Source organism: Aegilops tauschii, chromosome 1, assembly GCF_002575655.3.
Source record: "Aegilops tauschii subsp. strangulata cultivar AL8/78 chromosome 1, Aet v6.0, whole genome shotgun sequence".
NCBI classification, from domain to species: domain Eukaryota; kingdom Viridiplantae; phylum Streptophyta; class Magnoliopsida; order Poales; family Poaceae; genus Aegilops; species Aegilops tauschii.
The window spans coordinates 3735033-3807121 of NC_053035.3; the positions used below are offsets into that span (position 1 = coordinate 3735033).

At 46.7% G+C, this 72089-nt stretch overlaps 1 protein-coding gene across 1 annotated transcript; it reads right to left on the reverse strand.

Moving 5' to 3' along the window:
- Window positions 1-29509: 29509 nt before the first annotated feature.
- On the reverse strand, window positions 29510-38212 carry LOC109750470 (probable cytokinin riboside 5'-monophosphate phosphoribohydrolase LOG6). Its single transcript, XM_073506584.1, has 7 exons — window positions 38011-38212; window positions 31967-32064; window positions 31795-31825; window positions 30935-31034; window positions 30480-30550; window positions 29995-30138; window positions 29510-29858 (listed from the first exon to the last, which is right to left on the reverse strand). Exons 1-7 carry the CDS (start codon window positions 38167-38169, stop codon window positions 29742-29744), a joined length of 720 nt encoding a protein of 239 aa, XP_073362685.1. The 5' UTR covers window positions 38170-38212; the 3' UTR covers window positions 29510-29741.
- Between the last annotated feature and the right edge of the window lie 33877 nt (window positions 38213-72089).

A 72089-nucleotide genomic window follows, 5' to 3' on the forward strand; every position in this document is an offset into this window, starting at 1 on the left:
ACTGTGGGGGTGGTTCCATTATTGCACCCCAGCCCCTCCGGAGAGCGCTGCTAGATAGTATGCAGACAACTGCGGCGGGCGCTTCTACTTCGGCTGGGAGAGGTCGGGGGAGGACAAAGAAGGCTGGTAGAGGTGGACGTGGCCCCGGGAGAGGTAGGAAGGCTGCTACGCCTTCCTCGCCGCCACCCTCAGCTGATGCACCCGACCACAGGACTGCTCCGTCTGACGTGGACCCATCTCGGACTCCGGTCCATGAGCCTCTGGCCGCTGATCCTTCGCCCCACCAGACTCGTGTCGCCGATCCTTTGGCCCATGTGAGTCCGGTCCTAGAGTCTTCGTCCCATAAGACTCTGGTCACGGGGTCTTCGTCCCAGAAGACTTCGGTCACGGGGTCTTCGTCCCACAAGACTCCGGTCCTGCCGTCTTCTTCCCACGAGACTCCGGTCTCACCGTCTTCTTCCCACGAGACTCTGGGGGCTAGTGGCCCGGAGGATGGTAGCGAGGACACCTTTTCAGATGATAGCTACAGCGACGACGAGAAGGTTGAGAAGGGCAAGAAGGTCTACAAGCGTGGCGGCACAAAGCTCCCGCCTGTGCCGACGACCCTCGATCAGAGGTGGTTGATTGCGCTTAAAGGGTTGAAGTAAGTGCATTTACTATTTTTTAACCTTTTGCCTTCATGTTCCTTCAAATTAATATCTAATGTGTTTGCCTTGTCATACTACAGGGGCTGGGTATACCCCCTTGAACGTGGTGTCTGCAGGCCCAACCAGGTCCTTGGCACGCTTTGCCGGCAAGACTTCCCTGGGTGGGTCACGATGCCCGGTGAGGGTCAGGTTCCACAACTAGCACTGAGCTCGGAGCTGTACTCTGTTGCCCCGGCCCCTCCAGGGGAGATGGTCGCCGGTGTCGCGTGCGAGACGGTGGCCGACATTGTGTTCCGTCAGTTTTGGGTAATTTCTCCTTTAGAGAATTAAAAATGAACACTACCTGCCTACTGATTCTACTAATCATTGTTGTATTCTTTGATTGCAGACCTTCTACAGGGTTTCAGAGGGAGAACAGGAGGCCACAGCTATGGTTGTCGAAGCCGAGTGCAACCGCCTACTTCAGAACTTACAGCACGAGGCTCGGGTGCAGGCCGTTCGAGACTACTACGCCTCGCATGGTATTAGGAGGGCCAAGAAGAAGTGTCGCAGCAAGTTTCTGAGTAGGCAGAAGTACTTGTTGGTAATTATACCTAGTCTTAAGGCCTTGAACTTAGTTTTCTTGATTTCATTCGTAGCGCTGAAATTTCTCTTGACTCACTTAGGTGCCCCCGAGATGGTGTGTCGATAAGATGGACTCTTGGGAGACGTTGGTGGATGCGTGGTGCTCTCCCGAATGGTGGCTCGAACACCAAAGGGCCAAGGATAAGTGCGACCAAATGGAAGGTGTGCCACACCATCAAGGGAGCTCCAACCTGTTTGAGTATGGTGATAACTGGGTATGTGGTTTGCCACATGATTCATGCAATTTCATTCTTCATGGTAGCATTTATCCTTTCCAAAATGACTTAATATGCTTAGTTAGTTAAAATGACATAATAACTTCATGATAGCTCTATAAAATGACTTAATATGCTTTATATGCTTAGTTAGTTAGTTAAAATGACTTAATATGCTTAATATGCTTAATATGCTTAGTTAGTTAGTTAAAATGACTTAATATGCTTAGTTAGTTAGTTAAAATGACTTAATATGCTTAATATGCTTGATGGTAGCATTTATCCTTTCCAAAATTACTTAATATGCTTAGCTAGTTAAAATGACATAATAACTACCTTGGATAGTTCATTTATGACATATTTAGCTCTAAAATGACATAATAACCTTCAGATAGCTCTATAAAATGACTTAATATGCTTTAGTTAGTTAAAAATGACATAACTACCTTCGGTAGCTCAATAACGACCTAAACTAATCTTAGTCCATTTCATTCATGACATAGTTAGCTCTAAAATGACATAATAACCTTAGATAGCTCTATAGAATGCCTAAATATGTTATAGTTAGCTAAAAAATAGCATAACAACCTTGGATAGCTCAATAATAACATAATTAGCATAGTTTGGTCAAAAATGGCATAATAATCTTAGTTACCTCGAAAATGACCTAAACTTAGCTTATTTTCCTCGAAAATGAGATAATAACCTTTCTTAGCTCCAAAATGACCTATTTACATAGAAATATCATTCTTAATGCTAGCTTGAGCCCTTAACTAATATTTTGTTCCTCTCTCTCAGGCGCAGTACAACAAGAAGCCTGTGCCAAGTCTGTTCGACCTCTATGGCATGGCCCATATGGCCCCGTACAAGAAGGCCAAGGCATTCACGGAGTCTGACCTAGATCATTCAGAGAGCTTCACCAACATCTCCTCCCACCACAAGCTTCCGAAGTACAGAGACGAGGGTTACATGAGGAAAGGGGAGGACTTTAACCCGAGCTAGGATCCTTTTGATACAGAGCTGGTGATGATATCTGGTGGCGGGAGGACCCATGGTTCTCAAGCCATTGGTGATGGGCTGATACATTGTCCTAAGACTCTCCCGCAGATCAAGAAGCGCCTGAGTAGCTCTGATCCTGAGATAACGCCTCATGCACAGCCCACGGAGCTCGCCGTGGCGGTTAGTTATACGGACTCTCTGACCTTTCCTCCATTACATTGTGTGTGCATCCGTCGATGATTACAATGCTAACGAGGAGTGTTGTGTTGCAGGCAGCGGTTGAGAAAGAGAGATTGAAGACCCATGCGCTTTTGGAGGAGGCAAAAAGGGAGGCGTCGGAGAGGGAGAGGGAGAGGGAGAGGGAGAGGGCGGAGAGGACGGCTAAGCTGTTGGAGGAGGAGAGGAACCGGAATGATGCGTCTCACCGGGCCCTATAAGAGCTCATCGTGGTACGTTTCTTGTGCATATTAGCCCAATCATGCACATAATGTTCGCATTACTAACTAATATGACTGACTCATGAGAACCAAATGTGCAGACCATGTGCGAGAAAAGCGGTCAGGCCGCTCCGCCGATGCCCCAGATTGGTCTAGCGGGCACGGTGAGTTTGATTTGAATGGTCCTTAGTTACTACTATTCAAATTTCAGTTTGCATCATGCTAACGAGACATTATTGGAACTGATCTTTGGTTCAGCATGGTTCCCGACAGGCATCGACCAATCCTTCCGTGTCTGCCAATGCCGGAACCCCGACCAGTCCTTCACCTCCGTCTACCAACAATGGCGCAGCCCCGACCATTCGTACGCCTCCATGATAATGGTATTTTTCTTCTTATTTAGCCTGTTTAGTCCATTTATGACATAATTTGGCTTATTTAGTCCACAAATGACATAATAAGATGAAGAAAATCAAGGAAGAGGAAGGAAAGAAGGAACAGAAATAAAAGAAGAAGAAGAAGAAGTTCTTCTTCTTTTCTTCTTCATCTTCTTCTTCTTCTTTTCCTCCTCTTACTTGTTTTTATTCGTAAGTGGCATCATAACCTTGCTAACCTCATAAATGTCATATACTTAGCTCCTTGTCCTCTAAAATGACACAATAAGCTTAGTTAGATAAAAATGGCATAATTTGCTACGTGAGCTCAAAAATGGCATTTTTCTTCTTATTTAGCCTATTTAGTCCATTTATGACATAATTTAGGCTATCCAGTCCACAAATGACATAATAAGATGAAGAAAATCAAGGAAGAGGAAGGAAAGAAGGAATAGGAAAAAAGAAGAAGAAGAAGAAGTTCTTCTTCTTCTTTTTCTTCTTTTTCTTCTTTTCTTCTTCTTCTTCTTCTTCTTCTTTTCCTCCTCTTACTTGTTTTTTTTTCGTAAATGTCATCATAACCTTGCTAACCTCATAAATGTCATATACTTAGCTTGTTGTCCTCTAAAATGACACAATAAGCTTAGTTAGGTCAAAAATGGCATAATTTGCTACGTTAGCTCAAAAATGGCATTTTTCTTCTTATTTAGCCTATTTACTCCATTTATGACATAATTTAGCTTGTTTAGTCCACAAATGACATAATAAGGTGAAGAAAATCAAGGAAGAGGAAGAAAAGAAGGAATAGGAAGAAAAGAAGAAGAAGAAGAAGTTCTACTTCTTCTTCTTCTTCTAGTCTTCTTCTCCTTCTTCTTCTTCTTCTTCTTCTTCTTCTAGTTTTCTTCCTCTTCTTCTTCTAACTTTCTTGTTTCCCATTTTGCAGATTTAATTCACTATATGGAAGCTTGCATGGATGGAGTGCTTGTTTCTCTATTCTTCTTTTTGTTTTTATCGAAGAATAATGTGGAACTTGTTATATGGATGCATGTGTTGGATCAACATTGTGATAGTAGTGTTGGATAAACATTGTGACAGTAGTGTAAGATGTATGGATGAAACCGTGTTTCTTATGTATGTATATATGTTGTCATGGCAGGAGCTATGTGTTGCATAGATCATATGTCTGTTGTGCCTGTGAAAAAAAATATGTATATTTGTGTGTGAATTCCAGTGAAATTAAATGGATATAAATGAAAACAGGGGATATATAGCCTCTTTGCCGTCCGCTAGCGGACGGCAAAGAGTACACGTGGCAGCTTCCTGTAGACACTGGGAACACTGGCTGCCTATTTGGTCAGCTATGCCGTCTGTTAACGGACGGCAAATACCTTTGAATCTTTGCCGTCTGCTGGCGGACGGCAGAGCTGGCCACGTGGTAGCTTCCCAGTGTCCGCTGGCGGACGGCAAAAACCTTTGAATCTTTGCCATCTGCTGGCGGACGGCAAAGAGCGCCGTTAACGCCCTAACGGCTCTGATGCCACCCCACTGCCGTCCGTAGTCTTTGCCGTTTGCTGGCCTCAGGCGATGGACGGCACAATCGTTTGCTGTCAGTTTCATGGAAGCGGACGGCAAAGAAGGCCTTTGCTGGCACCTGTTCAGACGGACAGTTTGCCATCTGCTGGCGGACAGCAAAGATGTTTGCCATCCGGGATCTATGCCTTTTCCGTCTGCCATGGCAGATGGCAAAGAAGCTGTTTCCAGTAGTGTGTATATATATATATATGTGTGTGTGTATGTGTGTGTGTGTGTATGTATATACCTCGCCGGACTTTGCAACAACTGATCCCGACTCCTTTCGGTCACCGGAGCCGTCACCACGGTCGTCGGAGCCATCATGATCATGACTTTCCTCCTCCATTGTTCGATCACCGTAGCCTTCTTCCTCTCCTCCCAGACCATCGGTATCGTTGAGAAATGACAAGACATCACGTCCGTCGCGGATTATGTCCCCCAATATCTCTTCTTGTTCGAAGTCTCTTTGTTGATCCATAGTTTCTGCAAATAATACAACATGGAAATAAATACACAAACATGAGAGATGGATATATTAATAGTGGCAAACATAGACCTAGCTAGCTAATCACAACACTTCGAGGGTTTGGGGTGGCCTCGACAACACTCTTTTAACTTGGTAAATTTGGGTGGCCTCGACGCTTCTAGGGTTTGGGGTGGCCTCGGCAACGCTTCTAGGGTTTGGCCCGGACCGCCTCTCTCATGAATGTCCGACATCCGGACCGCCTCTCTCATAAATGTCAAACAAGGGATTTAACAAGATGGCGCCATTCTGGATATGCAGAAAAAAATGGTCCCTATTTTTCCTGATCTCATCTACCCTTCTATATGTCACGTTGTCTAGTGTCAAAGGATTCAATACTTCGACAAAAGAGAACATGCACATATAGAATGGTAGATGAGATCAGAAAAAAATAGGGATCAACTTAATTATGCACATCCATAATAGGGGCATTCTTGATAAATCTCTTATAAATCTCGAGAGAGTTTGTCGGGTAGGGGCGGGAGGGAGTACGAGATCGACAACTTTTTTTCTATGGTTTGGGTGTCCTCGAGAGTTGGTCGAGTGAGATGGGGTTGATCGACGTCCCCCTATCGACCCCTCGGCGATCCTCGACCCTCGACCCCTCAACGACCCTCGACCCTCATCCCCTCGGCACCGCGATAGAGGATGCAGTCATTAGGGCATGCATGTATCTTCTGCACGTCCAATCCTCGAGGGCATACAACCTTCTTTGCTACATACGTACTGTCGGGCAATTCGTTATCCTTTGGAAGCTTCTTCTTCAATATTTTCAGTAGCTTCTCAAATCCTTTGTCAGGTACAACATTCTCTACCTTCCATTGCAGCAATTATAGTACGGTACCGAGCTTCGTGTTGCCATCTTCGCAATTGGGGTACAACCCTTTTTTGTGATCCTCTAACATGCGATCGAACTTCAGCTTCTCCTTTTCACATTCGCATTGTATCTTTGCATCAACAATGACCCGGCGAAGGTCATCATCGGGCACATCGTCTGGTTCCTCTGGATCTTCAGCTTCCCCCGTTGCAGCATCACCGTATTCAGGGGCACATAGTTGTCATCATCTTCTTCTTCTTTGATGTCTTCCACCATAACCCCTCTTTCTCCGTGCTTGGTCCAAACATTATAGTGTGGCATGAAACCCTTATAAAGAAGGTGGGTGTGAAGGGTTTTCGAGTCAGAGTAAGACCTCTTAATCCCACATATAGGGCATGGACAACACATAAAACCAGTCTGCTTGTTTGCCTCAGCCACTTCGAGAAAATTATTCAAGGCCTTAATGTACTCGGAGGTTTGTCTGTTACCGTACATCCGTTGTCGGTTCATCTCTGGGTACATCATCATGAATAGATAAGTGACCAAATTAATATAAGTTCATCATCACATTACACCTAAAGTACATACATAGTTCTCATTGAACAACATATAGCTCTCCAGAGGATCTAATTAAACCATACATTGAAACTATGTAAAACATTTCAATGCAACATCAAATGCGATCATAACCGCAACCAAGGTAACAATTGATCCAATAGCATAATGATACCAAGCCTCAGTACGAATGGCATATTTTCTAATCTTTCTAATCTTCAAGCGCATTGCATCCATCTTGATCTTGTGATCATCGACGACATCAGCAACATGCAACTCCAATATCATCTTCTCCTCCTCATTTTTTTTCAATTTTTCCTTCAAGTAATTGTTTTCTTCTTCAACTAAATTTAACCTCTCGACAATAGGGTCGGTTGGAATTTCCGGTTCACATACCTCCTAGATAAAAAAATCTATGTCACGTTGCTCGGCATAATTGTCATAAACACTAAATGAAACTAATAGTTATAAAAGAAAATATATATACCACATCTGAATCATAGACAGGACGAGGGCCGACGGAGGCGGATACCAAAACCATCGCACTATATAATAACAAACAATAATAAGTAAGAAAACTACACAAGTATCTATCTAAATCATACAAGTAAGAACTTTTTTCTTTTAGAAAGAAGATGAGATCAAGAGGCTCACCACGGTGGTGCAGGTTACGAGATCGGCGCGGGCGATCAACGGCGGTGAGGACGGGGACGGGACAGGACGGACTGCCAAACCTAGACAAATCTCCAGGAAAATGGAGCTTGGACATGGAGCTTCGAGAGGAGAAAGCTTAAGTGTGGCTTGGGCATTTCATCGAACACCTCATGTGCATAGGAGGTGAGCTAGAGCACAACACACCTCTCACACACCTCTTCAAAAAAAAACAGAGCACTCCACTTCTCTGCTCATGGGCAAGGGGTATATATAGGCATATCATTGGTCCAGGTTCGTGGCTGGAATCGGGACTAAAGGGCACTCTTTGGTCCCGGTTCAATCCACCAACCGGGACAAATGGTGGTGGGCCAGGAGCGAGGCACATTGGTCCCGGTTCGAGCCTCGAACCGGGACCAAAGGTGCCAGATGAACCGGGACCAATGCCCCATGATGGCCTGCCTGGCCCCCTGGCCTCACGAACCGGGACCTATGCCCCCATGGGTCCCGGTTCTGGGCTGAACTGGGACTAATGGGCTGGCTTGAACCAATGCCCTGTTTTCTACTAGTGCACACACACTTTCAGTCGGCGGGCCAGGGAGGCATCTCACCAAGACTGACCGTAAAACGGACCAAGAATAATCCACCTTGGTCGTACAACCTCTCCCTTGTTGTTGGTCAAAGTGATGGTCGTCCATGCGACCCCGCAGATAGGATAGCTCGATAATAATCACGCAAGTAGCTAGTCCCTGAAGACAACCACTGCATGCGTGTGGCCCAAACATATGTATGGAGAGGTGTGTTTTTGAGTACACAATTGAACAACTTTGATGTGGCATCGTGATTTCGATCTAGAAATCCCCACACTGAGTGACGGTTAGGTTGATGATGCATATGTATGTTACACCACACTTCAAGCCGACGACAGGGATTCATGCATGCATGCATGCATAGTATACGCGCTCAAACTTTAATTAGGTCTGAATCTCAGCATGACCTATACTACGATAACACGAACCAAATGAAGAATCCGCCATGGTAACCTATCTTGTTGTCGGTCAAGGTGATCATGGATGTCAACGCGGGCCCACGAATATATAGGCTTGTCGCCGATAACCTCGCCAGGGAGTGTACCATTCGAAGACAACCACTACATGCATATGTATGGAGGTGATGCATGCATTCATGTTTGAATACCATTTCACAACATTGATGTGGCGCGTGCGTCGAAAATCATACTCCCCACACAGAGCGAGATCGGTCATGACGTGTCGTTGTACTAGCCACTTCGACTCGATGGGAGCACTAGTGCAGAACTGGGCTATAGCACCGGTTTGTAAGGGCCTTTAGTGCCGGTTCTGCAATCGGCACTAAAGGGTGGGGACTAAAGGTCCCCCCCTTTAGTACCGGTTCAGCACGAACCGCCACTAAAGTGCCACCACGTGGCACGAGCCAGGGCCGGGTGCGGGGTGACCTTTAGTACCGGTTGGTAACACCAACCGGTACTAAATGTTTGGGGGGTTTTGGTTTTATTTTTTATTGTTCCTTTAGTTTTGTGTTTTCAATTTAATTTAGAGATTGTTTTTACATTATAATGAGTTGTTAAATCATTAGGTCAAAGTACCGCAGATTAGTTTCAACTGGATGCATGCATGGATCCTAGCTAAGTGATCAAAGTATATATGCCATATCCATATTACTTGATCACTTATATATTAGGTGAGCAAGTAATATGGATATGGCATATAGTTGATCACTTAGCTAGCTAGGATCCATCCAGTTGAAACTAATATGCGGTTTCTTTCATAAATGATATAATAACTCATCATCATCATATTAATATAAAAACTATTGCATATCATATATATCATCACCAACAAGTTAACAGTACAGTAGCTAGCTAAAAATCATTATAGTCGTCATTACCACTATTTAATCATCATAGTCATTACCGCTATCTAATCATCACCAATACCAGCTTAAAGAAGAAACATTCACTTGTACCAGAAGGAAAGATATCATCGAGTTCAACATGATCGCTCTTTGAGATTAGGTTCAGGACGAAGAACACGGACATGAGAGGACAAGTACTAAGAGCATTCTAATCACTCCTACTGCTCTCTCTCAGGTAAAATAGCATAGAACATGTATAGCTCTCCTGATTCATCATATTGGAGCATGCAGATGAACCTGTCTCCTAATCATGGGTTGCGCTTCTGATTGCTGCCCCCTAGTACTTCTCTGTGATCGTGGACAATTTTGCTCTAGTCTTTCACTATTAAGCATTTCCTCGCTATTAGAAATCCTGAATGCACTAAAGTGCATTGTAGGATGTCTTGGCCGTAAGCTAACTATTCTGATGCGACCTTTAGTCTCAATCCACTGAGGCACAAAATTCATCGGGAGTCCCTGTTGAAGAACATCGTATAGTAACATACTTAGCAATGAAGTTTAGCTTAAAAAATAATGTATGCAAAAGATGCAACGAGGAAAAATAGTAAAAATCTTACCATCTTTCCTAGATAGATGTGACCGTAGTTCAATACGATCACTATTGGTCGCACATTTTGAGTACTAAGATTTTCAAATTCAGGAAAATAATTTCTCTTGACAGCATCAAGATCCTCAAGCCATGAAACATAATGACTTATCTCCTCGCTGTTTAGTTCAGCCCCGGGACAGTGGACGGTCCTGTCTACCAAGCGCTGGACAGGTTTGCTTTAATGGAAATAAGCTGTCAATAGAAATTAGTTGTCAACTATTTTTGAAAAAACAATATCGAAGACATAAATACGCATGGTTGAGAAACTCACATAATGGTAGAACTGGAGGCATCTGCACGTAGACCCAAATGTCTCTATTACCTTCAATATCATCTTCGGGGCGAATATCAAAGGTGATAAACATATCGGGCTCAAATGCATAAGCCCTGCATAGTGCTTGCCAAGTTTTGCATTCAAAATGGGTGTAGGTGTCTTGATTGTATAATTTGACGTTGAAGGTATAACCATGCTCGGTCTTCAAGTAAACTCTCTTTACCTACATAGTTTTCTTAGGACTGAAACCTATCTTATCCAAGACAAAAATTCTTGCATGGCAGGGGATACGCTAGTAGAATAGTGAAAATTTAAAATAGTAAGTTGAAGCAAATGAAGCATATATATAAGTCATGCTTAATTACGAAAAAAGACTTGTCGTTGTGACTTACTGTATCCACATCGAAGGTCTCATCCAACTTGATGCTGAAGCTCCTATCATCAACTAAGAAATTTTTGTCGCACAGGCCGCGTTGGTCTTCGCAGTCTTCGCACATAATGAAATCGTTTTCGTCGTCAGATAACATTTCCTATATTCATAGATGAAACATTAAACACTTATTAGTTATATTAATTCAACTAATTAAACTAGTTCTATTAATTCAACTAGCTAGGTCAACTAATTAATTCAACTAAGCACTTACTAAAAATATACCTAAATAAAGCATATAGCTCCTAATTCAACTAATTCAACTAATTAACTAGTTCAACTAATTCAACTAATTCAACTAAACTAGTTCTATTAATTTTCTTACTAAAAATAAAGTAGCTAGTTCTATATACTAAAATTTTAATTAGATGGTCAAATCTCATATACCTAATTTTAGTATATGTTAATTCATCTAACATTAATATAAATTCATCTATAACTAAAAGTATAAAAAACTAAGTCATCTAACATTATCTAATTCTTATATAATCTAACATTTTGACATTAAATATTTGTGTGTGTGTGTTTGTGTGTGTGCGTGTGTGCATATGTGTGCACAGGAGGCCGCCGGCGAGCGGCAGGGGGCCGGCAGGGGGCGCGACGACGGTGACGGGGACGGTGACGACGGCGACGGGGGCGGCGACGGGGCCGGGTGGCAGCGCGACGAGGGCGGCGACGACGTATGGCGACGGGGGCGGCGACGACGTATGGCGACGGGGGCGGCGCACGGACGGGTGCGGCGCACAGACGAGGGCGGCGACGACGGCGACGGGGGCGGTGACGGGGGTGGCGACGACGGCGACGGGGCGGCTCGGGGACGGGCGCGACGAAGATGAAGATGATAACTGAAAATTTTTGTAAGTGCTGGTTATATAGGGGAGGCCTTTAGTACCGGTTGGAGACAGGAACCGGTACTAAAGGTTAAATTTGGCCAGGCGAGGCGGCGGGAAGCGACCTCCTTTTTTACCGGTTCGTGGCTCCACCTGGTACTAAAGACCCATCCTTTAGTACCGTTTTGGGCCACGAACCGGTACTAAAGTGGGTGCGCTCCCGTTCCGCGGTGCTCATTGTTTAGTCCCACCTCGCCGAGCGAAGGGCGGCCGCACTCGTTTATAAACCCAGCCGCGGCTGCTCCTTTGAGCTCCTATATAATGCAGGCCTCTGGGCCTAACTTTGTCGCACTGCCCTGTGAGCCTGCTGGGCCTTATGGGCATGCATATGGACGCCCAAGGCCGAGCAGGCCCACTGGGCAGCGCGGAAATAATTCTTTTCATATAGTTTTTTTTCATTTATGGTTTATATATTTTCTTCTATTTATTTGTGAGTAGTTTTTAGTTGTATTTAGAGTTCTTATATTTAATATTAGTGTGTTTTATCATTATATTCATATTTGTGGTGACTTTTCAGTTCATTTTGTAGTGCTTTTCACTTTCACGCTAACTTAGCTCTGAAAGCAAATCAGTAAATGCATCGAAAATAGCAAATTATGTCAGAAAGGGTTGAAAGTTGATGACGTGGATTTGAATTGTGTATCTGAACGCAAAAAAAAGTCTGGAGTTGTACTAAGTTATTAAAATATTGAATAGCCGATGTAACAGATGAGTTTTCGTCTGAAACCCTGATACTTCCTAAGAGATTGTCCAGTTTGTACACGAAGTGCATCCAGTTTTTGCCGTAACCCTCTCTACTTTTTTGCACATGCAATGCGGGTGAAATGATGATACCTTGCCAAGTTTCAACCTTTTCAGAGTTCTTTTTGTAGTGCTTTTCACTTTAACGGTGATTTAGCTCTAAAAACAAATCAGTAAATGCATCGAAAATAGCAAATTATATCAGAAAGGGTTGAAAGTTGATGACATGGATTTGAATTGTGCATCTGAACGCAAAAAAAGTCCGGAGTTGTACTAAGTTATTAAAATATTGAATAGCCGGTGTAACAGATGAGTTTTCGTCCAAAACCCTGATACTTCCTAAGAGATTGTCCAGTTTGTACACGAAGTGCATCCAATTTTGTCGTAACCCTCTCTACTTTTTTGCACATGCTATGCGGGTGAAATGATGATACCTTGGCAAGTTTTAACCTTTTCAAAGTTCTTTTTGTACTGCTTTTCACTTTCACGGTGATTTAGCTCTGAAAACAAATCAGTAAATGCATCGAAAATAGCAAATTATGTCAGAAAGGGTTGAAAGTTGATGACGTGGATTTGAATTGTGCATCTGAATGCAAAAAAAGTCCGGAGTTGTACTAAGTTATTAAAATATTGAATACCGGTGTAACAGATGAGTTTTCGTCCGAAACCCCGATACATCCTAAGAGATTGTCCAGTTGTACACGAAGTGCATCCAGTTTTTGCCATAACCCTGTCTACTTTTTTGCACATGCTATGCGGGTGAAATGATGATACCTTGCCAAGTTTCAACCTTTTCAGAGTTCTCTTTGTACTGCTTTTCACTTTCACGGTGATTTTCTGAAAACAAATCAGTAGATGCATCGAAAATAGCAAATTATGTCAGAAAGGGTTAAAAGTTGATGACGTGGATTTGAATTGTGCATCTGAACGCAAAAAAGCCCGGAGTTGTACTAAGTTATGAAAATATTGAATAGCCCGTGTAACAGCTGAGTTTTCGTCCGAAACCCTGATACTTCCTAAGAGATTGTCAAGTTCAAACCGGCTCTTGGGTAAACATGTAAAAATATACATAAAATACATTGATCAGTACCGCCTTTCAGCCAAAACGCGCTACTGCTACAGAGAAATACATCAAAAATACATTGATCATCAATGATCTTTTTGTGTACAATCTGAATTGTCAATATGACTCCTCTCCGGTAGGAACCGGAGAAAACTCATATTGCGGCCACAAATTCTACACATAGAGTTCAATGAAGACCAAGTGGTTGTGATAATTTGAGAAGTAACATATTTAAGGTGGTAAAAACTCTGTTAGTGGAGCGAGGTGGGAATAAAAAACCACTGTCAACTAGGAACCTCTAGTACCGGTTTGTGGCATGAACTGGTACTAAAGGTGCCAGTGGGCCCCCAGCCTGACCACAGCCTGCAACAGCCACTTTAGTACCGGTTCGTGGCTCGAACCGGTACTAAAGGGTCACCACGAACCGGTACTAAGGGGTCGCCACGAACCGGTACTAATGATCTCCGCCCCCTAGCCGTTTGGACCGGAACTAATAATCACATTAGTGCCGGTTTTGTTACAAACCAGGACTAATGTGCTTCACATTAGGCCCTTTTTCTACTAGTGGAGGGATTCATGCGTACACATACATGTGTGTGTGCTCATATATATATATATATATATATATATATATATATATATATATATATATATATATATATATATATATATATATATATATATATATATATCGTATTACAAACAAAAAAATAATCCTCTCCTAAGTCAAATTAACCACTCTCGTTGTCAGGCAAAAAGTAGTGACGAACCAAGAAGGCCACAGATAGGAAGCATCGATATCGCTGATAACGGCTTAAGTGGGTGCAAGAGGACAACCACCATCGCTTTGCATGTGGGACAAACATATGTTGAGTACCCAAAATGCACAACTTTGATGTGCCACATGCCTCAAAAACCGTAAACCATGCACCCACACGGAGCGAGGTTCATGAAGTGTACTACATTTGATGGTCCCCTTCCCCTTCTTCGATGCACACTATATGCTCCTACCGTAATACAACCCAAAAAGAATCCTCATCGATGGTGAAATTAGTTAACCTCTCCCGATGTAGGTCAAAGTGATGCATGCATGGACGATGGCCTCGTGGGCCCACAGATGGAACCGTCACACGTGAGTGTCCTAGCTAGGATAGCCACCGCATGCATGCATGTGGCGCAAAGAGGTGTTGTGTGATGTTTGAATGACCAATTTCACAATTTTGATGTGGCACGTGCCAAGGAAACCGAAAAGTCCCGACACTGAGTGAGATGTACTTGTTCACGGACGCGTACGTATAGTATATATGCTAGTCCCCTCCCACCTCTTCGACGCGTACGATATACTACCATAACACAAACAAAAAAGATTCTACATTGCTGGTCAAATTAACCTCACTACCGGCTGTTCGTCAAGGTGATGTACGACGACCTCGCGGGCCCACGGAAAGCGTCATACGCGAGTTTCGAGTGTCGTGTAGGACAACCATCGACTGCATGTGGCCAAAACATGTATGTATGAAAGGGTTGTGTAATGTTTTAAATTACGAATTCACGACTCTGATGTGGCACCGGCCTGCCTAACAAAACGGCCAACCCACACGGTGGCTCACAACTCGTAGTGTACTGCGAGCCACCTGCCACCCCCAGACGCACACATCCACACACACATCGCGAATCCACCGCAACTACGATGCATGTTTAATTAATTATCCTGCGGTGAACATATATTTTACCAAAGGAGGGATGTTTTAATTCGGAAAAAACAGAGATCATTAAGACGGTTTAGTACATTAATTGATTGATTTTCTATAGGTATAATTTGCAAAAATTAAATTCGAGCTACATGCAGATGTGACAGTGCACCTAAATCGACCGCAAAAACACATGTGTGCCTCACTGGGTGCATGTTTACTCCCTGTGCAACAAATTTCAAACAATGAGAATCTTGATTTTTAAATTCTAGTACATCCGAAAGTTATTTGAAGTTCATGAAACTTATCGTGTTGTCATATGGACACCAATACAAAGTTCATGAAACCACATACAAAAGTGGTATTGATGTGTGCTGTAGCGCCCCCCCCCCCCTCATATATAAAGGAGGGAGGGAGGGGAGGCCGGCCCTAGGCGCGCTCCAAGTAGGAGTCCTACTTGGGGTCCTAGTAGGATTCGGCCCCCCCTTCCTTTTACCGGAGAGGGAAAGGGGGGAGGAGAGAGGGAGGAGAAGGAAATAGGGGAGCCGCCCCCTCTCCTTGTCCAATTCAGACTCCTTCCTTGGTGGGGGGCGCGCCACCCCTTTTGGGCCGGTGTGCCTCCCTACTATTGCCCATATGGCCCATATCTTTTCCCGGGGGGTTCCGGTAAACCCTCCGGTACTCCGATATGTACCCGATACATTCCGGAACACTTCCAGTGTCCGAATACTTCCTTCCAATATATCGATCTTTACCTCTCGGACATTTCGAGACTCCTCGTCATGTCCGTGATCTCATCCGTCCGGGACTCCGAACAACATTCGGTCACCAAAACACATAACTTCATATAATACAAATCGTCATCGAACCATAAGCGTGTGGATCCTACGGGTTCGAGAACTATGTAGACATGACCGAGACACCTCTCCGGTCAATAACTAATAGTGGAACCTGGATGCTCATATTGGTTCCCAAATATTCTAAGAAGATCTTTATCGGTCGAACCGCTATGACAGCATACGTTATTCCCTTTGTCATCGGTGTGTTACTTGCCCGAGATTCGATCGTGGGTATCTTCATACCTAGTTCAATCTCGTTACTGGCAAGTGTCTTTACTCGTTCCATAATGCATCATCCCGTAACTAACTCATTAGTCACATTGCTTGCAAGGCTCCATATGATGTGCATCCCGAGAGGGCCCAGAGATACCTCTCCGATACTCGGAGTGACAAATCCTAATCTCGATCTATGCCAACCCAACAAACACCTTCGGAGATACCTGTATTGCATCTTTATAATCACCCATTTACGTTGCGACGTTTGATAGCACACAAGGCATTCCTCCGGTGTCCAGGAGTTGCATAATCTCATAGTCAGAGGAATATGTATTTTGACATGAAAAAAAGCAGTAGCAATAAAACTGAACGATCATTATGCTATGCTAACGGATGGGTCTTGTCCATCACATCGTTCTCCTAATGATGTTATCCCGTTCATCAAATGACAACACATGTCTATGGTTAGGAAACTTTACCATTTTTTATTAACGAGCTAGTCAAGTAGGGGCATACTAGGGACACGGTGTTTTGTCTATGTATCCACACATGTATCAAGTTTCCGGTTAATACAATACTAGAATGAATAATAGACATTTATCATGATATAAGGAAATATTAAATAACAACTTTATTATTGCCTATAGGGCATATTTCATTCAGTCTCCCACTTGCACTAGAGTCAAGAATCTAGTTCACATCGCCATGTGATTCAACATCAATAGTTCACATCTGTATGTGATTAACACCCATAGTTCACATCGCCATGTGACCAACACCCAAAGGATTTACTAGAGTCAATAATCTAGTTCACATTGCTATGTGATTAACACCCAAAGAGAACTAAGGTGTGATCATGTTTTGCTTGTGAGAGAAGTTTAGTCAACGGGTCTGTCATATTCAGGGCCATATTTATTTTGCAAATTTGCTATGTCTACAATGCTCTGCATGGAGCTACTCTAGCTAATTGCTCCCACTTTCAATATGTATCCAAATTGAGGCTCAGAGTCATCCGGATCGGTGTAAAAGCTTGCATCGACGTAACTCTTTACGACGAACTCTTTATTACCTTCATAAACGAGAAATATTTCCTTAGTCCTCTTAGGTAACTAAGGATAACTTTGTCCGCTCTCCAGTAATCCACTCCTGGATCACTATCGTACCCCCTTGACAAACTCATGATAAGGTACACAATAGGTCTGGTACACAGCATAGCGTACTTTATGGAACCTATGGTTGAGGCATAGGGAATGACTTTCATTGTCTTTCTATTTTCTGCTGTGGTCGGGTTTTGAGTCTTACTCAACTTTACACACTGCAACACAGGCAAGAACTCCTTCTTTAACTGTTCCATTTTGAACTACAAAATCTTGTCAAGGTATGTACTCATTGAAAAATCTTATCAAGGCTCTTGATCTATCTCTATAGATCTTGATGCCCAATATGTAAGCTGTTTTACAGAGGTCCTTCATCGAAAAATTCTTATTCAAGTATCCTTTTATGCTATCCAGAAATTTTATATCATTTTTAATCAACAATATGTCATGCCTAAGGCTGGACGTACGGAGCGGGCTTTTTGCCCGCTCATGGACCGCTCTGGACCGGACCGATCGGTCGTGGCTGGCTTGAAAAACTGGCCGGTCTGAGTTTGGAATATCAGCCTGAAAATCGACTTGTCCGGTCCAGCCTTAGATCGGTTATCTCGAATGGACCGAAAGAACACAGTTGTTTCTTACGCATAGGAGTAAACACATGCAATGGTTTATGTGGCTCGAGGTAGAATAAGAGACAGTTATCTCCGCGATTTACTGCATGTTATCGGAGCGACAGTTATTTCCACGATTTACTTTGTAGGAATAGGAATCGGTCGCCTAAAACGTTGCAGTTTTCCTTTTATTCTATTTTTTGTGGGTGTGTTTTCTTTTTATTCGACGGAGCAGAAACAGAAAGAACAAAAAAGATGGGCGCGATCAGATACGTTCCTGCCATCTTGCACCTCCCCATGATCCTATTAACCCGTTCCATCGAATGGAAGATAGATTGGTGGGAGATCATAATTTGTATGACGGAATGTACATTTGTACGTGGGCATACATGTTACGGGCACTAGTAGAAAATATGCCTTTAGTCCCGGTTTGCAAAGGCCATTAATCCCGGCTGTGCAACCGGGACTAAATATGCGCGACTAAAGGCTCCCCCTTTAGTCGCGCCTCTTACGAACCGCGACTAAAGGCCCGTCCACGTGGGCGCCAGGAGTCCGTCGGGGCGGAGGACCTTTAGTCCCGGTTCTCGTGGCTAACCGGGACTAAAGGCCTCCTCCGCAAGTTTAGGGTTTTAGCCCCCCTAAACCTGGTTTCTTTTTAATTTGTAGTGTTTTATTTCTTTTATATTTTATTTTGTGTTTTATTTTAATTTTGATGAAGTTTCAGTACACATATTCTACGCTACTATATACATGCATATGAAATTTCAAACAAGAAGAATTCAAGAGGAATATATAATATATATATTCAATCTCGGGTGATCATATACAACTTCGAACAAGTTTCCATACACAATTAGGATGGATGACCATATACAACTTCGAACAAGTTTCAATCTCGGGTATGCATATAAATTTCTTCGTCCTCGGTATAGTGTTCTCCTTTTGGATTGATGACTTCCCTCATGAAAAATCCTGCTAATTCATCTTGAATTGGTCGGAAGCGAGCTTCTGGACTAAGCCTCCTCCGCAAGTTATCCGTCGCCTTCCGCACGCTATCCGATGCCTTCCGCTCAGAGGTGTGTCTCCGGATGTTCTCACGAACATAGTATCCACATAGATTGGTCCCCGGTGGCTGCTTATCCACATTAACTAACCTTCTAAAATCTAGCTCATGTTTGAATTCACCGACAATTTCTTCTGAGAACCGTCTCCAAACCCTACAGGGCAAAGAAAATTAAATGAACAAGGGAGTTATTAGTTACTTGATATTAGGAAATGAACGAAAGAGACCGATCGATATAGAGCTTAAATGATTGAAAATAATTACTTTTGCAGCATTTTTCTCATGTCGGCCCAACGCTTTGAATCCGAATCCATAGAGTCCATGATTAGAACTCTGGAGGTGTGAAGTTCAGTATTTAGCAGAATCCAGTGGAACCTGCGGACACGTTACATGCACAGTCATGCATAACTCATCGATTAGGCATACCATGCATGGAGTAAACAAAAGAGAATGGGCACAAGAGAGAAACACTCACCCAAAATGGTAAGGAAATAGAATATGACTTTTGAGTTGATGCTTTCTAAGAAACTTGTACAAGTCTTTCTCCACGTCTTCGGGGTGATTTTGTAACACATGTCCATTAACGATATGTGGGTCAATGAACCCAACATCATGGATGTTTCTTATTTTGCATTCCCAAATCTTCAATCTGCATAATAGCGTACGCAACAATATAGTTAGGACAGTATATATATATAGTGCAGGCAATGAAGAACGAGATGAGGTAGAAATAAATCACTTACAGAACGTAGCAACTCAGGATAGATTTGTCGAGCTCGCGCAGATTGAACAGCTGGAACAATTCACTCATATGAACTTGTACAGAGTACCGTTTGGTGTGATGCTCCTCTGTAATATCCGCATAAACATATTCTTTGTCGGCCCATGTTATGAAATGCTTGTACCAACGTAGCAGATTTCGCATTTGTGGTGGTAGACTCTTTTCCCGCGCAGGCTCGACGAGAGGCCCATTCCGCAGATATTGTAATGCTATCTCACATACTGGCGCATCCTCAAGGCCTAACAAGGCACGAAGAGTCAAACCCATCTCGGACGCTTGTTTCATGGCACTCACTACAGTCAATCCAAGTGCTGCCGCAGCTGCTATGATCTCGGGGTCCTCTTCCGGACCGGCTTTCACTATGAGCGGGGGGATCGATTGTTTATTCTGCATCCCGAGCTGGTTAACTTGTTTCCCGCTTTTTTACTTTCTTCTTTCTCCTCCTTCAATATTTTTGCTTGCCTACGAAGTTCATGTCCATAGTCGTCAGGCATATTCAGCTCGGCTTGGGACGGTGTCGTCAAAAAATCCTTAGCCCACTTCTTTTGCTTCTCAGTGAATACTTGCTTGGGCTCAGGCTCTTTTATCGCCTTCGTATCCGCCTTCCATTTCTCATAATGAGCAGACGCGGTCAATTTGGTTTCAGCTTCACTAAGTTCCCAAGGCCTTGGGAGGAGAGGCTTCAGTGACGGCTCCGGTACCCTTGTGATCTTAGGTACATAAGGGTCCGGGTTAATAGTCCAGGAGCGGGTTTCCTTGTTGTCCGCCTGCTTCTGCTTCTTCGCCGGAGGTGGATTGGGGGGCGTCATACCCGCCGGAGGAGGATTGGGGGGCGTCGTACCCGCCGGAGGAGGATTGGGGGGCGGTGGCTGCTTACCCGCCGGAGGTTGTGGATCGGGGGATGGCGTCGAATGGCATGAAGGAGGTGTAGGTGAACCACCACGACCACCACCACCGCCACCACCACCACCACCACCATCGGAGGGGGTGGACTTGTTAGCCTTGGCGCCTCGCCTGGAAACACTATGTACTTCTTTTTCCATAGAATGATCTGGCGCTTGACATCTCCAAGTCTTCTCTCCCCTTCGGGTGTAGCTTTGTCAATCTCCAGGTCCTCAAACTCTTGGACTATGTCTTCCACCATGACACGAGCATAGCCATATGCAATGGGGTTGTTGTGGTGGAGTGCTCCAGGTGTACAGGGTAAAGCACTGCCGGTAGCTACCTTCATGGAAACGTTCCCCATGGGATAATGCAGATCACATTCTTTCATCTCCTTTACATCATCCACGGGGTAGTGAGGCTCCGGTGCACGAATCTCGATCGTCGGTGCATTAGCACCAGGCGGGGCATCCGTGGAAGCCACGCTGCTTCTCCGCTGCTGGCTTCCGCGATCCGCTTCATGATCTTCATGCGGCCCTGCAGCCGATTTTTCTTTTACTAGTTCATGCACGGTCTGCTTCAACTCATGGAGTTCCGATGCAAACTTCGCCAAAAGATCTGCATCCCGGTCCGTCTTTCTCTTACGGCTTCTGTAACAGTACGGGTCATTGTCCTGGGAAAACCCTACTTTCCACGGAATTCTGCCTTTGCCTCGTACACGTCCTCCGTGTTCATCATTCCCGAGGGCTGTTGTCAGTGCGTCTTTCTCTCTGTTGAACTTGATCAAGCCCTCTTGAGCTTGGGTCATTGCGTCAATAAGGGCTTGGGTGGGAGCAAACTTTTTCTTCCGGTGAACACACACCCCTGTCTCCGGGTCTAGCGATCCCCCATGCCCGTACCACCAGCTTTTGGCCCTTGGGTCCCATCCCTCTGTACCTAGAGGGATTCCTCGCACCCTCAGGTCCTCCTCCATCTTCTGCCACTTAGGCTCCGAAAGGCGGTATCCTCCTGGCCCAATAATATGATGGAACTTTTTCTTACTCGCATTATCCTTATTTTTTTCGATATTTCCTTGAAATGCTCCGATTTCTTTTGCCTCACAAATTCTGGCCAATCATCTTTCAGTTTCTCATGTTGTCCATTGAAATCCGGAGTCTTGCCCTTGTTGACATAGTCACGGGTTAAATTTTTCTTGAAGTTCCGGAATGCTTCGGCCATCTTCTGAAGAGCGAATAACTAGCCTCCTCCTCTCACGTCCACCTGGAACCTCGTTACCGAATTCATCGACTTTGTTGTATTCCGGAGGTAGAACGAAATGTTCCATAAGCTTTCTCCAGCAATCCTTTTTCGTTCTCTTGTCGACAAAACTGAAACCAAGACATGCCTTCTTTGGCTCCTTCCATTCCTGGACGGTGCAACGACTCCGCATTGGTTGATAAACTTTGAGGTGTGCTGTAGGGGCTTGCCGGTTTCACTGACAAAATCAATGGCATATGTTTCTCCTGTTTTCATCGCCTTGGATTTGCCACGCTTTGTCGTACTCGATCCGGCCGAGGGCTAAAAAAGAAAGAGAGTCGCGCGCGTTAATACATATGTATTCGCATTTCAGTAAGTTTGTATCACGAGAGGCTCAATGTATATATATACCTCGCCGGAGGTGGTTGCTACATGCAATTCGAGATCGTCGTTTGTTGACGGTTGACCTCCGTCGACAATGTCCGTTCCTTCACCTTCTTTATCATCGACAATGTCTGTTCCACCGTCAAGGTTCAGAAAAGAAGAGACTACATCCTCTTCTTGCTCATATTCTGAGCCCGGCACATAAAGAATCTCGTTGTTTATGATGCCCATTAAATAACGTTCAGCCTCCGGATCCCTAAGCGGCTCGGCTCTATCGTCCGCCATATATCACTCCTGCATGTAGTAAAAATTAATGAAGTATAAAGGAATTAAAAAATAATATTAAGGGGACATAGAGGAGGAGCAGCGACGGTTGAATGATTAAGAGCTATTAATTTTTGCTTTCATTTCAGCCATTTTTGGAAAACAACAAAAACAGAAATACTTTAGATGTCAAACTGCATGTATAAGGTTGAAAACATGTGCCAAATGTTTCACTGAACATTTTGAGGTATTAAACATAATTTTTGGATAATTATTTAATTAGTTATGCCATTTTCTTTTTCCTTTTCTTTTCTGACCAGAACAGAAAATTGATGTTTTTCCTTTTCTTTTAATTAGTTATGCCATTTTCTTTTTTGTTTTCTTTTAATTAGGGGCGGTGGCGGCGACAACTCGCAGGGCAGTTGCGGCGGCGGTGGCAGCGCAGGGAAGGGGCGGCAGCACGCGGCGGCGCAGGGGGAAGGGGAGCGGAGCTCACTGGGGGGCGGCGGCGGCAGCGCGCAGGGGCAGGGGCAGCGGTGGCGGCGGCGCGCAGGGCAGGGCAGGGGCGGCGGCGGCAGTGCAGGGCAAGGGCGGCGGCGTAGGGCAGGGGAAGTGGCGGGAGAGCTCACTGGGGGCGGCGGAGCTCACTGGGGGAGCGTGCAGGCTCGGGGAAGGGCGGCGCAGCAGTAGCCTGGCGGCGTCGGCGTCGATCTGCGTCGGGGCATGGCGTCGGCGTCGAGAGGAGAATGGGAGGTGGGGGGAAATTTACTAAGTGCTGTATATATAGACAGAGCATTGGTCCCGGTTCGTGGCACCAACCGGGACCAATGCCCCCCTTTAGTCCCGGTTGGGGACACCAACCGCGACTAAAGGTACCTTTAGTCGCGGTTGGTGTCCCCAACCGCGACTAAAGGTTCTTTCGCGCCGTTTTCGTTCCCGCGCGGAAAGAGCCTTTAGTCGCGGTTGGTGTCCCCAACCGGGACTAAAGGTACTTTTCATTTTAAAATCTTAAAAATACAAATAATATATCAAAAAATTCAGAAAAATAAAACTAATTCATTTTAAAATCTTAAAAATACAAATAATCTATCAAAAAATTCAGAAAAATAAAACTAATTCATTTTAAAATCTTAAAAATAGAAATAATATATATAAATATTCAAAAATATAAAACTAATTCATTTTAAAATCTTAAAAATACAAATAATATATCAAAAAATTTAAGAAAAATAAAACTAATTCATTTTAAAATCTTAAAAATAGAAATAATATATCAAAAAATTCAAAAAAATAAAACTAATTCATTTGAAAATCTTAAAAATACAAATAATATATCAAAAAATTCAAAAAAATAAAACTAATTTATTTGAAAATCTTAAAAATACAGATAATATATCAAAAAATTCAAAAAAAATAAAACTAATTCATTTTAAAATCTTAAAAATACAAATAATATATCAAAAAATCCAGAAAAATAAAACTAATTCATTTTAAAAATTCAGACCGATTGTTTTGTTCTACATCCTCGATCCCTTGAAGGTTTGACAAAAGGTTTGATACATCATTCAGTTCATCGACCAAATACAAATCATCCGGATTCGCCATCATACGTCCTGCCGTGCATTTGGTATGCATATATGCACTCAGTAGCCACGGCAGGGCTGTATGATGGTGATACCGATTGTTTTGTTCTACATCCTCGATCCCTTGAAGGTTTGACAAAAGGTTTGATACATCATTCAGTTCATCGACCAAATACAAATCATCCGGATTCGCCATCGTACGTTTTAATTCAATTGATTCATTCAACAAAGTTTGGTACAATAAATTATTACACATCAATTCTTCCCTTGTGTCCCTGCTTGTTTACGATTGTGCCGTATCCATGGAGCATCCTCATCATTTAACTTAATGCTTGGGTCAGTGTTCACTTTGAAGGGCGGAATTTCACCAAACATATTATAATCTTCTGACATGTCTGTCTTGTCCTCCACTCCCACGATGTTTCTTTTCCCTGAAAGAACAATGTGGCGCTTTGGATCATCGCATGATGTACTGATCGTTTTCTTATCTTTCCGTTTCCTCGGTTTGCTACTCATGTCCTTCAAATAAAAAACCTGAGCGACATCTTTGGCAAGGACGAATGGTTCGTCAAGGTAACCAAGATTGTTGAAATCCACCATTGTCATTCCGTATTGCTCGTCCACCTTTACCCCACCTCCTGTTAGCTTGAACCATTTGCACCGGAACAAAGGGACCTTAAAGGAGGGTCCATAGTCAAGTTCCCATATCTCCTCTATGTAACCATAATATGTGACCTTTTGCCCATTCTCGGTTGCTGCATCAAAGCGGACACCACTGTTTTGGTTGGTGCTCTTTTTATCTTGGGCGATGGTGTAAAATGTATTCCCATTTATCTCGTACCCTTGGAAAGTCGTTATAGTCGAAGATGGTGTCTGCCAACATGTACAGCTGATCTCCAACATCATTGTCATTCATTAAATGTTTTCGCAACCAACTGCCGAAAGTCTCCATGTGGGCCTTTCTAATCCAGGATTCAGGCTTCCCCGGGTTGTCCGAGCGTAAAATATTCTTGTGTTGCTCGAAGTACGGAGCCACCAAGCTGGAATTTTGCAGAACTGTGTGGTGTGCTTCAGTCATAGAATGACCGTCCATACATATCGTTGATTTCCTTCCGATCGTGCCTTTTCCACTTAGTCTCCCCTCGTGCCGCGATTGAGGAATACCAATCGGCTTAAGGTCAGGAACATAGTCAATACAGAACTCAATTACCTCCTCATTTCCATAGCCCTTGACGATGCTTCCTTCTGGCCTAGCACGGTTACGAACATATTTCTTTAATACTCCCATGAACCTCTCAAAGGGGAACATATTGTGTAGAAATACAGGACCGAGAATGGAAATCTCTTCGACTAGGTGGAGTAGGAGGTGCGTCATAATATCGAAGAAGGATGGTGGGAACACCAACTCGAAACTGACAAGGCATTGGACAACATCGTTCTGTAACCGTGGTAGATCTTCTGGATTGATTACCTTCTGAGAGATTGCATTGAGGAATGCACATAGCTTCACAATGGCTACTCGAACATTTTCCGGTAGGAGCCCCCTCAAAGCAATCGGAAGCAATTGCGTCATAATCACGTGGCAGTCGTGAGACTTCAGGTTTAGGAACTTTTTGTCCGCCATGTTTATTATTCCCTTTATATTCGACGAGAAGCCAGACGGGACCTTCATACTGCTCAGGCATTCAAAAAAAATGACCTTCTCTTCTTTGGTAAGAGCGTAGCTGGCACGACCTTGAAACCATTCCGGATGCCGGTCATCTGGGTCTTTCAAAAGTTGCTGGTCCTGCCGTGCTTCCTTTGTATCATTTGTCTTCCCATACACGCCCAAGAAGCTTAGCAGGTTCACGCAAATATTCTTCGTAACATGCATCACGTCGATTGCAGAGCGGACATCTAGGACTTTCCAATATTCTAGCTCCCAAAATATAGATTTCTTCTTCCACATGGGTGCGTGCCCGTCAACTCCCCGCGGAACTGATTGTCCGCCAGGACCCTTTCCAAAGATGACTTTCAAATCCTTGACCATATCAAATATCTCAGCACCAGTACGTTCCGCAGGCTTCGGCCGGTGATCTGCCTTGCCGTTGAAATGCTTGCCTTTCTTTCTTACATTATGATTTCGGGGAAGAAATCGACGATGACCCAGGTACACGTTCTTCTTACAATTACCCAAACATACACTTTCAGTCTCATGTAAGCAGTGTGTGCATGTATTGTATCCCTTATTTGTCTGTCCCGAAAGGTTACTGAGAGCAGGCCAATCGTTGATGGTTACAAAAAGCAACGCTCGTAGGTCAAATTCCTCTTCTTTGTGCTCATCCCAGACACGTACACCAGGTCTGCCCCACAACTGTAAAAGTTCATCAACTAATGGCCTTAGGTACACATCGATGTCGTTCCCGGGTTGCTTTGGACCTTGGATGAGCACTGGCATCATAATGAACTTCCGCTTCATGCACAACCAAGGAGGAAGGTTGTAGATGCATAGATTCACGGGCCAGGTGCTATGGCTGGAGCTCTGCTCGCCAAAAGGATTCATGCCATCAGTACTTAGACCAAATCTTATGTTCCTTGCGTCAGCTGCAAAATCTTTGAACACTCTGTCGATCTTTCTCCATTGCGTTCCATCAGCGGGGTGTCTCAACTCCCCGTCGGACTTACGGTCCTCTTTGTGCCATCGCAACGACTTGGCATGCTTTTTAGTCCTGAACAGACGTTTCAACCGTGGTATTATAGGAGCATACCACATCACCTTGGCGGGAACCCTCTTCCTGGGTTTCTCGCCCTCAACATCGTCACCAGGGTCATCGCCTCTGATCTTATAACGCAATGCAGTGCATACAGGGCATTCATTCAAATTCTCGTATTCACCGCGGTAGAGGATGCAGTCGTTAATGCATGCATGTATCTTCAGAACCTCTAAACCTAGAGGGTAGACAACCTTCTTTGCTTCGTACGTACTGGCGGGCAACTCGTTATTCTTCGGAAACATATTCTTCAACATTTTCAGCAAATTTTCAAATGATGAGTCAGCTACACCTTCCCGTGCCTTCCATTTTAGCAAATCCAGTGTGCAGCCCAGCTTTTTCAGACTATTATCGCATCCTGGGTACAACGACTTTTTGTGATCCTCTAACATGCGATCCAAATTCTCCCTCTCCTTGTCAGTTTCGCAGCGTCTCCGTGCATCAGCAATGGTCCGACCAATATCATCAGCGGGCTCATCATGTGCCTCTTCTACACCTTCACCTAACCCTTCCCCACCTTCAGCATCATCCTCCATGAAAGTATCACCGAAATGATCATGATAGTTGCCATCGATATCATCCCCTTCTTCATCTTCTTCCATTCTAACCCCTCTTTCTCCATGCTTGGTCCAACAATTATAGCTTCGCATGAAACCGTGCCGAAGCAGGTGCATGTGAACGTCTCTTCAGGAGGAGTAACCCTTCTGATTCTTACAGACAGCACATGGACAGATAATAAAACCTCGCTGCTTGTTCGCATTTGCCACTACGAGGAAATCTTTCAAACCCGTAGTGAACTCGCCGGAGAGTCGGGGACCGTACATCCATTGCTGATTCATCTGCATTATTATTATATAAAGTATATAATTAACCATCATGCATTTGTTAAACTAACTAGCTAGAAATAATACAAATTAAACAATGAACTACACACATGCATATTTTATCAATGACACATGAAAGGTTCAAGTTGCTAACCGCGATCGCGGAGGAAAAATAAATGAGAAAGCTCAAGTGTGGCTCGGACACTTCATATCATGTTTGTTTCATGCTCTCGGGCATTTCATCGAACACCTTGTGTGCATAGGAGGAACCAAAAGCAAACCCACCACCCCCCTTCTGAATTGTGGCTAAGTGAAGTGAGTTGAGTCCTATATATAGGGATGGGCCTTTAGTCCCGGTTGGCCTGGCCAACCGCGACTAAAGGCCTTCGGGCCAGCCTGAGGACCTTTAGTCCCGGTTGGCCAGGCCAACCGGGACTAAAGCCCCTCCCGTCCGCCAGCTGTCGACCGAGCGCGCTGGGCCCAGATAGTTGGTCGCGGGTCTCCTCCCGAACCGCGACTAAAGACCCCTTTGGTCGCGGTTCGATTATTTTAGGGACTAATGGGGGCGTATGGAAGCCTCTTTTTCTACTAGTGGGGTCCTACTTATTTGCAACATGCAAACTGTAAAAATGATAGTTGCCAACCAACCTTTGGTTGGATGGTTAGAAGGACAGTGATATCCCCAGCCTATCAAGTTTCTAGTCTTGGTGCTCGCATTATTTCGGGATTTATTTAAGGATTTCCGGCGATGCAATGCGCTTTCAGTGAGAGGAGACGTTCCCGTCGACGATGAGGCGCCTACGGTGACTTCGTAAATTTCAAGATAACATGCTGGCTCAGTCTCTCGGAGGTGCTCATAGGGGTAGGGTTTGCGTGTGTACTGTAAAAAGGATAGTTATGGCACACGTAACGATCCTAAAATATGGACTCCTATCGACTAAACAGAGTTAACTTGATACTTACAAAAAACAGGGAGATTTTTATAAAACACAAAAAACAAGGAAAATTAACGAGACAGAAAACAGGAAACAGCCCTAAACAAAGGAAACAAAGAGGCAACAAGATTAATTGCGTAACACTAGTGACGCCAGGAACATAACCACCCTTGGACTTCATCCTCTCGGGGGCCTCCCGAATGAAGAACCCCAACTTCCCCTAGTCAGGCAGACCGGGGGTGACCACCGTTGGCTCCTGCGACGCCGCCACCTCCACGGCAACACCTCCATTCATCGCCGTCGCGTGTCCATGGCCACCCTGACCACTTAAATGTGCTCATGATCGGCACGCGGCTGTTTCCCCTCTCCTTCTCTCCTCCCCTGAGCGGTCCTCTCGGTCTGGCCCGAGCTTTACCACCGCCGGTCCGGTCCATGAAAAGTGGACCGCGGCACTTCTCGGTCCGGGCCGGGCTGGTCTGCCGGTGGCCGGTCCAGACGGCGGCTCGGTCAGGGACCGGACCGGCCCGGACAGTGTCCACCCTGAGCCGTGCCCTCATCCCTGGCTCTCTTTGGGGGCGGTTTGTACTTTTGGTAGATCGTGATGGTGTGATCCTTCTTCGGCAAGTTGCTCATGACCGATCATGGCTGGCACTACTCCACTGATCACCGCAGACGGATAGGGTGGTGGAACACAGGCTCTAATACCAAATGTTGGCATAATTTCACGCTTGTGGATTTTAGGCTCCAGCTGCAGGAACGTAAATTTATGCTCCATTGTGAATTTTATGCTCCAGCTTCAAGTAAGTTTGTGTTCCTTCCTGGATTCTTATGCTTTCTGACCAGAGGAGGAAGAACAAGAAGTGGGGGAGAACACGAGGAGGAAGAACACAGTGGACAAAGCAGATTTTGTGATGCGTAAGTTTGCGTCTTTTCTGTTTCCCTCCTTTATTTAACAGAGCAACAAATTGCCTGAGAATCCTGCACACCATCCATTTCTTCCGTGCCATCCCACGGACAAGAAGGTGGCCAGTCCGTCAGACGTTTACCGGGAAAAATAGACGTTGTGAAAACTAAATCTAGCCAATGAATCGGACTCAGCCGCAACGTGAACTAGAGCACGTTTTTGGCATTATTTGATACATGCAGTAAAACAAATAACGTGGCATGCTTGGGTGTGAACTGTGAAGCCTGATGTGATAGAAGCAGCAACCATGAGTTTGACTTGAACGCACGTGCATCATGCTGCATCGGGTCCCTGGGATGATCCTTCTTTCAGCCCATCCATGTCGCAGTTCTTACGGCTGCTAAGTTGTTCCACCTCACCCTTCATTTCCCCGTGACGTGGAGAGTACTCCTGTGAATAGGATTGAGATAATCCAAGGATCAGCCTTTAGCTCGCCTCCCATACAATGGAACGGTTGCTGTTTTTTATTGTAGTAATCTTGATTGATGGAAGAAACAATGTCAGATAGGAATATATAAATATATACCTGCAGCTTGTCGAGCAGTTCACTGGCTGTCGTACCCAGCACGATGATGTGGCGTGCGGTGGGCGCGATGAACCCTTCCTCCATGGCCTTGTCGATGAAAGATAGCAGAGCGTTGTAATAGCCGTCCACATTCAGCAGCCCAACCTAACTCGGTAACCGTCGTCAGATTTTTTTATACTAGCCACAATGAAGAGTAACATACACATATTCCTAGACTATTTTATTACCTTCATAGTGGTTAGTAACATAAGTATGGTGTCATGCAAAGCTTCATTTATTAGGTTATAGACTCATTTTGCATTAGGAAATGTGATGTTACAGTAACTACTGACTAAGTTACTGAAACTACCTCTCTCCTTATTAACTCATTGCCACATAAGCAAATTTGCTGAGTTGGACTCGATGTTACTGCTGAAATTACTCCCACTGTGACTAGTCTTACGTCTATGTTGGTGCATCCGTAGGCGCATTAAATGTGCACTTACTGGCTTGTCGTGAATGCGAAGCTGGGCCCATGTGATTACTTCTAGGAGCTCTTCAAGCGTTCCATACCCTCCTGCAACACAGGATATATAACTCATGCATGCTTTGTTCACAAGATCAAACTTTTCGTTCAAGTTATATCTATTTGTATTTATATATGAACATTTCTTGTTTTTTTGAGAGAAGTCGTTGTCGCCTTATTTCGTGAAAAGCGGTGGCTTATTTCAGATGTCAACTTGCCCCGAACAGACCAAATTACTTATCCTTTGTTCAAAGATCAATATCATGGCATCAAAACGTTTCGTCTTTTTTATTTATTTCAAAAATACTACTAGTGTAAAGGAATTTATGTTGCCCTCATTAATGGACTGCGGCACTAGCACCGGATGGCTATATGACCTAGAGAGAGCTGCAGTCCCGTTCATGAGCTCTGCAGGTGCTAGCGGGACGCACTGACCAGGGAGCGCTATAAATGCATCAGATTGCCTGCCCATCTCAGCTTTCCTTTGGTGCATGTCTGCCACTTCCTTCACCTCCCCCGCTGTCTCACCAATTATCTGCAACGGAAAACAACATGTTATGCATGCAACGTGTTGGTTAGAAAACCTAAAACCAGACACCACGTCCATCTTTCTACTTCATATAAGCAAAATCATCAACAAATAAGTTTCTCGTAGCCAATGAAGTAACAACTTTGCGTACATGATATATGCTGCTACCAAAGTCCCTGTGCAATGTGGCCGAATATGCAGATACTGGATATTATTCGTAAGAATTTGATAAAATAAAATTTTACATTTAAGCCTTCATCAATATATTAAAGTAGTCTACACTATTGGGTCATCATTAATGCATATTAATGTAAGTTCTTACATTAACATTTTGTCGTTAGCATTGTTTAATGTTTTTTAAACAATGCTAACGAAGAAATGTTAATGTAACCACAAGAACAAAACTGTAAATCGAACGCTAGCTATGCTTGGGTCTTATTTTATTATTGAATTTATTTGGGCCAAATGAACATTATTATATAAAAATAAAATATTGATCAATTGTTTGCCTGGATTTAAGTACATATTGTCCAAGCATTATGAATTTGCCATGAAATAAACATAAAATAGCATGCAGTAATTCGTAGGTTTACCTGTTTGCTAAATATTGTGGCGGTCAGTATGTAACAATTTGATAAATAATGTTGTTTCGAAGGCTTCGAAACAGATATGGGTGCAATTAAAATTGACGGATAATGATGTGCTGAGGAATCATTGGAAACGAAACAATGGCACAACTTTCAGAAGGCGGAGCGTGCATGGTTACCTCTCTGGGCATGAGGGTTGTGGGAATCATCCTGCACAGGGAGAGCACTATGAGAAATCATTGAGCACTGGCAACCAAGGAAAGGACACATCCGGCCGGACTCTGTTTCATTCTTCCCATCGTTTCCTGGAACAAACCTGATTCATCATTACTGTTTAATTACATTACATACCCAGTTACTTGCCTCCCTCTGCTGTGCACTGCTTGAGAGACCAGGCCCATGAGCCCCAGGCTGCCTCCTCCGTACACCAAATCAATGTTCCTTGCAACCTATATAGTTATTTAGTGAAACCATATGGCAAAACTCCCCGGCACCCACCTAACCGGAATCAATGCTACTATTACAAGTGCTTGGGCAAAACTCGACACGTAAGTATAGCTAGTCGTGTAGCTTCTGTTTGTACTATGTACAGGCGAAATATAAAGTCAGTGTACTCACGTCCATGAGACAACCACAAAGGTTTGAAAAGATCAGACAACAGAAGTAGTGAACTCGCAAAAGAAACGGAAAGGTGTGGCTACGCTTAGGTGTAACCCACCCGAGTTTTCATAAAACCAACAAAACCCGATATTAAACTTTCTCAGTGGTTGGGCATGCGGCTGCGCATCCTAACTACCCGAATTCAGTTTCTAGAATTGACAGGTGATGTATAGGGGTTTTCCTTCATTTATTGAGGATCAAGTTTGGTGTGTGGTGAAACCACTCATCAAAAAATATTTTGATACTCTTTTTTTTTCTGAGGACCATGTTTATCTTGGCCTCATACAAAAATGGCCGTATGCATTCCTAGTTGGTGCAGAGGCCGGGGAAGTGAAATTCTCCCCCATAGAAAAAGCCGTCCCTCCCGTCCCTCCCCCGTCCTCCCATCCCTCCCCCGTGCGGCGGCGCCGCCCCGCACCGGGGACCCCCGCCCTCCAAGTTCTGTCTGGATCCCGGGGCGGCGGCCCTGGATGGTGGTGGCCGGTGAAGCTCGGGCTTCCCGCGGCGGCATGGCGTGGTGCAGTCCCTGTCCAAGGAGGATCTATGACGGCGATCTGCTATGGATTGGTTCGGATTAGAGAAGGTGACGAGCGCGCGGGATCCTTCTCGGCGGCTCTCGCGACTTGGCGAGGCGGGATGGGAGCCCTCCTCCTAGGCTCCAGTGGTGGCACAATCAGGCAGTGGCCGGTGCGCCAGGGATCCCATGGTGGCACTGTTACTGCGGTTGGTCGCCGGATCTAGGCGGCTGGATCTGGGGCTTTGAAGGCGGTCGAGACGGTGCACAGGTTTTGGGTGGATTTTTTGGGACGGATCCGGGTGAAAACCTGATCTTCGGTCGATGGCCGGAGCCGGTGATAACGATGCCCTTATCATCGTTTCCTTTATGAAGGCATCATCGAGGTGAAGGTCCCAACTCCACTCAATACCTGCGGGGTAAACCCTAGATCAGCTGGTTGGATGTTGGCGGCAATCATGTGTCGTAACCCCCTTGGGGGGGGGCATTCTTGGAGGTGCACTCGGCTTCGCGGGACCAGCAGACGGCTTCTTTGGTGGAGCGGCGCTTCATCCATACATTGATGGCGACGGATCTGGACGGCGTGGCGCAGTGTAGATTCAGAGTTCGATGTGGGAGGATGGACTCGCGCAGGAGGACGATTCTGTCTGGCGTCGTGGTGGCGTCGATGGCAGAGCGACCTGGCACGGTAGATGCAACAGTACAACTCTGAAGATGGACTCGTGACAGGTGGCTGCGGCGGCCTCATACCCGGCAGGCGTCCTGGTTGAGGAGTGCGCCGGACTGGTAGGAGCCCCATACTAGGCAGGCGTCCTGGTTGGGACCTCAGGTCTTAGATTTTTAGGTTTGGCTGCGATGTCTGTTTGGTATTAGGCCCAGACTATCAGCGCCCCTTCATCAATTGGATAGGTTTAGTGACAGTTGTTGCTTAGACGGTGGCTTCAGTCTTACTGTTGTATGACTTTATAAGGTCTTGTGAGAATAATTAATAAAGTGACGCATGCATCGTCCAGATGCAGAGGCCGGGGGTCATTCTCCTTTTTAAAAAAAATACACGTAGAAAGCATGGAGACGAGGCAAAGCTTGACACGGTAAAAAAAACCAATCTATACCGACTGGAAATGCAAAAGCACAACACTTATGTAGCATGTCGGTTGGACCAGCGATGCATTGTCCTTTTGTCGTTGTGAAGAATGGATGCCCAGGCAGACACCGGCATTGAAGACCTACACATATGCCTAGGTTAGCATAGGCGCTGCAGCGAGATAGGGACGGAGGAGCGAAATCATGACCAGATCGAAGAAGTGCCCACCGTTAGGGCCACCATGGTCGCCTTTAGGGGAGGACGTCGACGCTGTGCTCCAGGCTCCAGCACGATGGGCTGCGCTACAGCGGCAGGAGGGATCACTGAGCAAGGCGAAAACAGCGGTGGAGCGACCAAGCCATTAATTATGATTCCGTTTTGATTTCCCTAACCATGAGTGCATCATTAACGGGTTGGTGGGCAGCGCTGTCCTAGATTAATGGGTGCATGGCTTGGAGAGAGGGAGGTTCTTGACCGGAAATAGTCGTGTAGCTTCTGTTTGTACTATGTACAGGCGAAATATAAAGTCAGTGTACTCACGTCCATGAGACAACCACAGAGGTTAGAAAAGACCAGACAACAGAAGAAGTGAACTCGCAAAAGAAACGGAAAGGTGTGGCTACGCTTAGGTGTAAGCCACCCGAGTTTTCATAAAACCAACAAAACACAATATTAAACTTGATCCAAAATTTTGGTTTTTTACACGAATCTTCAAAAAACCGACAAAACACTTATCAAGCGTGATCTAAAAATTTGGAGTTTTCGAGACATCAAAAATGATAAAATGTTTTAGAGCATGTACAACCGGATCGCTCATACCCGCCCCAAACGACCGGGAGGGCTGCCCAATCACTGTTAGACGCAAAATCCATACCCAACCACAGTCAAGGGTTTTGGGTACCAAATACCAAAAAATTACGGATAGGGGCCGAAAAACGAGGTCACCATCGTTACCAGGAAATACAGACCAAATACCTTTCGAAATTTTCAAATTTAATTTGAATTCAAATATTTAGACCAAGTCAGGTTGCTAAGGCACTAGTATTTGACAACTACCTGGTCATAGGACAATGGTTTTTACTCATAGCCTTCCATTCTCGTTACCTTCGTGGTTTTTAGTCGTAACCTACCTGCTTATAGTTCGAACCCCGACGTCCAACTTTTCTTTAATTCCGTTTATATCAAATAAATTAGGCAAATTACAAATGGCGCAGAAGGGCTTCCAACACAAGACGTCGTCTGGAAGGGCAAGAACCGCGAACCGCTAGGCGATCCATATTTATGCGTTCATAATCAGTTTCGCCACTAGTTGACTACGTTGGTCATTTAAATCAAATAAAATCGAATTTTTTGGTCGAAACGCCCATTTACTAAACGGGGGTCGAAAATATCGGTAACTGCTCGGTAGCTCGAAATTTTGAGAGTTAACCAAAACCCTTACCCAGCTGGCAAATCTGGCCCAAATGCCCGGGCTAACCAGCAGTCCCCATATCCGGACACGCCCGGGCACCGCAACCACGTCAGACCAGCCCGCTCTGGTCCACCCCGCCCCTACCACCATCACCACAAAAACCCAACCCACTCGGACGAGCCCTAGTTACTCTCAGTCGCTTCGGCCTCTCCGCTCCCCCCCCCCCCCCCCCCCCGCGTCATCTCCACTTCTCTCCCAATCTCCCCAGCTCCTCTACCATGGCCAAGTCCGGCCGACTCCTGTAGTGAGACCGATCCCATGCACTGGGACGGCCTCATGAAGGAGGAGGACGCCAACTCCAGCAGCGACGTGTCGGACGACGAGGAGATCACGCTCTGCATCACATTCCAGCACTCGCGGCTGGACAATGGTGGGAGCCTAAGCTCCATCTTGTCCGCCGCCAACTCCCCCGGGTCCTGGCGACGCAATGGGCCACGGTCGCCCTTCTCGCGGCCGTCGTCCCCCTCAGGGCCGCTCCAGAACTGGAACAGGGTAGCTGTGTCCCCTTCCCCTCCAGCGCCAGCACCACCCGGGCAACACTAGGTGTTCCGGCGCACTACTCCCATCCGCATGCGCATGCAATTGTCGGAGGCGAAGGCGGTCCGGCGGCTGCGGCGGAGCCCAGCTCTTTCCGCGGTGTGCATGCTCCATCCCCGTCGACCCGGAGGAGGCGCTCCCTGACCACGGCTGAGTCCGACGCTAGGTGCTTCTGATGCAGAAACTTGTAGGCGCTCCGCCTCGGGCTTGAGGCTTGCATGCACCTCGTGAGCGAGAACGAGAGCGCCAAGGTGAAGGTGACACAGCACGCGCAAGAGCCGGCCGACGCCATCTGTCGCCTGTCCAGCTACATCCCCTAGGCGTCGGAGAGGGGCACCACCAGCACAGAGGACGACGATGACGAGAGTCATCCGACCACGGACGCGTACACGGAGATGGACCGCCACGTTACTGACCACAAGGGAATAGGTCCGGCCAAGAAGTTGTGAACTCCGGCTGCCCGCCATTGCTTTATGTTCATGATTTAGTTGTTTTATCTCCGTTTTATGTTGAATTTGAACTTTGTCGGCTCTTTTGGGTAAACTAATTGCATGTCTGATGTCCGAATTGCTTAGTTTTTATGCTACCTCCATGATCTACGTACTATGTATGGGTTTGTATGGAATACGACATTGGAATATGGGGTTTGTGGTGGTGGAGGGAGAAAATTGGCTTATGTAAGAACCAACCTGTGGTTGGATGGTTAGAGGGACTGTGGTATCCCCAGCCCACCAGGGTTCAAGTCCTGGTGCTCGTATTTATTTCAGGATTTTCGGCGATGCACATTCAGTGGGAGGAGACGTTCCCGTTGACGACAAGGTGCCTACAGTGACTTCCTAAATTTCAAGATGATATGCCGGCTTAGTCTTTCGGAGGTGCTCATAGCGGTAGGGTGTTTGTGTGTGCATTCATAGGGGGTGAGTGTATGCGCGTGTATATGAGCGCTTCAAAAAAAAATCCGCGTATGCCCGCCACTGCCAACGGAGACGCCCTGACCCACCCGTGGACGTATATGGCAATAAATTAGCTGGTTGTGGTTGTAGATGCACTTAGAGACTTGCAAAATTTCATCCACAACCAAAATTCGAGGAGCTCTAAAAAAATCTGTAGCTTTTTTTTTTGCGTAGAACTCCTTGAATGTTATTTCTGTATGAAATTTTGCAACTACCTAAAACATTCGGTCTTGATTAATGTACCAAAATTTCTGAATTTTAGTATCACATTGTTATATATAATCTTGTTATTTTGTATCTGCATTTTGATTTCAGTTATGAATGTAGTCTAGATGGTCTAGGGCATTGTAGGCAGATGAAACTTCGTTCGAGTCGTACAAGAGGCGAGATGCCAAGTGTAAGGTGTGAAGCCATGCAACAATGTCATGTGATACAACATGTACGAAGAGGTGGAGGACAACCTGCGTGAACCAGTCCTGGAGCTGGTAATTAAGTAGCCAAATGGATCAGGATTAGTAGTTGATGCATGCATGTTTTGTTGACCGGGTCATGAGGCCGTTGAGAGAAAGTTGCCCAAGGGCCGAGCATTGGCGTCCATGCAGTTAGCGGGTGCATGGGTTAGTGGCGTTAGTTGCCGAATATGGTGGCAGGGCTGCGTGTGTGCGTGCCCTATTTAACTTGTAAGGCCTTGTACAATGAAGGGAGGTGTTTAGAAAAATAAACCGGGTTTTTCTGAAGCACCGGTGCCTATTTCTATAGGAGGGATGCTTAGTTAAGCATCTACTCTGTATAAATAAGCACCGGTGCTTAAAAAAATTCTAATTTATTTTTCTAAGCACCTCCCATTTGTGACAAGATAATAGAGGGAAGAAAAGGACGTCCGGCTGTGTGAAGCAGCACATCGCCAAGTATCTTGTGTGAGTGTTGTGTGAGACAACCAGAGAGCTAGCTACCTGCGTGAGTTGAGAGAGTCAGTTCCAACACACATTTGATATTGTTTCTTCGGTGTTTTGTAACTCGGGTAGACTACAATCGACAGTAGAAGATCCACTCTCAGAAAGAAACTAGTACTCTAAATATTAGTGTATATCCCAGCCCAAATAGAATGCGACTTCACGGCGAGAAAAGAAAATTACAAAGGCTAACGGGACGACGAAGAAGTTCATCAGTACGTACCAGCTCCTTGCCAAGCTCAACGGCAGCATCCTGGTAGCTCTTCTTGTTGCCCTTGCTGCTCCCACAGAAGACGCATATCCTTCTGAACCGAGACTGAGCCTTCCCTTGCCCGCCTGCCTCTTCTTTCTTCTTGATCTCCATCTCCTCTTCCCTAGCCATGCTAATATCTGTCCGGTTGCGACGGTCGACAAGAGAGCGCACACTGAAGCCTACCCAAGAATTGCACCTCCTCTTGGCGAGCGAGGTCCCATCTAACCCCGTTAAATAGTTGTCCGCCCACGGCGTGCGGTAACTTCCCATTGAGTTGCTAGCTGGTGTGATTTTTTACCTGAGCTAGCTGGATTTATTTTTTTCATCAAAGGTATGCTGCACTATTTCAGCGCCAGTGTTCAAAAAGATCTTATATTATGGAATGGAGGGAGTACACTTCATCTTTAGCCAGTGTACAGTGTATGGAAATTGAAGGTATGTATTGATAGATATTCACAGTTCACATAGAGATATGAAAAATCCATTCTACAACTATCACAAATAATTTCCTATTAATACATCATATATGCAGTATCCATTTATAATTGTTTTAAATTTGTAGGCCAATACCTATTATGCCATTTCCAAACGTAAATGTAATATATTTGTGTGATGTGTATCATTTAAGTGTAGCACATAGTATTATTCAAGGTAAGATGAATATGCCATGCTAAGATCTAAATTATGGAGCATTGGAGTTAGATGCACGACTATAAAAAGTTTGTATGTTGACAAATAATGGCGAGAGTCTAGCAAGATGATTCTTATGTGAACTTTCGATGGAATAACAAAATAAATTATCTAAATGGATCGAATAACAAAGAATTAATCCGTGTATATAGGACAAGTAAAAAAATGAAATGCCAAATGGATGGCATCGCCGCTGGCGATTTCCGGGACGCTCCAATGTTAAGGTGACGGTTGGTTAACTCCGGTGATGTTTCGGCCGATGCACGTGCCGGTTGCCGATCTTCGAGCCTCGGACCTGAAGGAGAGAAGCGAGGTGGGTAGTAGAGTACCCGCCGGGTTGGAGGAATCGTCTGTGGGAGGTGCAAAGCTGCGACAGACTCCAGTACGGCGGTATATGTGTCAATCACTTGAAGAAAACAAATAAATGAACTGAGACTACATCAGTTGTACAAACGGGAAAAGGAGTGATGGGATTCAAGATCTTACGCTCCACAAGATGCACTTGTAGTAGCGATTGCCCGGCCATTTGCCACCACTGAATATGTCGCAAAGACTTGACCGCAGCGAGGACATGGAATTATTGGGAGCAGATCTGTGTTCACTGCTACGGGACGGGAGACGAAAAAGAAGATGCCGTCATTGCTGTGGTGCAGTGAATTGGAAACAGTGCGGAGAGGAAGGGAAGGACGCTGCCGGCCCATGAAGATGAGCAAACGTCTAGCACATTGAAGACCATGGTGGGCTCCAGCGATAATGGGTACACTCTCCGTTCCGATTTACTCGTGGTGATTTTGAGTAAATCGGAACGGAGGGAGTACCTGACAAGTGCAGTGGCACTGTTCAATACTGTTGTCCCAACCGGAAAACTCACACTAGTAGAAAAAGGGCCTATTGTCCCGGTTCGTGAGGGCCTTCTGTCCCGGTTTATGAACCGGGACTAAAAGGCCGTTAATAATGCCCTTGGCCTTTAGTTCCGGTTCTTACATGAACCGGGACAGATGGTCCTCCACGTGGCCGTTGCGGCCAGCCCAGGCAGGGGGGCCTTTGGTCCCGGTTGGTGACACCAACCGGGACCAATAGGCATCCACGCGTTAGCATCTGGCTTGAGCTGAGATTTTTTTTAAAGGGACTGGTTTAGCGGTTTTGGGGGTTAATTTAGGTTGTTATTAGGTAGCTAATAGAGAGAAATGTCCTCTCTTATATATCCGTGCTTGGTTGACCAACGCTACTGCTATGCCTAAATATGGCTTAGATTGAAGTGAAGGCAACATGTGGTGCATGTCGAAAGTAATACTAATCCTAACTTGATCAAGTTTGGATTGTACTAGTTTCGACATGCACCACATGCATGTTGCCTTCACTTCAATCCAATCCATGTTCATTTCACCCGCTGATATATAATAACTCTTCATGCTCGCATCATGCATCATCATATATAATAACAAGTCCTACTAATCATCATCATACAACTTTTACTCGTTATTAATAATAAGTCATACGATCATTATCCTCATAGTCATCGAACCAACCCTACTTAATTGTTCTTAGCACATGATCATTAGTATTAGGTAGGACCTAAATACCCTCTTTAAGGTAAAATAGCATAAAACAATATAGACCCTGACTTGCCATTATGGAGAATGAAGATCATCCTGTCTCCAATTCTTGCGCTTCGCTTCCTTTTGCTTCCAAGAACCTCCTTACGACTGTCCATACATTTTTTCCATTCCTTGATTTGCATGTCTCCACTTCTTTTAGAAATCCGGTATGGACAGTTGAGATTTGTAGGATGACCTGGACGTATGTTCAAAACATTAAGGCGACCACTCTGATACATCAAATGATGCACACAATTCTCTGGGATTATCTGTTGAAAAACATAGTAATAACTTCATAGTTAGAAATGATGTACTAGTTTTAGAAGTATGCAAAAGATGTATGGATGTCGTAATAGTAAAAAATCTTACCAGGGTATCTCCATAGTAGTTACCGTAGTTCAACATGTGCACTAGTGGCACGTATTGACCATAATGTGGAGGAGTTTTACAATAGATATTGTAATTCTCAAGATCAGTACAAAATCCGACCAGATTATTTTTCTCCTTATAAGTTAACTCAGAGCCATCGGTGTAGTAGGTTCTGTCTACCATGTTCCGCACATTGTTTGAACAATCAAAATAAGCTGTCAATGAAAATAAGCTGTCAAGTATTTTGAAATGAACAATATAAATTAGTTAATAACTATGTTTGAGAAGATCACATAGGGAAAGAATTGGAAGCATATCAACAAGGACCCAAATGTCCATATTGTCTTGCTCGATTTTAGGATCACCAAGATCCATGGTGGCAAGCATACCCTTATCAAAACCATACATCTTGCAAAGTACTTCCTAATTTTTGCAACCAAAATGGGTTACACTCTCAGAATTGTACAGCTTAACTTCAAAATCCACACCATGATGGGTCCTTAGGTGAATTTTCTTTGTTTCCATACTTTCATGGTCTTCAAAACCCATCCTCTCCAAGACATCGCCGTCTTGCATAGCGTGGGATAAGCTAGTCGAATTGGAAAGGATGAAAATTACACGTTGAAATAGTTGAAGTCATGCTTAATTATGAAAAAAAAACTCTTGTACTTGCGTACTGTTTCAACATCGAAGGTCTCCTCGAGCTTAATGCTGAAGCGACGATCTTCGTCCAGCTCAAGGAACCTGTCGCACATACCTCGGTCGTCGTGGCACCAATCGCACTCCCCCGGGCGGTTTTCGTCGTTTGAGTACGACATTTCCTATGTTCATAATTCAAATATTAAACTTGTACAATTAAATATATGTGCTAAAAAACCTAAATTACATCATTATTATTCATCACGGGTTGACTATCGGTCTGTCGAGCCTTTTCTTGAAAACTCTCAGCTCACGTGGTGTACATATTCGACCGTCGGTGATGGTAGCTCCTCCTTTCATTCCCCAGTGCATTACACCAAATTGTCTAGCACGCGGGAATGAAGGAGAAGCTACCCCCACGACAACAGTCGGGATTCTTCGTCCTCTGATATATGGTGGATACTCGACAGACTTAAAGTCAACCTGAGGACTCATATTATAGGACACATATTGACATGGAGATTTGGCTGGTCTCACCTCGAGGTCGGAGGGGGGTCGGTGACGGGGACGACGGCGCAGATGATGGAGGGGGCTCCTAGATTTCTGTAAAAACAAAAACCCTATAAGCTATCAAGTAATCAAATGCATACGCCTTGCATAGTGCTCTCCAATTTTAGCATTCAAAGTAGGAGTACTTTTCCAATTTGAGCATTCAATAAGCAAAACCAAATCGTAAAATAAAGTAGTATTCAAATTAGCATGCATTAAATTATAAGCAAAACTACATCATCTCTTGCGTCCGTACATCGTCGAATATTATCACTAATTAATACACCTCGAATACTATCATACATATAGCACCGCTAATATAGCTCGAACCGTAGCGCCCGACGGGTATCGTGCGGGCGGTGGACATCCAAAGAGAAGGAACCATCACAGGATCATAGCTCCAGTGAGATCCCTGAAGAACCTGCCAGGTATTGTCGGACCTGCCCTCCAACGCAACCATGTAGCGACGGACGTGCTCGTCCTCCTCGCTGACACGGTGACGTACCACCTCCGCGATGTCCGGAAGCCTCTGCACCGTCACTGGCCCATGCGACCGCCACCAAACAAGGATCGGGTCAACGACAGGCTGGCTCCTCACCAACCTACGCCCCCCCCCGGAAGGTAGCACCTCCCAATACCAGCCGGTGGAGCCCAGTCCCGAACATGGCCCCTCTGATCAAGCCGGCCTCCTCCGCCAAGTCGACGACGAGGATGCGGGATAGGCATCGTCGACGCCGATGCGGGAATAATTGCTTGAACTAAAAAAATAAACTATTTCTATTAATTTTCTTGCTAAAAATAAACTACTTCTATAGTAAAATAAAGTAGTTTTACTAAATCAACTAGTTCAACTACTTAGCACTTATTATAAATAAAATAAAGTAGTACTCACTAAAAAAAATACGTACTTCTATATATAGTAAAATAAACTAGTTTTATTTGATCAACTAGTTCAACTACTAATTAAGCACTTACTATAAATAAAATAAAGTAGTACTAACTAAAAATAAACTAGTTTAACTAGTTCTATTATTTTTCTAACTAATTATATTAAACACTTTCTCTTCTTATTTTCCTTTTTCCTCTCCTGCTTTTTTTCTAAATATGAACATATATATACATAAATGACTTTGATCATACACAATTTTCCTATATATACACAATATGAACATATACATAAATTGACAAAGAAAATTCTATGAACAAAAAAAATCATTAAAATTATATGAACAAAATTACAACAGAAAAAAATCATAAAAATTCTATTAACAGAAAAAAAAATCATAAAAAATTGACATATTCTTTGCATATATATGAACATACAAACATTTGCATATTCAAAAATAATATCACCAAAAAACTCTATGAACAGAAAAAATTCTAACACAATATGAACAAATTACAACAACTCAATTAACTAGACATCTAAATTAGGAAAATTCTAACACAATGAGCTCACTGTGCAAGGGGGCGGCGACGAGGAGGCAGGGCATGGGGATGGCGACGGTGAGGGGCGCGGCGACGGCGACGGTGAGGGGCCCGGCGAAGGGCGACGAAGCAGGGGCACGACGACGGCGACGAGAGACGAGGAGCCAGGGCCGGCGGCGTAGGGGCAGGGGGCGCGGGGCGGGGCAGGGGGCGCAGGGCGGCGACGGCGTCTGGGCGGGGCCGGCGGCGTCGGGGCAGGGGGACGCGGGGCGACGACGGCGACGGCGAGGCGCAGAGGGGCAGCCTGGCAGCGTCGTCGGGGCGGGGAAGATGAACTGATTGAAAATTTTCACAAGTGCTAGTTATATAGACGAAGCATTGGTACCAGTTCGTGGCACCAGCCGGGATGAATGCCTCCTTTAGTCCCGGTTGGTGCCACCAACCGGGACCAAAGGCCTCTTTTCAGCAGCCCAAAGGGCGGGAAGCAGAGGCCTTTGGCACCGGTTGGTGGCACCAACCGGGACTAAAGGCCGGCATTGGTACCGGTTGGAGGCACCAACCGGGACCAAAGCCCCCCTTTAGTCCCGGTTGGTGCCACCAACCGGGACGGAAAGCCTTGCACAGCGGCGTGGTGGTGGGAGTTTAGTCCCACCTCGCTAGTTGAGAGAGAGCCGCACCTGTTTATAAGGTGTGGTGCGCCTAAGCTGTCGAGCTCCTCTCTAAAGCAGGCTTACGGGCCTAACCTCTCTATACATGCCTGTGGGCCTACTGGGCCTTCTGCGGGCCTGAATCCTGGCCCATGGATGGGTTTCTAGTCGTATTCAGGCCGTGGTGGCCCAGTCGGTGGCATAATTTTTATTTTTCCCTGTTTTTTGTTTTCTTTTTTGCTTTATTTATTTTGTTTTGTTTCTACTTACAACAAAAAACTTATTTATTTTATTCCATTTTGTTTCTAATTACTTATGTATTTTACTTTATTTATTTTATTTTTATTTATTTTACTGCTGCAATTTTGTTTATTTTATTAAGGTTTATTTATTTTATTTATTATAATTTATTTTATTTTATTTTATTTTGTTTCTACTTATTTATTTTATAAAAGTTTATTTTATTTTGTTTCTACTTATTTATTTTATTTTATTTTATTTTGTTTCTACTTATTTATAGAAGTTTATTTTGTTTATACTTATTTATTTTATTTTATTTTTTGCTTTTTGTATTTATTTTATGAAAATTCTTTTTGCATTTAATGTTTTGATAATTTTAGTTGCATAAATTCTATATAATTTTAGTTTCAATAATACTAGAGGTTTATAAAAGCTTTTTAGTGGATTCCTTTAGTACCGGTTCTAAGGCTGTTACAAAGGCATTTTATTTGGTGTTCTAAGGCTGGGCCCCACGAGCACCTTTAGTACTAGTTCGTGGCATGAACCTGTAAAAGAGTTTTTTAGTTGATTCTTTCTGCAGCTGTTTTTTAGTCCCACCTCGCCAAGCGAGAGGCACTCGCAGCGGTTTATAAGCCCTGGGTGCAGAGACGATGAAGGAGAGGCGCAATGCTCACCTGCACGTTGCTTAGCTTCAGGCCTTGAGGAAGTGGTGTAGACTGCACGGAGCTATCAGGGTTTCAGACGAAAACTACACATAGCTCCGTGCAGTCTACACTATTTCCTCAAGGCCTGAAGCTAAGCAATATGCAGGTGAGCACTGCGCCTCTCTTTTATTTTTAATAACTTATTACAACTCCGGACTTCTTGTGTATTCAAAATGCAACATTCAAAGCGACATCATTAATTTTCAACCCTTTATGTCTTCATTTGTTATTTTTCATGCATTTACTGTTTTTTGAGCTATAAGACTCTGAAATTGAAAATCATTTCAAATGAACTACGAAAAGGTTGAAAGTTGGCATGGTATCATTATTTCACCCACATAGCATGTGCTGAAAAGTTGAGAGGGTTACGGCAAAAACCGGATGCACTTCGTGTACAAAACGGACAATCTGTTTCGAGATATCAGGGTTTCATACGGAAACTCGTCTGTTACAACAGGCATTTCAAATGAACTATGAAAAGGTTGAAAGTTGGCATGTTATCATCATAATAGTTGTGGAGAGAAAGTCTTCACTTTTTCTTCGCTTGTGTCCTTTGCTTATTGCGCCGTAACCATGGATAATCTTCATCGTTTATCAGGATGCTTGGGTCAGCCTTGACATTGAAGGGAGAAATTTCATGAAACTTTTCATAATCTTCAGACATGTCTGTCTTGCCCTCCACTCCCACGATGTCCCTTTTTCCTGAAAGAACTATGTGGCGCTTTGGCTCATCGTATGATGTATTCGCTTCTTTATCTTTTCTTTTTCTCGGTTTGGTAGACATGTCCTGGACAACGAGTACAGCTCATCACAAACAGTGTTGTCACCTGTGAGACGTGTTTCCAACCAACTGCTGAAAGTCCTGATGTGTTCACATGTAATCCAGTCATCGGACTGCTCCGGGTGTTTGGAGCGCAGACTGTTCTTGTGTTCATCTACATACGGGGTCACCAAGGTAGAGTTCTGTAGAACTGTGTAGTGTGCTTGAGACCAAGAATATCCGTCCCTGAATATTGTTGAGTCCTCTCCAAGCGTGCCTTTTCCAGCTAGTCTCCCCTCATACCGCGATTTAGGGAGACCTATCTTCTTAAGGCCAGGAATGAAGTCAACACAAAACCCAATGACATCCTCTGTTTGATGGCCCATGGAGATGCTTCCTTCTGGCCTAGCGCGGTTACGGACATATTTCTTTCGGACTCCCATGAACCTCTCAAAGGGGTACACATTATGTAGAAATACGGGGCCCAGAATGACAATCTCATCAACTAGATGAACTAGGATGTGCGTCATGATATTGAAGAAGGATGGTGGGAACACCAGCTCGAAACTGACAAGCCATTGCACCACATCACTCCTTAGCCTTGGTATGATTTCTAGATCGATCACCTTCTGAGAGATTGCATTGAGGAATGCACATAGCTTCACATTGGCTAATCGGACGTTTTCCGGTAGAAGCCCCCTCAATGCAACCGGAAGCAGTTGCGTCATAATCACGTGGCAGTCATGAGACTTTAGGTTCTGAAACTTTTTCTCTGGCATACTTATTATTCCCTTTATATTCGACGAGAAGCCAGTCGGGACCTTCATACTAAGCAGGCATTCAAAGAAGATTTCCTTCTATTCTTTGGTAAGAGCGTAGCTGGCAGGACCTTCATACTGCTTTGGAGGCATGCCGTATTTTTCTTGCAAACGTTGCAGGTCCTCCCGTGCCTCAGTTGTATTTTTGTCTTCCCATACACGCCCAAAAAGCCTAGCAGGTTCATGCAAAGGTTCTTCGTCACGTGCATCACGTCGATCGAAGAGCGGACCTCTAGGTCTTTCCAGTAGGGTAGGTCCCAAAATATAAATGTCTTCTTCCACATGGGTGCGTGTCCCTCAGCATCACTCGGAACAGCTAGTCCATCGGGACCCTTTCCAAAGATTACGCGTAAATCATTGACCATATCAAGTACGTGATCACCGGTACGAATGGCGGGCTTCTTCCAGTGATCTGCCTCGCCTTTGAAATGCTTGCCTTTCTTTCCACATTGATGGTTGGTCGGAAGAAATCGACGATGGCCCAGGTACACATTCTTCCTGCATTTGTCTAGGTATATACTTCGTGTCAACTAAACAGTGCGTGCATGCATGGTACCCCTTGTTTGTCTATCCTGAAAGGTTACTAAGAGCGGGCCAATCGTTGATGGTTACAAACAGCAACGCGTGCAGGTTCAATTCCTCCTGTCCGTGCTCATCCCACGCACGTACACCGTTTCCATTCCACAGCTGTAAAAGTTCTTCAACTAATGGCCTTAGGTACACATCAATGTCGTTGCCGGGTTGCTTAGGGCCTTGGATGAGAATTGGCATCATAATGAACTTCCACTTCATGCACATCCAAGGAGGAAGGTTATACATACATAGAGCCACGCGCCAGGTGCTGTGATTGCTGCTCTGCTCCCCGAAAGGCTTAATGCCATCCGTGCTTAAAGCAAACCATACGTTCCTTGGGTAACCTGCAAACTTAGCCCAGTACTTTCTCTCGATTTTTCTCCACTTCGACCCGTCAGCGGGTGCTCTCAACTTTCCGTCTTTCTTACGGTTCTCACTGTGCCATCGCATCAACTTGGCATACTCTTTGTTTCCGAACAGTCGTTTCAACCGTGGTATTATAGGAGCATACCACATCACCTTCGCAGGAACCCTCTTCCTGCGGGGCTCGCCGTCAACATCACCAGGGTCATCTCGTCTGATCTTAGACCGCAATGCACCGCATATCGGGCATGCGTTCAAATCCTTGTACGCACTGCGGTAGAGGATGCAGTCATTAGGGCATGCATGTATCTTCTGCACCTCCAATCCTAGAGGGCATACGACCTTCTTTGCTGCGCACGTACTGTCGGGTAATTCGTTATCCTTTGGAAGCTTCTTCTTCAATATTTTTAGTAGCTTCTCAAATCCTTTGTCAGGCACAGCATTCTCTGCCTTCCACAGCAGCAATTCCAGTACGGTGCCGAGCTTTGTGTTGCCATCTTCGCAATTGGGGTACAACCCTTTTTCGTGATCCTCTAACATGCGATCGAACTTCAGCTTCTCCTTTTGACTTTCGCATTGCGTCCTTGCATCGATAATGACCCGGCAGAGATCATCATCATCGGGCACATCGTCTGGTTCCTCTTGATCTTCAACAGCTTCCCCCGTTGCCGCATCATCGTGCACATCGTCTGGTTCCTCTTGATCTTCAGCAGCATCACCGTATTCAGGGGGCACATGGTTGTCATCATCCTCTTCTTCTTCGCCGTCTATCATAACCCCTATTTCTCCTTGCCTCGTCCAAACATTATAGTGTGGCATGAAACCCTTGTAAAGCAGGTGGGTGTGAAGGATTTTCCGATCAGAGTAAGACTTCGTATTCCCATATTTAGGGCATGGACAACACATAAAACCATTCTGCTTGTTTGCCTCAGCCACTTCGAGAAAATCATGCACGCCCTTAATGTACTCGGAGGTGTGTCTGTCACCGTACATCCATTGCCGGTTCATCTGTGTGCATTATATATAATTATGTGTGTCAAAAGTAAGAAAATTAGACAAGTATCTATGTAAAGTAAGAATTTTTTTCTTTTAGAAAGAAGATAAGACCAAGAGCTCACCACGGTGGTGCCGGCGACGAGATCGGCGCGGGCGATCGATGGCGGTGAAGACGGGGACGGGGCGTGACAGACCGCTAATATAAACCTAGACAAATCTTGGGAAAAATGGAGCTCGGAGGTCGAGCTTCGAGAGGAGAAAGCTTAACTAGCGTGCCTCGGGCATTTCATCGAACACCTCATGTGCATAGGAGGTGAGCTACAACACCCAATGACCTCCCCCTCGCCGGCCAGCAAACAACAGAGCACTGTGGAGTGCTCTGCTGCGGCGATGGGGTATATATAGGCAACTCATTTTGTCCCGGTTCGTGGTATAAACCGGGACTAAAGCCCAGCGTTCTGTCCCGGTTCGAGCCAAGAAGCGGGACCAATGGTTGTGGGCCAGGAGCGAGGACCATTGGTCCCGGTTCGTTCCTAGAACCGGGACAAATGGGTCGAAACGAACCGGGACGAATGCCCACGAGGCCCCGGCCGGCCCCCGGGCTCACGAACCGGGACGAATTCCCCCATAAGTCCCGGTTCGTGACTGAACCGGGACTAATGGGTTGGCCAGGCCCGAACGAAAGCCCTGTTTTCTACTAGTGTCAAGGATATACAACGCGTGTGCGCGGATCTTTATGTGAACCAAGGGCTCAGATAATGAGATCGTATAGTAGTATGATCCATAACGAATTTTCGCGTTTGAAATACCTTTGCTAGATCTCTTTGAGTATGAGTTACACTCTTTATTGTAGACATGCATACTATCCCCTAGGGCGTTAACTCTGAGAATTATTTTCTATATGAGAGTGCTTCTAAAATTAAAGGTGAATTATATATATTTATTTAGAGCATATTGTTTACTTTTCAACTGTTTCAACGGTATTAGAATGTACCATCGTAGTCAATGTTAAAGAAATTATACTATAAGTCTTCTAGCCCAAGGCCTAGTCCGAAATAGATGTACTTTTATTTCTATTAATTTTTTCCTTATTTTGTTGACAATATTGCTCATATGTATTTTTAGTATGATTTTCATTCCTTTGGCAGCATGTGTGTAATTATTCACCAATGAGCCCCCCCCCCCCCCCCCCCAAATTTTAATGCACATGTCATGTTTTCTCTCTTTTGTTCAACAACGACTATGCAAATATGTCCTTCGGTCAACCTCAAATCCAATATAAGACACCAATTTATTTGATCTTTTCTCACTAACTTGTAAGGATATTTGTAATTGCTAGCTATTATCCCTTAAAATAATCGGTATGCCAGCTAATATTTGACCATATTGACCAGGTGCTTAATCTAAGCAAAAGAGACAATCTGACATCATTGTTTTTTAATATCATCAATATTGAAATTATCTAAAGGTATTTTTCACTTTCTATTCGTCGGTCGGTGTGGAGCTTTTTCTTTCAGAAAAATAACAAGGGCGATAATAAGTGGGACATTTCAACAAATATTTTGTAAATTGTTTTGTAGTCCCTCCGTCCCATAAAATAAGAGTGTTTTTGACACTATACTAATGTAAAAAATGCTCTTATATTGTGAGACGGAGGGAGTATGTTTTACATTGTAGCATAATAGTACACACTTTCTTCCATAATGTAGTGAACATAGTTTTTTTTTTCAAAATTCAAACCTCATAAACTTTGACCAAATTTGTGGAGAAAAAATTTATATCCATAATGCCAAATAGATATCATTAGATTCGTCCTAACACATAATTTCATACATTACATATTTGGTATTGTAGATATAAATAATTTTCCTTATAAAGTTTGTAGAAGTCTGCAAAGTTTGACTTTTCAAAAAAAAATCTATGTGCACTATATTACCAAACAGATGGAACATTTTTTTGTCTTCCAGTCACTTTCATCTGTACATGCATGTAACCCAGTTTATACTTTATAGCCTTTTTAGAATATGTTTTGTCCAGGGATCAAACAATTAGTTCTGGATATTAAATAAGCACAGAAAACTGAAGTTTGAATGCTGAGCTAAAAGTTGATTAGTTTACGTGATATTTAGTTGTATACGTATCAGTAGCACATATGCCCGTGTGTTGCGACGGAAGAAAATTAGTATTTATTTAAATTTAGTAAGAATTATATGTGCAAGCAAAACCCTGTGCGCATGTCAAAAAGGAACATTTAGCTTCTCGGTTTCGTCGGGTGCGAAGTAATCAATCCGCTAATTTGCAATTTATTGATCGAGGGCATTAAGAGTTTTGTTACGTCATCGTACACAAGAGAAGGCCCGTTAATTATTCAATCTACTTTTCCCTTCAATTGAGGAGATTTTAAGGTATGAAGTTCCAAATATTATACGAAACATGAACCATTTTTTAAATCCTGAACAATTTTCATAAAAATTATGAACACTTTCAGAAAAATGCAAAACAAATTTGAAGAACGAACATTTTTAAAATCAAACATTTTTTGAAAACATATTCCTTTTTGATAAAAACATGAACATTTTTTGAATTTGTGAACATATTTTTAGAACGGGAACATGTGTTGAATATTCATATCATTTTTCAAAAATGTGTATCGTTTAACATTGTTTTGAATTGTGCAAATTTCGCTAAAACAAGAATATTTTCTGGATTGGAGCAATTTTTAATTTCCATTTTCTTTTTAGAAATCCCGAACAATTTTGAAAAACAATAAATGTTTTTGAAAAAATGGGAATCATTTTCAAGTTCTCAATATTTTTCAAAATTGCAACAATATTTTGGAATTCTGAACATTTTCTATAATTTGATTTTTTTTGGAAATTCTAAACGCTTTTTGATAATTTTGAATTTATGAAATAAATTCTATAAGAAAAATAAACTTGGAAGTGGTGGAAGAGATAGTGGAAGGAGAATAAGAAGTAAAACACAGAAACAAAGAATAATGGGCCATGCCATTATTGGTTATCTTGTGCGAAGCTCCGACTATTTGTCGCCCTACGCGAAAAATATAATTTTTCCAGCTGCGTCGGCAGAAAAATAAGTGGGCTGGTTTTGCTGGGCCACAGTGCATGGCCCACGGACAAAATTCTGGAAAAGCCTTTTTTTTTCTAGCAGACAGACGCTCAAGAACTTAGTACCAAGTCGGATAGAAAAAAATCTTTTCAGCGGTGAACGGATGAAAAAATTAATGAAACGCATCTTGCTTTATTAGTAGAGAAATATTTGTCAGGACGTTTTTTGGGCGCTACTAGGCGCCGGTGCGCCGGCCGCGCCGGCCCAACTCACCTGTAGCGTAGGATGGCGTGAGATTGAGCGACCCAGATCTCTTCCCTGACTCGGTCGTGTCGCTTACCCCCACCTCTCTCGCAGCTTGAGCCTCGTAACGAGGAACAGATCCCGCGCATGCCTCGCCCTCGGCCGCCCTCCTCCGGCCACAGCCCCGTCATCGGTAGCAGCTAGCCGGCCGCCCTCGCCGCCGGTCGCGGATTCAGCGCACTCGCTGTGACCTGTAGCAAAAATCGCCTCGCACATCACCCTCGCCCCTAACCGTTTCCGCGGCATGCCCAACTCGGGCCATCAAGGCTGCCAGCAGCCTGCCGTCCCCCGACGCTCCAGTACCATGCGCTCCACCTCGCAGCCATGCCGGCTGTGGTCGCAGTACTCTCGGCCTCCTCCTGCAGCCGGCTCCAGCAAAATCCAAATCATGGTCGTAGCATCCCCACATATTGGTTCCAGCATATCCAATCCACGGTTGCAGCTTCCCCACAATCGGCTCCGGCAAAAATCCAGCCATGGTTTGTGGCATCCCTGCCGGCCAGTTCCAGCTATTAGAATACAGTGTAGAATACATGTATAGCTAGTAGGACGTGTGTGCAGTTTTCCTTGTAGCACTCGCGATCCCATGCCCCGCACTCGGCCAGCCCACGATCATTATCGTGGGTTCGTGCCTCTCTGTAACTCTACATAAGCTGCCCGATGGCAATACGATCGTTGTGTTCGATCTCATCTTGCCTTCATGGTATCAGACGCAGAGGATCTCAATCCTTTCGCGACCTATCCCTCCCACCCTTCCGCTGCCATGGACACCAACCCGGTCTCCTCCCCCGACTCCTCTGCTGACGGCGATCACGCCGGCGGAGGTGTTCTCCAGGACCCGATCTTCCACCCTGAGGCCGCGAGCCCTAGCATTGCGGTCCACCGCCGCCACCACGCGCCTTTCCCTTCTCCGTCCTCCAAACCATCGACATACGCCATCACATCCCCGTCGTTCTTGATCTCCACGGCGGCAACTACGCTCAGCGGTGCCGTTTCTTTCACACCGTTGTCGGCATATTCGGCATTCGCGACCACATCATCGCTCCCGCTGCACCGGCCCGCCGTGACCCTGAGTGGGTTATGATCGATCACTGCGTGGTCCACTGGCTCTATGCCACGATCTCGCCGGAGCTTCTCGCCGCCGTCATGCAGCCTGATGACACTGCTGCCGTTCTCTGGTCGGCTATCGATGGCATCTTCCGCGACAACCAACTCTCGCACGCGGTGTACCTCGACGCCGAGTACCACGCCAGGGGGATCAGACGATCATGCAGTATTGCACCTGCCTGAAGACGTTCGCTGATCAGCTCCGCGAACTGGGGCAGCCCGTCGGCGACAGGCAGCAACTCTTCAACATGATCCGCGGCCTGAACCGTCAGTTCCACGGTGCGATTCCCCACCTCACCTCGCGTGTGCCCCTGCCCACGTTCCTGCAGGCTCGTTCCTTCCTTCTCCTCGAGGAGCACCGTGCCGAACAGGTGACCCGGCTCCAGTCTGCGCACCCTCTCGTTGCGGCCCGGTCTTCAGCGGCTCCGGCACCACCATCTCCCGCTCCCCTGCCGCCTGCTGCTGACTCCGGTGGAGGGCGCGGACGCGGGCGTGGTCGCTGCCGTGGGCGGGGCAGCCCCGGCGCGTCGTCTTCATCAGCGCCGCCGCCTGCGGCCTCTGGCGCTCCAACGCTCCCAGGGCATGCGCCCGGCGCCAATTCCTGGACAGGGATGGTGCAAGCGTGGCCCATGCCGTGGCGCGCTCCCGGCGCCGGCGTCCTCGGGCCCCGTCCCGGCCCGCCTCATCAACAGGCCTACTTCGCCGGGGCGTCCGCATCCGTCCCGCCTGCCTATGGCTATGGTGCCTATGGCGCCCCTCCTGGTCTCGCCTACGGCTCGCCCGGGGCCAGCTCCAGCACTGCGCCTCCGCCGCCACAACCGCAGCCCTGGGACATGGGGCCCCTGCACGCTGCTCTTCAGGCTGCGTCGGCGCCCTCCCCGTCTCCTGCGAGCACATCGGACTGGTACCTGGATTCAGGTGCCACAGCACACATGACTGCAAACCCGGGTACTCTCTCTTCCCTCCGTGCTCACAACTCTCCCAACCACATTATGATCGGTGATGGTGCCCATCTTCCCATCACTCACGTTGGGCAGGGCTCTCTCATCACCACTAATTCCTTCGTCAGGCACTGGGAGGCCGTCCTTCGTCAGGCACTGCTCTAGGTCTCCTTTACCTGCACACCGTCGGCTACGCACACTTGCCACGCCTGTCGTCTTGTCAAGCATGTCCGCCTTCCTTTCTCTGCATCCACCAACCATAGCTATTTTCCGTTCCAGTTACTGCATTTAGATGTTTGGACCTCTCCAGTTGTCAGTGTCTTTGGTTTTCAGTATTACCTCGTTGTACTCGACAGTTGTACTCACTATGTATGGACGTTTCCAGTTCGCAACAAGTCAGATGTATTTGCTGTTCTTACTGATTTCTATGCCTATGTCCAAACACAGTTCGAGCGCCCAATCCTTGCTTTTCAAACAGACAACGGACGTGAGTTCGACAATCACGCCATGCGCGCTCTCCTCGTCAACCATGGCTCAATACTGCGCCTCTCCTGCCCTTACACAGGCCAGCAGAATGGCAAAGCTGAGCGTATCTTGCGCACCCTAAATGACAGCACCCGCTCACTCTTGTTCCATGCCGCCATGCCTGCTCATTTTTGGGCGGAAGCGCTCGCCACGGCGACTCTCCTCCTCAACTACAAACCCTGCTCCACCACTTCTTCTCGCACGCCTCATGAGCTCCTGCTCGGCAGCCCGCCAGATTACTCCACTCTTCGTGTGTTCGGATGCCTCTGTTACCCCAACATCACGTCGACATCCCCGCATAAACTGGCGCATCGCTCTGTCGCTTGCGTTTTCCTCGGGTACCCGCATGATCACCGTGGCTACAGGTGCTATGATCCGGCCACTTGCCGTGTTCTTACCTCGCGCCATGTGCGTTTCGATGAGCGCGTGTTCCCCTTTGCTGCCGCACGTCTCCCTGCCACCGGCCCTCCTTGCACTAATGGTGATGCTCCGGCTTCGCCATACTACGTGCCTGCTCCTGTTCAGATCCCTACTGTGGCGCTGGATCCTCGCCCGGGGCCGGCTGCTTCATCACCGCGGCGCACTGGCTCTCACGCCGCAGATTCAACGTCCGCCATTGGATCTGCTGCGGACGGCCCGCCTTCGCCCCCACTTGGCGCGCACTCACTGGATTCAAGTGGGGCGGTCGGATCGTCATCGCACGGTTCTTCTTCACCCGCCCCCTTCGCGCCCGATGGGCGTTCAAGCGGGACGGCTGGATCCTCATCGCACGGCTCTGCGTCGTCTTCCTCGACATCGCCCTCGCCGCCCCAGCCCCTGCACGGATGATCACACGCGCGCGCGCCGGCGTGCACCGCCCCAACCAGTGCTATGCCAACGACTACGTCTGTACCGCCACCGTTGCTCTACCTCCGGGTGTCTCTCCTCTTCCGCGCTCCGTCCGCGACGCTCTTCGGCGATCCCAACTGGGTCGCGGCCATGCGGGAGGAATTCGCCGCGCTCGTCAGCAACAACACCTAGGAGCTCGTTCCCCGACCACCGCGCGCCAACGTGATCACCGGCAAATGGGTATTTCGCCACAAGCTGCGTCCAGATGGCTCCCTCGAACGCTACAAAGCCCGATCGGTCGTCCGCGTCTTCAACCAGCGTGCCGGCGTTGACTACGGCGAAACCTTCTCGCCTGTTGTGAAGCCTGCCACGATCCGCATTGTGCTCACCCTTGCTGCTTGACGCTCCTGGCCAGTTCATCAACTGGATGTGAAGAAAGCGTTCCTCCACGGTACGCTTCAGGAGGAAGTGTTCTGCTTGCAACCTGCCGGTTTCGTGGATGCCGCCAAGACCGATCATGTCTGTCGCCTTGCTAAGTCCCTCTACGGGCTCAAGCAAGCGCCGCGCGTGTGGTTTCTTCGGTTCGCCACCTTCCTCACCACCATCGGCTTCACTGCGACGCGCTCCGACACCTCCCTCTTCACCTTCAAGCGCGGTGTGGATGCTGCCTACCTGCTGCTCTACGTGGATGATATCATCCTCACTGCCTCCACCGACGCACTTCTCTGTCGCATCATCGCCAGCCTCACCAGCGAGTTTTCTATGAAGGACTTGGGCCCGCTCCATTTCTTCCTCGACATTCAAGTGACTCGTACGTCCCGCGGCTTCTTCCTCTCTCAGGCCCAGTACGCTGAGGACATCCTCGAGCGCACGGGCATGGACAACTGCAAGCCTGCACCAACGCCCGTCGACGCCAAGGCCAAGCTGCCCGCGGCCGATGGGCCGCGCGTCTCCGATGCCACTGCCTACCGCAGTCTGGCCGGCGCTCTGCAAACTTGACGATCACGGAGCCCGAGCTCGCGTACGTCGTCCAGCAAATCTGCCTCCACATGCATGATCCGCGGGAGTGTCACCGTGCTCTTCTCAAACGAGCCCTCCGGTACGTCCGCGGTTCCACGCACCTCGGACTGCATCTTCGCGCTTCCTCGACACTGGAGCTCCGTGCCTACACCGACGCCGACTGGGCAGGTTGCCCTGACACCCGACGTTCTATGTCGGGCTACTGCGTGTTCCTAGGAGATGCTCTCATCTCTTGGTCCGCGAAGCGTCAGGCCACCGTCTCGTGCTCGAGCGCTGAGGCCGAATACCGCGCGGTCGCAAACACCGTTGCGGAATGTGTCTGGCTTCGCCAACTGCTCGGTGAGCTCTGATGCGCGGTCACCACGGCGAGCTTGATCTACTGCGACAACATATCAGCGGTGTACCTCTCCAGCAATCCAGTCCATCATCGGCGCACCAAACACATCGAGCTGGACATCCACTTCGTCCGTGAACGCGTGGCCCTCGGCGAGTTCCGTGTCATGCATGTTCCAACGCGTCAACAATTCGCTGATGTGCTGACGAAAGGGCTGCCCACCGATGTCTTCAACGAGTTTCGCTCCAGTCTTTGCGTCTCCAACAACGACGCCAAGACTGCAGGGGGGGTGGGTGGGTGTGTTAGAATACAGTGTAGAATACATGTATAGCTAGTAGGACGTGTGTGCAGTTTTCCTTGTAGCACTCACGATTCCATGCCCCGCACTCGGCCAGCCCACGATCACCATCGTGGGTTCGTGCCTCTCTGTAACTCTACATAAGCTGCCCGATGGCAATACGATCGTTGTGTTCGATCTCTTCTTGCCTTCACCAGCATTCTAAGACCATGGTTGTAGCATGCTCGCTGTTGGGTCTAGACTCCTCGGGCCATGTTTGTAGCATCCTCAGGCTGGTTGAAGCTTTTGTTGGCGCAAATCCGGAAACCTCATGCACAAAGAAACTCAACTCGAGCACGAACTCGGAGCATTGGCGACGAACGCCGCGGCCGCGAACCGGCCTGTATCTTGGCAACTTTATTCACTGGGTTTTGGCACCACTCAACAACTACATTGCCTGGCCTTTATACACGAGGTGACGCAACTCCCACGCATACATGACCCCACGTACGCACTCCCTCAGGACTCGGCCTCTTCTCGTCGTGAGCCACTTGCTCCTCCGCGAGACCAGCGCTACCTCCGAGCTCAGTGCTGTACATAGTCAACATGCAACCGTTGCAGTTTCCGGCCCAACTATCCTGCTCACGCTGCATGCACACGACTCAGACAACCCATGCATGCAGTTAGCCTGCAGTCATTCCTGCACCTACACACCCGACGCACACAATTAATCGGAAAACAAACTCCAAGTCACGATTACTGCTAACAGCTTTTTCCATAGCCACTTGTAGCTCTCATCAACTTTCGTTGCAGCTTTCGCCGTCGTCCCGCAGCTTCCCGGCGTCTCTTGTCAGCGCCGGTTTTTGAAGTTTCACGGTGGACGCTTTTTTTCATACCCGTTGAAGCTTTTTTCCATCCAGGATGAAGTTTTTTCCCATTCCGATCCAATCTTCTTTCAACAGCGGTTGAAGCTTTTCTCGATGCCGGTTGAAGCTTTTTCCATGTTCAAAACTTTTCCTCTACGCCGGTTGTAGCTTTTTTTTTCATGATCGAAGCTTTTTCGGATGCCGATTGAAGCTTTTTTCCAAGCCGGTTGAAGCACCCTTGACTAGTTGCCGTACCAAAAACACCTCACTGTGGGCCATGATTTCAGCATTTTTTCCACCGCAGCTGGGCAATGAAGCTGTCGCAACTTTTTCGCCACCGGCCATCGACAGATGCAAACTGTTGCTGCTGTTGCTCATAGCACTGGCTGTCACCGCTTCCAGCATCTGTGGGCCACGATTTCCGCATTTTTCCACCGCAGCTACAACATCCCCGCCTGGTCGTGGTCACCGCCGGGAGCTTGAGTGTTCGCAAGGTCTAGTTTTCTATCGGTCATTGGTTCTAGCAAATGTATGGATGTAGCAAAAAACTTCGGTGATGGTAGCAAAACCGAAGCACGGTTGCAGAAAAACGTCGTCACCGCCCATCGCGGGTTGCAGCTAATCCATGAATAAATGTAGCAAAAATGTCGCCGCCGTCGTTGCACGTCGTAGGTAAGCTATGAAGCATGTAGCAAACAATGACGCCGGTAGTAGCAAAAACAGACAACGGTTGCAGCAAATGTCATCGCCGCTGACCCGGGTCACAGCTAATCTGTACATGGTTATAGCAAAAAAGCCCGCCGGTGGTAGCTTCGACCATAGCCGGTTGCAGCAAATAAAAACGTCGTCGCCGCCGTCGAGGTTGCAGCATCATCATGAAGGATGTAGCAAATGCTAGTGGCAAAAACTGACACAGTTGCAGAAAAAACTATGTTGCCGCGGTCGCGGGTCATGCCCTCGCCGTATTTGGTTGTAGCAAATTCTGCCATGGGTCGCAGCTTCTTAATTGCCTGGTTCCAGCACCTCACCGCAACGGTCACAACACCCCCCTCCCCCCCTCGTGACTTCAGTTGAATCAGTTTCATGCCGGCCGCGCACCAACGTCGTCCGAGCTCGTTGTTTGTAGCGGCCATGGTTGCACGCAGACGTTTTCTGCCCTGTGTTGGTGCAGAGGGCTGCGGCACGCGGCGGCGATCACCGGAGACACAACCAGAGAGGAGGAGGAAGAACACAGAGGGTTTGCCGGCGCACGAACGCCCCCCGCACGAACGGGATTTTCCGTATTTTCTCCTCAAGCTCGAACTCGATCTCCTCAGCGATTAGACAAGGTTGGAGTGGGTCTTATACCGGCGAGCTCCGACATGCCAGGCCGCGCTCGAACGCACCCACCTGCCACTCGCCACGTCCCGCGTGCACCGGCTCGCGCGCTCCGATCGCGCACGCACGCGATCGCCGCGGCCATGCTGCGCCCGACACGGTCCACTCCCCCTAGTCCCTCGCTAGCTACCCAGCGCACACACACGCTGACTCACACACGCACGCACACCTACACTTGGGCACGCACGCACGCACCCATGCTCGCCCTGGCCCGAGTCCGACGCGGCCACCGCACGCGCGCGCGCACCGCACGCCGAGCTTGCCACAGCTTATTCCCAACACGCTTCCCCTAAGCCGTGGCCTAGAGGAGGCCGTTGTCGTCGACGTCAACGTCCGCCAGCAGCGGCTGCTCTGCCGCCGCCGCCTTGCGCTGCTCCGGGCAATCGCGCTTGAAGTGGCCGCGCTCGCCGCACTTGTAGCAGCGGCCACGCCTGTTGCCGCCATCCCACGTCGCCACGCTCCGCGCGTCGTCGTCATCCCGAGCTCCCCCTTGACGCCGCTCCCGTGCGCGCCACTGCACCGCTGTGTACAGAAGCTGCCCGTCCGCCCACTCGCCGCTGTTCTGCCCGCGAGGCCGCACCCGCTCGTCGAAAGCGCGCAGCCGCCCCAGCGCCTCGTCGTACGTCAGCTCCTCCAGGGCGCAGAATTGCTCGATGCCGGCGACGACGAGGAAGAGGCGGTGCGGCACGGTGTCCAGGAGCTTCTTCACCAGCTCCGTCTCGCCCAAGCCCGCGAACCTCGCCGCCATGCCCGCAAGCCGTCCGGCGTACGCGTCCAGGGACTCGCCATCCTCCATCTTCAGCCGATCCAGCTCGCCGCGCAGCGTCGCCCTCCTCGCCGCGCACACCCGCTCGGCGCCGACGAAGCACACCTTCAGAGAGTCCCATACCTCTCTGGCGGTGGCTTTCGTCGCCACTGAGAGCAACACGTCCTCCGGCAGCCCCGACAGGAGCAGTGCCCTCGCCGTCTTGCACTTTTTGGCGTTCACCGCCGCATCGCCCGCCGGCGCCACCGCCTCCCACAGCGTGTGGGCATCAAGGATTGCCTGTGCCTTGATCGCCCACACGGTATAGCCGTCCGGCGCGAGCACCGGCATCCCCATGGGCACCGATCCGCCCGCGCTGCCTCCGCCTTGTGGAACCAGAGCCATCAGCGCCGGCGATCTCCGTCAGCTCGCTCCCTCACCTCGCTCTGATACCAAATGTTGATGCAGAGGGCTGCAGCACGCGACGGCGATCACCGGAGACACGACCAGAGAGGAGGAGGAAGAACACAGACGGTTTGCCGGCGCACGAACGCCCCCCACACGAACGCCCCCCGCACGAACGGGATTTTCTGTATTTTCTCCTCGAGCTCGAACTCGATCTCCTCAGCGATTACACAAGGTTGGAGTGGGTCTTATACCCGCGAGCTCTGACATGCCGGGCCGCGCTCGAACGCACCCACCTGCCACTCGCCACGTCCCGCGTGCACCGGCTCGCGCGCTCCGATCGCGCACGCACGCGATCGGCGCGGCCATGCTGCGCCCGACGCGGTCCACTCCCCCTAGTCACTCGCTAGCTACCCAGCGCACACACACGCTGACTCACACACGCACGCACACCTACACTTGGGCACGCACGCACGCACCCATGCTCGCCCTGGCCCGAGTCCGACGCGGCCACCGCACGCCGAGCTTGCCACGGCTTATTCCCAACACCCTGCAGGGGCAACGAATGGAGCATGAATGCGCAAGGATGCGTGTGCCTGGGATGGAGCTGCTTGGTGAGGGTCCTCTAGGTGAACGAAGCTAGGGCCGACGAGGGCCATGGCGGAGGAGCGCGAGCTGCTTGCGGCAAGGAAGATCAAGGCTGTGGTGGGGCAGACGAGGAAAGTTCATGGATGGATGAACAAGTGGTTGTGGACCCGCAAGAAAAGGGCTGGTTGGGCGACGCGAGGCTGGCGTGCGACCGGCCGAGCATTTCGGCCGGCACACCGGCCCTAAACGTTTCCCTTATAACTACATGTATCTCTCGAGCCAGGTCGGAACTAGGCCAATTGATCAGTTGTGCGCCCACGGCGTGTGCGGTAAATTCAAATTGAATAGCTAGGTGGTGTGGTTTTTTACATGAGCTAGCTGTCTATTTATTCATTTTCATCAAAGGTATGCTGGACTCTTTCAGCTGCGGAATGTTACTGTTACGACAATATGGTTTTTCCTCACAAGAATTTAAGAATCGATAATAGTGTTAAAGCATCTCTAGTCCTTACCATATCCTTTATTTAATCCTCTAAAATTTGAGGAAATAAACATTTTTGCACCTAGCCGCCACTCCGGGAAAATTCGTAGTTGCCTAGTATGTGCCGTAAGCCGAGATAAGATGAGTGTCGGGAAAATGCGTAGTTGCCTAGTATGCACCATTAGCATAGAAAGGAAAAATACACCCGGTGTTGCGGATTTTCCTAGCACTATAACCCGGCCAGGAGGAAATGACCCGGACAAGAGCACAAAGGCTCGTCGGTCACTTCGGCCTGGCGGATCAACACATGTCGGAGGCTTGACGAGACTAGGGCCTGGCTCAGCGGAGGCCGTGTCATGGGAGCGCTTGGCAGCTAGGCTCAAAGATGCCCCTTACTTGCGAAATAAGACAAGTAGGAAGCAGAGAACGACACGGGTTGTATTACGACCTAGAGATTATTGTAAACATAGGGAACCTATTATATAAAGGGGAGTCCCTAGGATAGAAAGGCAATCTCCCGAGAGTTAGGTTAGCAAATCTGCATCCTTATAATCGAGATCTCCAGCAATTTCAATCAAGCAGGAAGTAGGTCTTCACCTTCACCGTGATTGGCCGAACCTGGGTAAACTTGTGTTCTTCGTTCCCGATCAACTCCGTTCAAGCAACCACCTAGTTGTGATGGCTCCCACACTTAGTCCTTTCACAAGGACATCTGCTGTGACAAAACAACGACATTTGACGCCCATTGTGGGGCCGGTGCACGGTGGTGTTGAGTTCATCGAGGGAGCTCTCCCAGGGATCGAGGGATATGTGACCGGCAGGATGACGAAGAATCGTCATGGCAAGCACTACATCAACAATTCATGCTGGGGCCCCGAGGCCGACTCAATCGAGTACGGGTACCGGGTCGCCTTCGGCAGGATCCACGTCTCCATCCGCATGATCATCGAATCAGGCCCCGAGCCGGACATCCGCTACGACATCATCGAGCCGGCTCATCATCCCAAACCCAGCCGGGTTCAAGCCGGCGGATAACTCTGCGTCTACAGGGGACACTCTTGTCTATTCTGATGGCGAGTCTTCGGTTGGTGACACTGAGTCGATCCTCCCGCTTTTTGACCGCAGACTTTGGGGCTACTCCGATGACGAGTCCAGATGCTTTCAAGCCACCGCGTCGAGTAGCCGTCTACATGGCCGGCAACGCCAACTCGGCAGGCACTAGTGCAGAACCGGGCTTTAGCGCCGGTTCGTAAGGGCCTTTAGTGCCGGTTCTGCAACCGGCACTAAAGAGTGGAGACTAAAGGCCCCCCTTTACTACCGGTTCGGCACGAACCGGCGCTGAAGTGCCACCACGTGGCACGAGCCAGGCCCGGGTGCTGGTAGACCATTAGTACCGGTTGGAAGCACCAACCGGTACTAAATGTTTGGGGGTTTTGGTTTTATATTTTCCATTAATTTTGTGTTTTCCATTTAATTCTTTTTTGTTTGCTGGTATTTTACGATACTACATATTGTACACGCACGTTATGCATATATATAAATAGATTTTCTCGTAGAACAGATTATATATATATATATATATATATATATATATATATATATATATATATATATATATATATATATATATATATATAATCGAATGTCTCACAGCCACCATTAGTTATTCACACATACACATGTATATATATACAATTTCTCCTACATGTTGCCTTGGTGCCTTCGGAGCACGATGACAAGTGGTTCATGGGGGCGGTAGCGGGTAATAGTATTCTCCTTTGGGATCTATGACCTGGTCGAGCAAAAATCCCGCTATTTCCTCTTGAAGTGCTCGTATGCGCTCCTCTGGTAGGAGCTGGTCCCGCACCTCTTTGAACTGTTAAGAAGGAGATCAATATGCATGTGTATTAGTTGTGTGACTAGATATCGACAATCATGCAAGATTTATGAATAGTGTTCTGGCAAACATACCCAGTCCTGTCTATCAGATCTGCTCCTTTTGAACGCCATCATGCGAATGTTCTCGCAAACATAGTATGCACACACTTCAGTCCCCGGCGCCTGCTTCAGGGCCTTTACGAGAATAGAATTTAATCAGATAATAATTAATCAAGCATGTTAATTAATTAATGGTATTGAAACAAGAATTAAAGAGATGGTAGCTAGCTAGCTAGTACTACTTAATTACTTACCTTGGGTCGATACCAACATAGCTTTTGTCGCCATTTTCCTGGAGTCACCTTGATGTACTTTGCCCAAGCCCTGCCCGCCGGCAAAGAAAATTGATAAAGGGGTTATTAAAAATAGTTCATATCAGGAAACGATGAACTAAATAGGCCGAGATATAGTTAATAATGATTGAAATTACCTGTCGATTATCCCCTTCACGATGCTGTAGTCACTATCTTTTTTAAGTAGTGAGTCCAGTACTTCACTTTTCCTTCGTCAACTTTAATGTCTAACAAGATCCAGTGGAAGCTGCATGCGCATACGTTTGCATGTATAAATTAAGTGGGCATGTGCATAACACTAATCAACTATAACCCTAAACCCTATACACTTATTAACATCTAGCTAGTAAGCAAAAACAAAATTTGTAGTACAAGATAGTGTGACTCACTCGAAGTTGTAAGGAAGTAGTATATCTTCATTGCTATTGAGGCGCTTCAAGAACTCTACCATGCATTTCTCTACATCTTGTCTACACCATTCCAATTTCCATGTGTATTCATTAACGGTATTTGGGTCAATGAACCCAATGCCATAGCGTCCAGCTTTTTTCATTTCATACATCTTCATCCTGCATAATAACACAGAAAAGAATATATAGTGAGGATATATAATTACAGGTAATTAATGATCAATCAATGAGCACTAGAGCTAGCTTGAGACTTAAATTACAGAAAGAAAACACTTACAGACAATAGCAACTGACGATAGATTTCTCGAGTGCATCTTGATTAAATAACTGAAATAGTTCTGAATAGTCAACGGATAGAGCTTTCTTATTGAAGTAATGATCTTCCTCGACTTGCACCATGAGGGACTCTCGATTGGAAATCTTGGTAATTTCAATGTTCCAATCATGCAATTCATACATTCTCGTTGGGAGGTTCTTGACCTCCTCGGGCTCGACCAAAGGTTGGCTCCGGACATATTTCCATTTTATTTCCTCCTCTCTAAGCGGAGACATGGGCTCGATATCGAGGAGTTGTCCAACAGCGATGTTGAGCATTTCAGCCTGCATTATATTGGGCACGCGTACTCTCATGTGTTGTTGGCACAACAAGCGGGGGGGGGGGGGGGGGGTCGATTGCGTCGCCTGTTCTCCCAGCTGGGGAACGGTTTTCCCGCATTTTTTGACAGCTGCTTGTTGGCTCGAGCTCGAGCTCGCTTCTTTCTGTAGTCGTGCTCAATGTGCCTTCCAGATTTGGCGCTCATAGTCTGAGTCAACAGGCTTGGGAGCTGGTGGTCTAGCCATACGAATGAAGTGGTCAATCTTTTCCTCAGGCACTTTCTCCCTCGGCGGCGTTGCCGGTTTCGGTCGAAAATGAGCGTCACTTCGGCCCGCACTATTGCATCGTTTTGCCCCTCGGTCATGTCGTAAGGCCTCTGAGGAAGAGGAGCGAGGCTGCTTGGACCATATTTATATCGCTTGTCTCCGCCTGTACTTTCTGTACTACCTCGACTCGTACCGCTACGCACCATAGCTGCGGCGTGTCTCTTCTGCGATTGCTTAGGTGGCGGAGACGGCTGACGTGGCTTAGTTGGAGCAGGAGGAATGTCCTGACGCTGTGCCGGACTTGAAGCAGGAGGTGTGGCCTGACACGGTGTCGGACTTGAAGCAGGAGGTGTGGCCTGACGCTATGCTGGACTTGAAGCAGGAGGTGTGGCCTGACACGATGTCAGACTTGAAACAGGAGGAGTGGCCTGACGCTGTGCCGGACTTGAAGCAGGAGTCTGCTCACGCGTTCGTGGACTTGGAGGAGCGGGAGTCTGCTGACACGGTGGCGGACTTCGAGGAGGAGTCGGCAGACGTGGTGTCGGTGGACTTCGAAAGATGATGCAATCCTTTCTCCATAGGATGATACGATGTATGGCCTCTCCCAGTGTGTGCTCGTCGTCACCTCCAGGAATGTCAAGATCTAGCCCCGAATATGGGTCCACCACCTCATCAACCAAGACACGAGCATAGCCCTCTGGAATCGGGGCGCAATGGAAGGTCGCTTCGGGGGTAATTGTAAAAGCAACGGCGTCCGCCACCTTCATGGATATGTTCTTCATTTTGTAGTGTAGCTCACAGTTAGTGTTCTCTATGATGTCATCCACAGGGTATGTATCCAGCAGTGCGTCGCCCGGGGCGGAACCAACGCTGCTTCTCGGCATGGATGGGACGGTGCTATCCAATGCTGGATGATCATCCGCTTGCTGCTGCCGCTGCTGAGACCCCCTTTCCTGGCTAAGTGAGTCAATCTGCTGCTGCTGCTGCTGCTGGAATTTGAGTGCCAAGTCCGCGTGCCTTGCTTCTAGGCCTTGAAGGCGTTCCGCGTCCTGCTTCCTCTGCTCCTCCTCCAGCTTCCTCTTCTTCTCCTCCTCCATCTTCTTTCTTGCACGGGTCCTGTAGTCGTCGTTCCATTCCGAAAATCCTTCATACCAGGGAATAACGCCCTTGCCTCGCATTCTTCCCGGGTGTTCAGGATTTCCCAGGGCGCGCGTAAGCTCGTCGATCTCTCTGTTGGGCGTGAACACCCCCTTTCGAGCATCTTCTATTGCGTCAAGTAACTTTAGTTCTGCTCCTTTTAGACTTGCCTTCTTCGAAACCAGGATTGTCTTCGGGTCCAACGCCCCCCATGCGCATAGAACCAAGTTCTACACCTGGGGGGCCAGCTCCTAGTAACCGGAGTGACCCCTGCATCCTCCATCTCTTGCTCAGACTTATCCCACTTAGGCATTGCCACCGCGTAGCCACCTGGACCCAGCATATGGAACTGCGTCTTTTTTGCGGCATTGGCCTTGTTTTTTCTCGACCGTTCCTTGGATAATTCTGATTCCTTGAATTTCACGAAAGCGGGCCAGTGTTCTCTTTGCTTCTCCAGTGTTCCCTTGAATTCTGGAGTCTTCCTTTTTGCAGCGAGGTAGTTGGCCCATACAGTTTTCTTGTGGGTGTTAATGCAATTGCCATCTTCTTGAGAGCAGCGTCCTTGACTTTCTGCACATCTGCATCAGTGAAATAATATGGTAGGATGAAATGTTCCATCAGAGATTCCCAAAGCTTTTGTTTTGCTCTGTCGTCGACCCAAGTAACATCTGGGCGTTTAGTTTTTGGCTCTTTCCATTCTTGAATGGAGATCGGGAGTTCGTCCTTCACAAGAACTCCGCACTGACGAACGGACTTGTTCGCAATGTTCTTAGGCGTGAGGGGTTCGCCACTAGCTTTGATGGAATCGATGTTGTACTTTACACCCTCCTTCAACTTTTTGCCTGGGCCGCGCTTTGTCCTGTTGTCTGTAGAAGCAGATTTTCTCGATCCGGAGGGCTGAAAGAAGAAAGATCGATTCGTTAATATATCTTCAAATAAAAAAACATGTGATGATCACTAGATGCCTGCTTATATAAATATACCTCGCCGGTAGTCTTTGTTATTTCAAGATCAACATTGTATTCGTCATCATAATCATTGTCTGCATCATCATAATCATAATCATAGTTCATGACTTCATCAGCTCGGTCGTCGAGATCGAATATCTTATCATCACCCTCCCTGATATTGTTCAGATATTGGGAGCCGTCACTTGCTTCATTCAGATCATCTGGCCTGCTAGGGCTGCGTATGATCTCGAACAGGGCCTCTTCTCCCTCTCCGCCGGTATTGTCCGCCATAGCTATTATTTAACTAATACAGAAGAAATATAAAAAAATTTAGTATTCAAATTACAATGCATGGATGCAATCAATAAGGAAAAACTGAACCATATAGTACATAATATGCATCGTCTCGAATAATATATAATCTCGAATACATCGTCTCGAATAATATATAATCTCGAATACATCACTGGCTAGGTAGCTAATAAAGATCGAATACTATGGAAGAATCTAGGCCACTCGCGGGTTCCTGGGGCGCGGGCGGTGGACACCCAAAGACAAGGAACCATCACAGGATCATATCTCCGGTCATCTGCCCAAAGAACCTGCAAGGTATTGGAGAACCTGACGTCCATAGCAGCCATGTAGCGATGGACGTGCTCGTCCTCCTCCTGACACGACGACGCACCACCTCCGGCGGGGCCGGCTCCCTCTGCACCGAATGTGGCCCACACGAACGCCACCAAAGGAGATCAGGGTCGACGACGGGACCCGAGGCCGGGTTCCTCCCCAAGCGGCGCGGCCCTCCAAGTAGCACCTCCCAGTGCCAGCCCGTCGGAGCCCAATCCCGGACATGGGTCAGTCGGACGTCGTCGCGAACGGGTCGACGGCAAGGATGCGGGCCGGGCATCGTCGAGAACAAATACTATATGCCTGCAAAAAGTAAGATTTTTTAAATGATTGGATTGTGATAACTAAAATTCTATATGCAAATTCTAACAATTTGACATTAATCTAATTCATCTAACTAAAACTAATTCTAAAATTTCTAACATTTCTATATATATAACTAACGTTTCTATAACATTTCTAATATTTCTATAAATAAAAAACAGAAAAATTGCAAACATTTCTATTAATATTTCTATAACTTAAAAAACGAAAAATTTATAACATTTCTATATAACTAACATTTCTTATATTTCTATAACTAAAAAACAGAAAAATTTCTATAACTAAAAAACAAAAAAACAATGTGTATGTGTGTGTGGACATGGCGGCCGGGGCAGGAGCTCACCGGCGAGGCGAGGCGACGGGGGGCGGTGACGGGCGGCGACGACGGGGATGGGGACGGGGCGGTGACGAACGGGGACGGGCCGGGCGGGGACGACGGGGCGGGGCGCGGCGACGACGGGGACGTGGACGGGGCGGCGACGGGGACAGCCGGGGCGGCGACGACAGGGACGGGGCTGCGACGTGGGCGTCGACGGGGGCGTCGACGAGGGGTGGCGACGGGTGCGGCGACGGGGGGCGGCAGGCGACGGGGCAGAGGAGAAGAAGCAGATGAGAAACTGAATTTTTTGAAGTGTTTTCTTATATAGGATGGGCTTTTAGTACCGGTTGGAGTGACCAACCGGTACTAAAGGTCAATTTTGGCCAGGCCAAGCGGTGGGAAGCGCCCACCTTTAGTACCGGGTGGTGGCTCCAACCGGTACTAAAGACCCTCCCTTTAATACCGGTTTGAGACACCACCCGACAATAAAGGTGGTGCGCTGGCGCAGGTGCGGTGCGTCATGTTTAGTCCCACCTCGCAAGCCGAGGGGCATCCGCACTGGTTTATAAGCCCCAGTGCGGTAGCTCTCTCGAGATCCTCTCCAAAGCAGGCATACTGGGTCTAAATGTTCTATGCTGCCCTGTGGGCCTACTGGGCCTTTGCGGGCCTGCATCCTAGCCCAACAACAGGTTGAGTTTCTAGTCGTATGCAGGCCGCTGTGGCGCAGTAGGCGGGCTTTTTTATTTTCTTATTTTTTTTGCTTTATTTGTTTATGTTTTATTTATTTTTGAGTTGTTTTTTGCTGTATTTAGAGTTTCTTTCTGAATATTTTTGCTTTAGGTACAAAAAATTACAAACTTTCTATTAGTGCCGGTAGTTTACTAATTTGAATAGTTTATATTTTGAATTATTTGAAATTTGTGTGAATCACTAGTTTGTGAATAACTTAACTTTGAAAATAGATTTTCAGTGATTCTTTTTTCTTATGTTTAGTATTAGTGTGTTTTATCATTATATTCAATTTGGTAATGCTTAGGTTATTTAAAAAATGAAATGCCTTTGTAATGGATGAGTTTTCGTCCGAAACCCTGATACTTCGAAAGAGATTGTCCATTTTATACACGAAGTGCATCCAGTTTTTGCGGTAACCCTCTCTACTTTTTTGCACATGCTATGTGGGTGAAATTATGATACCATGCCAACTTTTCAACCTTTTCTTAGTTCATGTGAAATGCTTTTCAATTTCAGGGTCATTTAGCTGAAAAAATCAGTAAATGCTTGAAAGAATTTGTTTGCACATAAAATTTCTTCGCGTTTCAAATGCCAAAACACATAAATACCCTAACTATTACAGAGATTCCCTCGTGGGTGTGAAACACAGAAGAAAGTGATGATAGTGAAGCCGATCACATCCCAGATCCTTGGGTGTGAAACTTTTTCTTCGCGTATGTCCCTTTGCGCCGTAGCCATGGAAAATCTTCATCATTTAACTGGATGCTTGGGTCAATATTCACTGTGAATGGAGCAATTTCATCAAACATTTCATAATCTTCTGACATGTCTGTCTTGTCATCCACTCCCACGATGTTTCTCTTCCCAGAAAGAACTATGTGGCGCTTTGGCTCATCGTATGATGCATTCGCTTCCTTATCTTTTCTTTTTCTCGGCTTGGTAGACATATCCTTCACATAGAAAACCTGTGCCACATCATTAGCTAGGACGAATGGTTCGTCTGCATAGACAAGATTGTTGAGATCCACTGTTGTCATTCCATACTGCGGGTCTTCCGTTACCCCATATCGTGTCATATTGACCCATTTGCACCGAAACAAAGGGACCTTCAAACCACGCCCATAGTCAAGTTCCCATATCTCCTCTATGTAACCATAATATGTTTCCTTTCCCGTCTTGGTTGTTGCATCAAAGCGGACACCACTATTTTGGTTGGTGCTCTTCTTATCTTGGGCGATCGTGTAAAATGTATTACCATTTATCTCGTACCCTTTGAAAGTCATTATATTCGAAGATGGTAACTGGGACAGCGAGTACAGGTCATCTTCAATAGAGTCGTCATGCATGGTACGTGTCTGCAACCAGCCGGCGAAACTCCTGGTTTGTTCACGTGTAATCCAGTCATCAGACCGCTCCGGGTGTTTGCAGCGTAGAAAATTCTTGTGTTCGTCCATATACGGAGCCACCAAGGCGGAATTCTATATAACTGTGTAGTGTGCTTCAGTGAGAGAATGTCCGTCCATACATATTTTTTGATTCCCTCCTAGCATGCCTTTTCCATCCAGTCTGCCCTTATGCCGCGATTCAGGAACACCAATCGGCTTATGGTCAGGAATAAAGTCAATACAAAACTCAATGACCTCCTCATTCTCATGGCCTTGGAGATGCTTTCTTCTAGCCTAGCACGGTTATGAACATATTTCTTTAAGACTCCCATGAACCTCTCAAAGGGGAACATATTGTGTAGAAATACAGGAGCCAAAACGTTAATCTCTTCGCATAGGTGAACTAGGACGTGCGTCACGATGTTGAAGAAGGATGGTGGGAACACCAACTCGAAACTAACAAGACATTGCACCAAATCATTCTCTAACCTTGGTATGATTTCTGGATCGATTACCTTCTGGGAGATTGCATTGAGGAATGCACATAGCTTCACAATGGCTAATCGAACGTTATCCGGTAGAAGCCCCCTCAATGCAACCGGAAGCAGTTGCATCATAATCACGTGGCAGTCATGAGACTTTAGGTTCTGGAACTTTTTCTCTGCCATGTTTATTATTCCCTTTATATTCGACGAGAAGCCAGACAGTACCTTAATACTGAGCAGGCATTCAAAGAAGATTTCCTTCTCTTCTTTGGTAAGAGCGTAGCTGGCATGACCCTGATGTATGCCGTCTTTTCCATGCATACGTTGCTGGTCCTCCCGTGCCTCAGGTGTATCTTTTGTCTTCCCATACACACCCAAGAAGCCAAGCAGGGTCACGCAAAGATTCTTCGTCCCATGCATTACGTCGATTGCAGAGCGGACCTCTAGATCTTTCCAATAGGGTAGGTCCCAAAATATAGATTTCTTCTTCCACATGGGTGCGCGTCCGTCAGCGTCATTCGGAACAGGTTGTCCGCCAGGACCCTTTCCAAAGACTACCTCCAAATCCTTGACCATATCATGTACATCAGCACCAGTAGGGTGGCGAGGCTTCGTCCGGTGATCCGCCTCACCTTTGAAGTGCTTGCCTTTCTTTCTTACAGGATGCCTGCTCGGAAGAAATCGACGATGTCCCAGGTACACATTCTTCCTACAATTGTCCAAATATATACTGTCGGTATCATCCAAACAGTGCGTGCATGCGCGGTATCCCTTGTTTGTCTGTCATGAGAGGTTACTGAGAGCAGGCCAATCATTGATGGTCACGGACAGCAAGACCTTTAGGTCAAATTCTTCCCCCATGTGCTCATCCCACGCATGTACACCTGTTCCATTCCACAGCTGTAAGAGTTCTTCAACTAATGGCCTTAGGTACACATCAATGTCGTTGCCGGGTTGCTTAGGGCCTTGGATGAGCACTGGCATCATAATGAACTTCTGCTTCATGCACAACCAAGGAGGAAGGTTATACAAACATAGAGTCACAGGCCAGGTGCTATGGTTGCTGCTCTGCTCCCCAAAAGGATTAATGCCATCTGTGCTTAGACTAAACCATACGTTCCTCTTGCATCCTCTGCAAACTCCTTCCCGTACTTTCTCTCAATTTTTCTCCACTGCGACTCGTCAGCGGGTACTCTCCACTTTCGGTCTTTCTTACGGTCTTCTCTGTGCCATCACATCGCCTTGGCATGCTCTTTGTTTTGGAACAAACGTTTCAACCGTGGTATTATAGGATCATACCACATCACCTTGGCAGGAATCTTCTTCCTGGGGCGCTCGCCCTCGACAT

What these genes read in the sequence shown, in the direction of transcription:
- LOC109750470 (XM_073506584.1), bottom strand. Translation starts at nt 38,169, where the DNA reads ATGGCTAGGGAAGAGGAGATGGAGATCAAGAAGAAAGAAGAGGCAGGC. An exon ending in CAACCCTCATGCCCAGAGAG is followed by an intron (nt 31,035 to 31,794) that starts GTAACCATGCAC and finishes TTTCCGTTGCAG; the next exon opens with ATAATTGGTGAGACAGCGGG. An exon ending in TTCGCATTCACGACAAGCCA is followed by an intron (nt 30,139 to 30,479) that starts GTAAGTGCACAT and finishes TTACCGAGTTAG; the next exon opens with GTTGGGCTGCTGAATGTGGA.